Source organism: Eschscholzia californica, unplaced genomic scaffold (assembly GCF_041429995.1).
Source record: "Eschscholzia californica isolate CP2 unplaced genomic scaffold, dmEscCali1.0.p SCAF_6, whole genome shotgun sequence".
Lineage (NCBI taxonomy): Eukaryota > Viridiplantae > Streptophyta > Magnoliopsida > Ranunculales > Papaveraceae > Eschscholzia > Eschscholzia californica.
The window spans coordinates 14,485,678-14,557,766 of NW_028238483.1; the positions used below are offsets into that span (position 1 = coordinate 14,485,678).

The following is a 72,089-nucleotide window of genomic DNA, read 5'->3' on the forward strand; positions in this document are numbered from 1 at the left end:
TCATATGGAGAAAATATCACAAGGCAAAATAGTTTTGATCGATCCTGTTATGAAAGTCATAACGTTGATAATCGTTGGAATTTTCATCAAACGTCTAAATCGGTCATATCCGGAGATCATACATAGTCAAACAAACGTCTAAATCGGTTAATCCCGAGTCATCGAAAGTGTCGTCTAGTCGCCTAACTATGTGAAGTGCATGACAAGACACATGAAATTATGACTTAGACTACGATCGATATCGAATACTTCGTTTCGTCTATTAACTATGCGAAGTGCTTGACAAGACACATGAAAATACGATCAAAACGATAATCGAAATAAAAGAACATCAATTTATAATCAAAACATCAAATCATATTAAACATAGTCACGAATTCATCACATTTCATCTCATATAATCGACAAACTAAAGTTATCTAAACATGGTGATTGAATAAGAAATGGAAATGAAATGGTGAGAGAAACCTCAACAAGGTTGTGTCCCTCAGTTAAGAGATGCCAATAATTATCAACGCTTTAACAATAAAAATTATTTTGAAAATCCGATGGCTAATGGCTATGGTGTAAACAATTATTGGGATCATTACCAACCTCAAGAAGGTTGCGGACCACAATTAGAATATCTCGATAATTATTCACGCATGCATTACAGTCAAGAGTTTAGGGATCCACATATGTATCAGTCACCTCATCGGGAATTTGAGCTAACCAATGGTAATTCATCCCATATTTCACTTTCATTACAAAAAAGTCTTAAGGATTTAGCTAGGACTACAATAGAGTTAGCTAAGAGTACAGAAGAATTTACTCAGAACGCAAATAAACTTTTAGCAGGTTGGGACCCAAGTGAGTCAAATCCTGCACCACATTTTGAAAGTGAACTACTGGTCAATAAGCCTTCATCCCATACTTTATTACAACAAAGTCATAGAGTTCTTTCTCAAAGCAAAATAAAGTTTGATCAACACATGGAGGAACCCCGAGAGGAGTATCATGAGAATATAAAGTATGTCACACCATGTGATAATGATTACAATTATAGTGCTTCAAGTCACACTATTTACCGAATAAAAGAGTTTTCACCCATTCCAAAAGAGGAAGAAGATTTGACAAGAGACACTATAAATACATATCATGTGGCATACCCAATTATTTTTTATGATGAAGAGTCGATGTATGAGGAAGATATTTCTCTTGATAACACCACGGTTAGAACCGAAGTCTCACAGACCGAGGATATTGACATTGAGAGTTCTTCTCATCTTATTCATGGTGATATCCCCTTGAGTCACAACGGAAGTCTAGCAGAGGATGAAGATAAGGAATTATGGCTTGCTACAATCTTAACCGAGAATGATGACTCACTAGACTTAGGTGAAACTCTAGAATTTTGTAAGGACACTAATGACATCATAATGAAAGAAATTCTAGAAGGTCTGGCTATATCAATACCTAAGTCTGAGTCTGGGGATCTTGGACCTAACTTGGAGGAAACTTTAATGCAACATCCTGATGAGCCTATTTTAAAACCTCCTAGTTTGAGTATGGGTCTAGGTGAACCTGAAAATCTCTTCGATTATTTTGCACCATGTCTTTCAGAAATTTGTGTCCCTCCTATGGAAATACCTGTCAATTCTAACACGATCTCTCCATCCATTTGTCAAGTTTATGAGGATTCATTTTATCCAATATATGTCCTCTTTAGCGTATTTCCAAACTTAGTGATTTTAGCATTATCTAAGTTTGGGGATCGTTCATTCACTCTGAGAGTCTCACTTAAACTGTTATATCATTACATAGGCGTGAGACTAGACCTCATTGGATATTTCACATTCTGGGTTGACCCTCAGATTTTCCGATTACTATTTTATGGGGAGTTACTAAACCAGAATCCAATAGGTCTATAGTAATTTTTCTTTTCTTTGAGTCACCATGGTCTGGCTGAAGACACTAAACTTAGCGCTAGTTGGGAGGCAACCTGATGGGCCTAGAAAGGTTACCCTAAATAGGTCTACACCCGCAAGTGCACGGGTGTCAAGTTGTAATAAATTCCGGTAAAACCGGTTCGTTCCTCAGAGACTTAGTCACACTCAAATTCTAACCTTAATTCTAACTTCGAATCTAACATGGTTTTGATGATATAATTCAGATAAAGATAACAAATATACTAAATGATATAAAATTCAAGAGATGAAAGAACCTAGTGTTTCGAATCCGTTCTCCTAACAATTCTAACGACGATTTATTATGATTTAATTAGCAAATTTCTTACATAACTCAGATTCTAGTCCATGAATGGTCTAAAAATCCGGAAGATTTCATCATAAAAAACGATAAAAATTATTAACAAATCATGTCGATAAAATTAATTATGAAGAACTTCATCTAAAGCCCTAGATAAGAGATTAGTTATTCATGGACATTATATAAAAAAAATTGGAAAATAAAGTAAAGAGAGAGAGGAAAAAATAGACTTTTTCTTCGCTGGAAACGGTTTCCTTTTGATTTTCCACTGGCAGCCAAACGCACCCCTGATGGAAAATGATTTTCTCGTCTTCTCGGAAATATTTTCCCTGTGAGAAAATTATTTTCCACGCTCTTTTCTCATCTTCTCCAACTACTTTCTCTCTCTACTGTTTTCTTTCTCTCTTTGTAATCTCAACAATCTCTCTCACTTTCTCTGTAATCTCCCTCTCTCTCACAAAGAAGAAGAACAAAAAAGAAAATCAAAAACAAGATGAAGATAATGATGTATTCTCAAAAACCAAACCTCTTTGTCTCTCTCTCTAACTCTGTAATAACAATCTCTCTCTTTCTTCCTCTGTAATCTCTCTCTCTCTCTCACTAAGAAACAAAGGTTACAAAAGAGAAACAAAATAAAAAATCATGAGTAAAAATCTTAGAATAATAAGCTCTCCTTTTCTATCAGTTGTTCTCTGTCTTCTAAACCGTGGAGAGATCAAAAATGGTGTTGCTCCTGTTGTAAGCCGTGGAGAGATACCATTCCATAGATCTCTGAATTTCTTTTGTATTGTCTAACCCGAGGATCTCTTCTCTCTCTAACTTCCATTTTCAGCCGAATTTACCATCTCTGTCTTTCGGTTTTAAAATTTGTTACCATCTCTTCTGATTCTTTCCTTCTCTCCTTCTATATTATTCTCTTTCCTAATGAAGAACGGAGGGGATGAGAGAGCAACTTCACGGGACGCGGATGATTAGTAGTTGAGGTTTATTTGAAGTTGATTCAGTGTAGCAGGGTCTCTCGGATTACAATGCATTACCAAAGGAGATCCGTCAGATCAGCAAGGGAGTTACCTCGTTCTTCGGATATTGTCCAGGGGTACGGGAGCTTAATTACACGTGAGTATCAAATCACGTTCTCGAGAAAGTCCCGCGTGACGTCCTATATGTCCTGAATGTGTACCGGAATGCACATCTACCATCCATCCTTTGTTCTTGAACCCGCCACGTGTTGCTTAAAGCTCTGGTCAACTAATTTTGGCTCCGATCTTTGACTTGGACTATCTCCCTGATCCGGACTCCGATTTCAGTTCCGCTTCCGCCGATGGATTCGTATTGGACTCTACTTTCACATGAGCACTAATATTGACCAGAATACCCTTGTCATTAAAATGACCAAAATGCCCCTCAAGTATGTCTTTATCACGATGTTTTCGCATTGAACTCCGTAAATGAGACCTGAGAAAGAAAATCAAACAAATCATCAGAGTAACCGCTCGAACTGGACTAACTAACCCGAGTTAAGAGATTCAAATGAGACATTTTCATGTCTCATCACAGCCCATCCACTTGGTGGGCAAAGGGCACCGGTATCTGGTAATATTCTTCCTTTCACCCTTTTATTTATTTTTACATTTCTCTTTGTCCAATTTTTGAACATTAAGGACAATGTTCGGTTTAAGTTTGGGGATGGGAGGACAAAAATTTGTCCCTTATTTCAAAATGCAAGAGGGTTCAAAATTTCAAAATTTTGAGTCGATAGAATTATGTGAGGCTAGTTGAGGATTTTTAGCTTATTAATAGCTTTAGGTCTTAGTTGTTATACTATCCTTGTCCAAAGATTTTGTCACGAATTTCGAGTCTTAAGGATATTTGCTACCTAGCCATATGAGTACTATATAAGTGACGAGTTAGCACTACTAAGAGAACTAGACCAATCATTAGTGGAGACTTAACCCAGTGAGGATTTCTGAGCCTTTTTATGTCCTTCATGTGATCTCTTCTGCATAAACTCCGAGTAGAATGAAGAGCTACTCAACCTCGCAATTTTTAGAAAAACGCATTTGATCTCGCGAGTTTAAATTCTTCAACCACTGAGGGTGTCATCAGGAATGCGAATAAACCTTATTCTTGTAGTCTGAGAAACTAGATTAACAGTACCATAGTAGAGGATAACAGATCACTTATTCCAAAAGAATTCTGAGAGGAAGACAATCAATAAAGGAAAGGAAGAAGCAGGGAAGATCTTCGATGAAAAGATGGTTAAAAAAAGGACAAACAAAAGGAAAAAGAAAGGAAAAAAAATGAAAAAGAAGAAATTTTCAAAGGAGTAAAAGTTCCGATGATATCAAAGAGTCTATATCCTCAGAAAACATAAAATTCTATTTCGACATCATATCTGTTATCTAGGACGGTACTGTTAGATAGTTAAGAAGATGAGTGAGCTTCCCCATCCTTAGTAAAGTGGTTGAATCCTTCCATGAGATTGTTCCTTCTGAAATTTTAATCCTTCTTCAAATCATGTGTTGAGTCCATTTCCATACTCATACTCACACATGCGAGTAAACCATTCTGAGTTACTTTTATTTCTGAGTGTATGTCCGTGAGGCTGAAGTCGAGGCGAATGTATTAGGATAGGGATTGAAGTTTTGTTTTCTCCGAACTGAAATGGTGCTCGTATTGGCTAGCAACGGATACTTTGAGTCTAGATTACTAGTGAGAAAATTTTAGTACTTGAATAGTGTCTCAAACTTTGATTTTCTTCTATTAGCTTTCTAAAGTCTGACGTTGGGTGAACTAGTTCTATTTTGACTCCTCTTAAAATCTAAATAGTTTGAACCCTATTATATTTTGAACTATGAATTTTGTAGGTATATTCACTGGAAACCCTCACGAGACACAACTCGTCCACTAGGGGAACCTAGGGGTTTAACGGCTTGTTGCACGTGCTAAGTGCAATCGCGATTGCCTGCGAAAGTGAGTTAGGATTTTTATTTTCTTAGTATAGTATTCTTCTGTTTTGCTCGAGGACTAGCAAAATATAAGTCTGGGGATGTTTGATGAGTACGTAAAGTACTCCATTTTTTGGGCTTTATTTTACAGTCTTTACGTGTTAGTTTCGTTTTAATTAAGTACGTTACATGGTTTTTGTAGGAAACTCTCAAAAATATAAAGAAGTTATTAGTTATAAGAAGTTGGTTAAAACATCAAACTAGATCTATGATTTGGTGCTTGAAGGTTGAATCCGGTTCAAACGAATCGTTAATTTGGGGTGCGTTTCGCAAGAAGGTACATTTTGGAGGCTAAACATGGAATTGTGAAGAAGTTTTGGATTGGAACCACAATTAATTATAATCCATTGCTGCTGTCCACGTGAATGCATACTTCTCACCAATGTGTTATTTTGAAGGCAACATGGAATATTACTCTAGGCGTCATTCTAAACTGCTGGGATGGATATTGTTGGGCGCCTCTAGCATCAATTCTAATTTGGTGGGAGCAACAATAGTTAGACGGTGTAACTAATAGTCGGTTAACAATTAAAGGACCTACTGTTTCCAATTTCATGGATTTCTAAATTAAGTCTTTGGATTTCCAAAGAAAAGGGTTTCCTAATTCTTTTAATTGTTTCCAAATCAATGTCTATTTGGACATTATAAAAAAGGACCAAGCCAATACAATAAACACACCCCCACACACTAGTGAAAAGAGCAAGTTTAGAGGAGCAACATTAGAGATAAATTAGTTTTTTGGGTGCAAGAATTTGGAAGATTCAAGTGCTATATCGAAGACAAGTTTTGGAGAAAGACGAGAGGAACGGATTTCATCAAATATCAATTCGGTTTTATCTTCTTCGCTCTTTTCCTTTACTTGTTTATCATTAACTGAACCATATATTTAATATCCATGGGTTTCTAACTCTTCCACTAGGATAGAGGATGAAACCCTAACAGGAGTATTTGAAATCTAGTATCATATTTGTTTTATAATCTCTTGTTAATGTGCTTTAATATTTTGAATTAACCGTACTTCGGTTAGCCTAAGAAACTAACAACTTGGTTCCTAATTGCATGATATTTTAAGTGAAGTGGGTTATGGGTTTAGTTAATTGTGAAAAGTTCTTTATTGTTTTATCTTCCGAAAATTGGAGATTGATTTTCACCAATTTTTGAGTTATCGAATATGATTGTTAGTGGTGCATTCCAATATCCTAGATTTACAACCTAATAGTTTTCCAACAATTTTATCTTGTTTCTTTAAGTTTACTTTTTAAGTCTTCAAATAATTTCTCAAAAACCAACTATTATTTTTCCTAGTTTGTTAGTTAATTTTAGGTTTAGGTTTAATTCCAAACAAATCTCCGTGGAATCGACCTCGTAATACTTGCCATATTCACATACGGTTCGTGCACTTGCGAGTTTTAATTTAGTCTAGTTAGCCTAGTATTTAGGTTCACTAGATTTTACATCAGGATGCAATCAGATAACGTGTGATGGCTTGATGCAAGTAAAACTACAGCCTGCCTCAGGGGTGGGGAAACGGTCCGGGAACCCGAGATTCAGCCCAATCTGCCCGGACCGTTAGTACACGAAATCCGGACGTGCAAAACAACTTTTAAGTCTGTGCAATTCACTCTTTTGTGTAATTTGTCCATTTTTAGTTAAAGTGAAGCAACCTGCTCCTGCTGCATAATGATAAAGGTGTGGCTATTAAAAAAAAATTTGTTAAGGAGGCTATTAAATTGATGGGTAGTAGTAGTAGGTGGTGGTAGTTTTGCTCTTAAAAGAATTAAAATGCCAAGCACGTTAATAAATCGTATATACTTTTTTTTTTTTTGATGAGAAACATTGCATTAAAACTAACAAAAAACAAACAAAGCGAAGTATCTAAAGTAACTGAACAATAAAAGAAGGCCTACATTCCAGATTCGTCTCTAGCCATTAAGTCTACCCCATTTAGCTAGAGCGTCCGCTTTGGTATTATACTCTCTTCTGACATGGGTGAAGAGAATTTGAGAGAATTGATTTGTGAGGGTCATTGAGTGATTGAAAATCTTCTTTGACTGCCAGCATATAGTATCATTTGTGCCCTTGATGTATTGTATTAGTGTCGCGTTATCACTTTCTATCTGCAAATGATTGATCTTCAGTTGAATGACCCATAATATTCCAAGGTGAATAGCCATACTCTCACATTCTTCCGCGTTTTGGCATCGAACGGAATTTGCTGCTGCTATGATGAAATTTGCGTCGGTATCATGAATAATCCATCCAACTCCTGCGGGTTCGGTAAGATTTGTAAATGACGCGTCCACATTTATTTTAAGGAATGGCGTTGAAGGAGGTCTCCATTGTTGAGTTTCTTGTTTGTCCATGCAAATGCTAGGTTTAGAAATATTAATTTGAAGTGGTGTGGTTGAGGAGTTGTTAATCCTTTCAATCATTTGAATTGGTGTTTGTTTGGTTGTGGAGAAGCAGTTCTCACACCTAGCTTTCCAGATAAACCATAATATTTTTGCATAAAGGTTGATGATGTCATCATCTAGTGATTTCCAAGTATTGATCCACTCGTGAACCGAGTCAATAGCTTCCGTCCGTACCTGAAAGTGAAAACCATATCGCCCTAGCAAGGGGCAATGTAACATTACATGGTCCAAGGATTCATAATCATTACAATTGATACAGTCATAGGAGTTACCTATAAATTGCCCAATTTTGGCTTTTACTGGTAGACTATTGGTTTTGCATTTCCAAAGAAATAATTTTATCCGAGGAATAGTATTCATGTTCCATATAAAGTACCAGTCATTCTGCGTGTTTATTGGTTCCTCGTGACCTGTTCTGAGAAAATTATACATCGACTTAATAGAGAAATTTCCTGATTTGGTTAAAGACCATCCCGGTATATCATCGCAGTCGGCTTGTAAGTTGATGCTAATGATTGCACTGCAAATATCACTGTCAAAACAATTATTAAGAATATTCATGTTCCAAGTGTTATTAGTAATAAGTTGAGCCGCCCAAGTAAGGTTAGAGTTATAAGAGTTATTGAGAGGGGGAGGATGATTGGGGATCCAGTAGTCTTACCAGATATTGACCTGACTACCGTTGTTAATGTCCCAAAAGACCAGGCCCGCGACCTGATTGTAATATTGGCTAATAGATTTCCAAGTCCAGGAATGGTTGGATTTGGCAGATGTAGGTTTAGGAGCTTTAGAGAAATATTTACCTTTAAGAAGCCGGACCCATAAAGCTTGGGGAGTATTGAGCATACGCCAAATGATCTTGTTAAGGAAGGCTTGATTATCAAGATAAGGAAGACGGAACCCGAGCCCGCCGAGTTTACGAGGTTTGCAAATGGCTGACCAGTTGATCGTGTGAAAAGTTTTGGATTTTCCGCACCAGAAAGTCCTTTGAAGAGACTCAATACTAGTGCAAATGCCTTTGGGAATGGCAAAGCACTGCATTTGGTATTGGGGAACCGCCGCAGCATGAAGGAATGGCAAATCGTATATACTTGAACTTTTATTCCAGAAAGCTCCTCTCTCAAGTTTGCCTTCGACTCCCGTTGCCCTCTCTCACTTCCTACTTAGACCTTCTCTTCCATTTTATCCACATCATGAAGGAATCATGTCTACCTACACCTCCCACGTAACGTGTTCCTCGACCGTCCGTGTAGCCCAATCTTGTTTATATATCGCATGCACGTCCCGTAACCTATCTATGGGCACTATCAAATCGGGAAAGAAAAATGGAACAATTTTTTTGCCCTGGTGGATCTCTCTCTCATTTAATAAAAGTCTGGAATCTTGAGTTACGAATTGGTGGAATACTGGGCAATCCGAAACTTTTTTGAATGATATTCAAGAAAAAGCATGTTCTAGAAAAATTCATAGAATTAGAGGAACTATTCCTTTTGGACGATTCAGAACTTTTAAGAGTCGGCTATGGAGTCAGGGTGGGGCGAAACCTGGCTCCAGCCAGGGGTAAACTTTTAGTTAAGTTGAATTCAGGCAGAAATCTAACTTGAAATAGAGGCAGCCGGATGGTTCGCTAGGTAGTCGAGCGCATCAAAGAACATGGGATCGAATCCACAACTAGCATGTCCAAGCTCCGCCCTTGTTACTGAGTGAAAATCATGTGGTGAATTTAACTGCTGATTTTGACACCTTTTTTATAAAGTTGGCCAAATTGAATTAAAACTTCTCTCTCTGTCTCACGAGCTGAATATCCTGAAATAACCTAAAGACATGTGATTATTGGCAGATTGGCAGTTTCATCCACTGATCCACACTCCTCCTCCTATGCTACATTCACCTTCCCACAGACCTTCATTTTACTCATTTCTCTCTCTATACCTCTGGAAGCAATGGGAACGAATGGTTCAACTTATACCCAAGATGGATTTAAGCCTACCCATGCAGATTTGTTCATTCTTGATGTTAAAGTTTGGCCTGTAAACTTTCTCTCTCTGTTTTTTCTTCACAATTTTAACCACCATGTGAAATGATATGATTTTTTTTAATTTCTAGTTTGTTTTTTTTTTACAGGAATTGAAGTTTAATTGGGGAAGTGTTTTGGCTGCTTTAATTGGATTTCTCGGCTCAGGTTTTGGTACTGTTGGTGGTGTTGGTGGTGGTGGGATCTTTGTTCCTATGTTGAATTTGATTGTTGGATTTGATACTAAATCTGCTGCTGCTCTTTCTAAATGTAAACCCAATATTACGCTAATCTAGCACTTTTAAAGTGTTCTTTTATTTTTCCAAGTAAGATTTGAAATGTGACTCAAGTTCTAAACCAGCTAGAGTCACACTTTAGGATGTATGTTTGTGTCTGATTCGTGATTTCTAACTCGTCTGAATGGCTATTTTTGACTGATTTTGGTTTGCTCCAAGCTTAGTAATTATCGATATTATCCCCCTTTAGACCCTCACGCTCAAGCCAACAAGTACGGGTTTTGTTCCTAGTGAAAGCTCTACGATCACATCCAAAAATTCTTATATTGAGCTTAAAAAATACTTATAGACGATTCAGATTCGCGAAGAAAACAAATACCACCAGAGCTCTCTAATATTCTACTCTCTCTAGAAATGATGGCTAAATTGTGTGTTGTTATTGCAGGTATGATCATGGGTGCATCAGCATCCTCTGTTTGGTACAATTTAGGAGTATCTCATCCATCAAAAGATGTGCCAATAATCGATTACGACCTAGCAATGGTGTTTCAACCCATGCTAATGCTTGGAATCACCATTGGTGTTTCTCTTACTGTTGTATTTCCTTACTGGTTAATTACTATTCTCATTATCATTCTTTTCTTAGGTAAGTTTCTTGATTTTCATTACTAAATCTACTTGGATACTCATTTTTTTCTCAAATCTTCTCTCAAAAGTGAAAAGCCATAATTGTTTAAATTTAAATTAGGGACATCTTCAAGATCATTCTTCAAAGGAATTCAGATGTGGAACCAAGAAACCATTTTCATTGTATGATTTTTGGAACATAGAATCAAAATTTTGTTTAAGAGAACAAACTTAGAACCTCTGTTCTTCACTAAGTTTTTTTACTATAAATAATTGTTTGCAGGCAGAAGAGGAAAACAAACAAATTTCGGAATCAAGTAAGATTCTAATTTCTAGATCGTTTTATGGTGCGTTTGGTTGCAGGATAATGAATCCATGGATTCATGAGTCCTTGGGATTCACGGATTCATGAATCCAAAAGGTTCCTTTTGGTTTGTTTGGTAACCAATAAGAATTCTAGGATTCTTGATTCCTTCATTTAAAATCTAGTGGTTTGTTTGTCTATTATATTTGGATTTTTATAAAATAAGATTCTAATTAAAATAATATCCTTCAAATTCATGAATAATATCCCAAAAACAAAATCTCATCCAAATATTGTCTATAGGTAACTGAAATTTCATGAAACCTATTTTTTTCCGGTAACTGGAATTTCATGAAACCTATTTTTTTCCGGTAACTGAAATCTCATGAAACCTATTTTTTTCACGAAAATTTCAAAAATAGTTATTTCTTTCTACAAAATAATTATTTTAAAAATATTATTATTATTTTCAAAATCATAATTTTTTCAAAAATCATTATTTTTTCAAAAATCATTATTTTTTCAAAAATCATTATTTTTTCAAAAATCATTATTTTTTCAAAAATCATTATTTTTTCAAAAATCAATGATTTTTGAAAAAACATTATTTTTTGAAAAAAAAATAGTTAATCCTTCTACAAAATAATTATTTTTCAAAAATCATTATTCTTCAAAAATAATGATTTTTGAAAAAAAATAAGGATTTTTGAAAAAAAAATAATGATTTTTGAAAAAAATAATAATGATTTTCAAAAAAATAATAAATTTTGAAAAAAATAATGATTTTTAAAATAATTATTTTGTAGAAGGGAAATAAATTGTTGTTGATTTTAAGTTTTAAATTTAAGTTTATTAATCTAAAATCCTAGCAAATCCTAAGGGGTAGAGTGGGATATTGGTCCAATACAAATTTTGGAATTAGGAATCTTAAGGATTCAAGAGTCCTAGGATTCTTGGTAGCCAAACAGACCAAGGATTCATGATACTTACCAAATCCCACTTTTGATATGAATCCTAATTAGGAATCCTGCAACCAAAGACATCATTAGTGTATTTGTTTAAATCTAACTTGTTTTAATTAGGTGTAATGATAGTTATTTCAGAATATTTCTGATTATAGAATTTTAATTCATAATTATTTTACGTCTAATTTAAAAGAATATATATTGAAAGCAATTCAAACTAGACCATTCATAGGAGTTTTGTTTTTTTGTTGAATCATTCATAGGAGTTAGGTCTAAGTTAACAAAAAAAGAACCCCACCTAAGACAGACATTTCTACTTTATTGTCCATTTGTGTTTTGCTATAGGTTATGGATATTTTTTTTCATTATTTATATACTAGGCATAACCCCCGCCCTACGGGCGGGGGAATGCCCTTTACGCAACGCAGATAAACGTACATTATATACCATTATCAAATTCTTATTTTTCACATTTGGTATTTTTTCATTGTTATTTCAGCTTTTCAGGTCAGTACTCTCTAAAGATAAGTGTAATGGTCCGAGGTATGAAATTTGTCGTAAGTTATGTAAGGTTTTAAAATTACAAAATTATTTTTTGCCTTTGACGTTCTTAAATCTATTTAGAAAAAATACTCTAAAAAGATTTTAGTTTTCATGGATAACTCACTGCAATATTACTTTGTTCACTCATGTGTTCATAAAAACGTTAACAGATTGTGCAGTTATTAGATATAATTTTACATGGAGTTTCAAGTCCAATTAGTTCCAATCAATTTAAACTCCCTCATATCAAAGGAAAAAAATCGAAGAAAAAAAAATCGATTCAGACTCCAACTTGGGTGCAATCAATTCAAACACTTTATATTTACAAAGACATGTTTGAGATTTAGAAAGGTAATCCAATGTTGAACTTTAACCCAATGATAGAATTTTAAGGCTTTATTTGATCCTAGTTTTACTTTCATCGGATCACTATAAGCGAGAGGACCATGAAAACATATTTATTTGTGCAAATTGTTAGATCTATTGAAGATTACTCTATCTCACACGTGACAAGTGCCTGTATCTTTCCAAATCATTCTGACAGGAGTATGAAAAGCCAATTCTTGAACAGATTGATACATACTTACAAAAAAGACACAGAATCATAATCAAAATCTATACATCAATAATCAACCACACGACCAGATTATGATCTATTGAATTACTTTATCTTTTCAAATTTGAAATCATGATAATTAAGATTAAATTTATTGAAAATACTTACGAAGTGAATTGAATGAGAAGAGTAAGTTGAAGACTTTTTTTTTTTTTGAAAAAAGTAAGTTGAAGACTTGAACTGAAAAAGAGCAACAGGGAAATAGTACGTACATTTCTTAAAAAGATAACAAAATACTTAGTTATATATTAGCAAGAATTGTTCCATCACCATAACATCCTCAATCTAAAGTCAAATTGGTTGTGTTTATTAGCAAGAGTCACAAAAAATATCATGAAGTCGGTTGTGAAACAATGTAGCAAGTGCTTAAGTTGATAACCACAGAGCAATAACTTGATGGACACTAACTACTCAAACATATACAGCATTTTAAGCAGTAGAAAATATTAATAAACCAATAGTTTCATCGGCACACCAAAAGCATTTTAAGATCACGAGTTATATTTTTGACTGTTAAGACCAAACGTGAGTTTGTCTGGTACTTTTTCTTCAAATGCCTACATAATAAAAGACAACATTGGTGTTAATCAAAAACCTCTCCAAACTAATTTAAGGAACTCTATTTTTATCAACTTGATGAATGAAGAAACACATACAATATTCATGTCCAAATTAAAACAAAACTTTGAAACCTTAAACGCAAGTGATATGATGAATGAGAACTGAGAAGGGCCATAAAGTCTTCGTCATATGTTTGAGATAATCGTTGATTTGTCTTCCTCTATCTTGTAAGAAAGAATTATGTTAAGATATGGACATATCTCAATAAGTTAAAGAAAAATTAAGAATCTTGATAAATGGGAGTTCAAATGTTTAAAAAAAAAAACAAATGCCCTAAACATGACCCTTATACAATCCAAATAACATATATTTTTTTAACGAAAACACATATTTGACCATCATTAAAAGACGAAGATAACGTTGTCAAAATAACCTATGATTAGAAACGGGATATACACACGAGAGCATACACTATGTACGGATACAGTCTGAAATACATACCTCACACATAACAATGGAAGATACGAATGTTCATATACGAATCAACCTGCAAAAATGTGAACCGAAAGATAAACAAATATAGATTCGACCAAATAAACAAATAAAAAATTACCCAAAATTTTGATTTTGTATTTTGCAATAAAATAAGAGGAGATTGCAATAAACACCAAAATCATAGAAATAAAAATAAGAAAAGATGTGAAGTAAAATGTATAGAAGAAAATATGAATCAGCACAGACCTAGAAATATAATCAAAGGTATCTTCAAACACATGCGAAATAGAAAATAAGGTAATCAAATTAAAGATGTTACTTTACTATTATGTTAATCCATCATCAGCGAGCAATAATAGACTCCGAAATAATCAATTGAAAATGGGGACCAAATAGAATAAACTATTTACCTTGTTATTCTTTATACTTCAACACCTTGAATAGGTATACAAGTAACTCCTACTTGCAGTAGCTAGAGATGGTTGGAATAGAGGAAGGTTTTTCTTTTTCACCCTTCTGTCTAAAACCTCTTCCACCTGCTCTTTCTTCGTCGGGTATGCAAAGAGAGTTAAGAGGATTGTGTGTAAGGTTGCCTCTCTTGCACTCAATTTCAATTTCCTATTTCCAACATTTCCCAAAGAATGTCGTGAGAGAGTGGTTGGAATTTTTGGGTGGTAATTTTAGACCTCAATTTGAAGAGAATGAGTATGAAAGTTTTTGAAAACTTAAATAGCACATTGTTTTCGACTTCAAAAAGATAGGGAATGTTCAAACTAAGAAGCTACACACCACAACGGATATTGAAACATTACATTCAAACGAAAAACATCAATGATCAAACATTACCTTCCAAAGGAAATTGTGCATAAGGTAAAAGGCTGTGTCCACGTTGGATTCAACAACATTGATGTGGGGCAATTCCTTAAAAGCAATCCTTATCCCTATTTGTACCTAACCCATCTGCAAACATAAAAGAGAGCAATAAGAGAGCAATTCCTTCTGCACAATTGAAGGATGTGAACGTAATGAACATTCTACGCACCTCGGCAATCTTCATTATGTGATCAAATTTGAATTCTAACAGATAAATTACACCTGGTTATGTAGCGAATGGCCATAATTTATGTTGTGTCCATGACCATGATAGAGGACTCCACATATTAAAACAGAAAGAGAAACATGAGGTTGCACGATTCATTTTTCAAGTTTATTATATCCAAACAGTTAGAGTCCCTCCGAACTGCATCATAATTCAACCTTTCTTATGTGCATTTAAGATCTGAAATACTTCTTCAAATGGGATGTATTTCTGGAAAAGAGAAACGATAGTTTATACCCAAAAAAAAAAACTGAGATAACCATTAATGAAAATAAGAACCAAAGTTGGTATTTATAGTAGTAAGAAACAAACAATCAAAAGCCTTGATAGGGTTTTATTGCTTCCATAACCGATACGGGGCTCAATGGAGCCATTTTTAATAAGATTCCGGCAATGTGCTTCCGCGTGGGTATCTGGTAACCATATATGTAAAGGTATAATCGGTGATTTGACAGCATAATGAATAAGAAACCCAAAATAGAATATTAAATCTAATGCTACAGGATACGATTGATTAGCTGATGTTTACAAGTTTAATGTTGGTTCATTAGAACCATATAAACACATGCCAAGAACTCCCATTAAGAGAAAAAAACGAAACCCCAATGAAGTGTACAAAAGATGTAGGTAAACATGAATTAATTAGAACTCTCACATGATGAAAAGAAGTAAAAGATCGCGAGAAGAAAATGATCCATTTGACTGCTATACATTGCTAACATTAAGAAATGGAACAATCGGGAAACTTGAGTAACTGGCCGAGCCACCAAAGTAGCTAAAGAGGTGACGAATCCCGTCACTAAACTGGGTCGTATGGAAATTTCATCAATCCCTAGCCTCTAGTGAAAATTTAAAATATTTATCTGTTTATAATCCTGTTTTAATTGGACTAATGAATCGTCCAATTGGAAATGATATAACCCAAAATGATCACAACCCAGACCACCAAAATCCAGAGAGAGATAAATACCAGTGAAGCTCTGGATTTCATCAGCTAAGAAGAAGACGCCTTTCTGCCATGATTGGATTTGTTAGCGGCCTTCATCATCTTCTGAGACTTACGTATAACATGTAAATAGAGATGGATAAAATGGTAAGATTAAAATCTCATTTATTTTGCATGCGGAGAAATAAATAAAGTAAAGATTAGTTAGACTAAAACTACGTATTTTTAACTCAAAATTGTGATATTTGACTACAATTATAACACTACAAAATCAATCAAAAATTACATATTTAAATTTTTCGAATTGCTTGATGCATAGATTTTTTTTCCTTCCTTCTTTTGATAAACTTCTTATAAAGGGAAAAACAATTACATAAGCAAAAAAGACATTAAAGAAGGGAATAACCGAAACATTGATAATTCAAACCTCCATGAAACATTTTCTCAAACAGTTTGTGGCCAGATAAAGTGTAGTGGTCAAAATCCAATTAACCTGCAGAATTATAATACTTTGATACATAAACGTATTCAATGAAATAGTTGAAGTAAGCGATCCTCCATCGTCCATCTAACCCCACATCTCTTTATCGTTATCATCCACACATCTCACCACTACCACCATCACAATAACCATTTATCAAACCATATTGAATTCAATGCATGTGATCCCAATCTATATCAATGGCTCATATTCCCTTTACTATTGTTAATTTATGACATCTTTGTTCACGGACTTCGAAAAATATCAATTATGTAAGTTGGATGTATGCTGGATTTCAAATAAGTCTTTTCATTATTTGAAGTAATGGGGTTAACGATTCACAAAAAAAAATTCCATACAAAAGATAGGATCAACTTAATTTGAAGAGACGATATTAAGTGTTCAGTATAAAGTTTAACTGGTTTTCAAACTTCATTCATGAGTAATGTATTTTTCTCCGAACTGAAATTCCACCAAGATAAAAAGGGAAATCGCATATTACAACAACCTTTGTAGTCTGGGGATTAACTTAGATTTTTCATTAGGATGAGTAAATGGTCTGCCATCTCCATCCTTGTTCTTTCTTTTTCCTCAAAAGATCAAATACCCTACCCTTGTATTAAAGCATCATATAGTTCAAAAATCAAATTGTTTTCAAGAAAGAATAACGATTCTAACTCAGCCATGGAGTCATAACTAATGAACATAGGACTCCTACATTAAGATCAGTTTTCCTAACTCAATTCCCAAAACAGTATTATATAAAATCAGATAATTGGATGGAACAAATTCGTAACAAATGGAAAAGGTACAAAAGTTATATAAAAAAACAAATTTAACCATGAAATCTCCCCAAAGAGTTATTTGGTACAAAAATCACGTTTTACATATAAATATTAAAGTGATTGTAAAAATATTTATCGCATCTTTCTTGAAGATCAAAAGATCTTCAATTGAGATGTAAAACTGTACGAAGAGTTTATGTCTATTTATATACTTACTAAGGGGGGTCATGCAAAATTTGAACGACATTTTGTTTAGATAGGTAAAAAATTCCCAATTACCCAACATACCTTTGAAGAACTTGTTTGATGCTACGGTAAGCACAACCTTCAAGGCTTGCAAAATAGTACTATAAAAGCATTCCTGAACATGTTAGTGTAGTTTACGAGATATGAACCTCTTGAAATAAGTAGGAAAGTATAAAGTCAGATGATGAATTGGCAAAATAATCACTAACCATGTTAAAAATAACTGTGAAGAGTTGAGAACAATTCTGATGAAGATCGTAATGCTAATGGTCTGTGGTGAGTCATAAGATTCTCTGTCTTCAATGCAAGTCAGATTGGATGCAAGGCAATCCATGAACATACATAAAGACACTGAAAGGCAGGTTTTGCAACCTTTAAATTCTGTCTCAATGCAAGTCAGAGTGGATGTAAGACAAATTCCGCCTATGCTGCCTCTAATATGTTTTCAAGCACTTACTATAGCGGTAGTAATAGCTGAACCAATGCTTGCGTTATCCAAATTATGTGGAGTTGGTTAGGAGCCCTCCGAAGTAGATTCATCAGCAACAGTAGTGTTACCTGGACTGAATTATAGGAGCTGAAGCACGGAAGAAAAATGAATCACCAGTGAGTCAATGACCGAGAACTTAAGAATAATCCAAGAGGACCTAGAAAACATGTAGCGGTCGATACCTACCATTGGAAGAGCAAACTTTAGAGCAGTTAGAGAGAGAGAAAAAAAAACAATCCATGAGGGACAAACTCCATTACAAAGAGGTAATATAACTAAGCAAAAGTATAAGAATATACAAACAAAATACTGAAATACAATATTCACCAAAATCAAGGAAAAAAAGAGCTTCGAGTCTATATAAACAATTCATATGGACAATCTGCAAAATATGTGACACCATGAAGTTTATCTGTATAAGCTACCATTTTAGTCATTGCTTGATGGTTTACACTTCAGGTTGATTGATCTTTTTTTATATATCCACAACAAACGCAAGCAAGAAAAAGTAGAAATTGGGTAATAATCAATTCCAAACGAATTGTTAGTAGTAAGGCTCAAAGAAAGAAAAACACTAACAAACCAAATTTTAACTAAATAGTTGTCACTGTCACTAAGATATCAAACAAAATAACACTGTAACACCAAAATTACCCACCAAAATGATATGTAAACTTAGTAAGAAATTCGGAACAATATTGAATGACTTTTATCATAAAATATTTCAAAGATCATAAAATCATTTAGATCAAATTAAAATTGATAGATAGTAAAGATGATTTACTATTTAAGGATGCTAGATGATATGAAGATCGTAATGTTAATGGTGAGTCCTTACATTTTATGGAGATGAATCTGTCCAAAGAGACGGATATCGTGCGTGACGATTGTAGACTTTACTTCAATCCATACCTTAGTTCAAAGATTAACTCATATAAACGGAAAAATAAATTCACACCTACATCTGCACTATGAAATATCATAGCATGAATACTCAACACTACCATCATCTTCCATGCTCTTCTAGACGAATCTGCACAAGAAGAAAAAATGTAAAACTCATTACCAACTAAATTTGTTGTCGGAATCAGTGAAAGGAATGCTTCAATAACAATCAAATAAATCTATATAATAGAACACAATTTATTATAATGGGCTAATTTGGTTGAGAATTTTCGTCAAACAACAGGAGGACACAATTCATTAAGCCAAATGCGATCATACAAAAGATCCGTTCTTTCCCATGGGAAATGAGAAAAAGGAAAAAACTTACGAGTTTGTTTGCAAATAATTAAATCTTTGAAAATCCTTTGATATTTCAAATTCTCAATATATCTTCCCTCTTTATGTAACCAAGTATTAGAAATCTCTCATAGATCATGGCTATAAATTACTTGTTCTAGACTGCAAACAATGGAATTAAATAAACATATAAATTATTTGTTCTACCTTCTGCAAACAATGAAATCAAAATAAACATAGAAAACTAACCAAATTAGATTCAAATCCAAACAGATTAATAAAAAACTCTCTAAACCAGAGTTTTTACCAGATAAACATATAAACCAGAGTTAAGGAGTTGTGGGATTATTCTCCATATTTTGAACGAAATGAACCTATATTTTAGGGACTATTCGAGCTATATGAAAAACCAACCCCGTCAAAACTCAAAACAATAACCCACTGAACTCTTTGATTTCACTTGTATATTCAATTCCATAGATAATAGTAAAAAAGAAAAACCTAGACCAGAAACAACAATTTGAAATTGAATACTGATGAGATCAAAGCCAATCTTACCTTCAATGTTGGCAAATACATGAGAGATAAGGAAGGGAGACAAACATTTGAAGATGATGAGACTCTATTACATTGAGTGTGTTGCAGAGAGAGATAGAGAAGAATAAAGTCGTGAGAGGTTTAAGGGGAAATGGAGGGTTTGGCACCCAAACGGACATTGGGGGCATGGACGGTCAGATTCAAGTCTTGAAAAAGAGAATGGATGGCTGGATTAATGTATATTAATGTATATTAATTTTATCCTAGTCACACTGCCAAATCAGATTGATGTATATTAATTTTATCCTAGTCATAATGTATATTAATTTTGTCCTAGTCACAAGGATCTGTTTTGTATAATAGATGGGTTTGTGTTTGCAGTTCATATTGATGGAGAGTACGAATCTTTGGTTCCTCAAGTAAAGAAAACAACACTAGTAAGTCGAAAAAAATAAAAGAATTATTACTACATTCTTTCTCAAGAAATAATATATGTTCATTTATGTATATGAATGTTGACCATATTCTTCCTAAACTTGTTTAACTTTCAGGAAATAGTTATGTTCAACATTAAATGGAAGAAAACAATGGTACTTGTGGCTGTTTGGGTTTCTTTTCTTCTTCTTCAGACGAACAAGGCACGTAATTTGAAAATTGACTATGATGTACGAAAATCATTACAATGACGTTGATACATCAAAGATGTGATAAACATGATATTGCCAAACTTAACAAGAACGAAGCTATAACCCAATTAAACTATGGCCTAAAGTCCAACTAACTATGAATTAAAGCTCAACCATTATTTATTACCTAAAAATCCCAAATTCAAATACCCAAAGATTTTATCTCGTTTGGTGATCGAACCCGAGACCTCCAGAGACTTTTAGAGTATACGTAAACACTTTAACCACTTGGGCAACCAAGTGTTGACAAAATTGAAATGTTACTTTCCCCGCAAAAATAATTTTAACAAAATCCATAATGATGGATCTAAATTTAAGGACTCCAAATTATATTAATTCTTTGTTTTATATGTATTCAAGAGTCGTTACATCACTTAGTGACATTAGTACATGATAAATATATAATATTATGAACTGAATTAGCTCTATGCCTACTTACCAACTATCATAAAGACAGTTTGGACTATAAAGCCTATATAAAAAATTAAAAACCGTCATCTTATGAGACCTGAAAGTAAATCTATTGCTACAACTAGCTTATTTAAATATCACTTCAACAGGTATTGGATTTCTACTTCCATAAAGATCCAACTTAGACTCGTGAGATAAAGATTCTGTGTCCAACCACTAAACCAATCAAAGATGATCTTGTGAACTCCTTTGCCAACCCACTTAGCAGTTCATTATGATATTGTCAAATTATGTACTCCTTCCGTCTCATTTTGTTTGGGTGTTATTCCTTTTAAGGAAGTCCCAAAATGTTTGTCCACTTACTTTAAATAAGACTCATTTATTACTAATTTTATTGATGTTTCTCAGCCTACCCTTACTTTAATACTAGTAAAAAAAATTTATTGGTTCTACACTAGTTTCGATGTTGTTTTTATTGTAATACTCTAAATAAATATGGTTGATTTAGGAAAATACATTTAGTTAGGAAGCAATGAATGACAATTCTTAATAAGTTGGATCTCCCAAAAGGTCAAATAAAATGGGACGGAGGGAGTATGAATATTAGACAAAAATTGAAATTTACTATTTTGCCCGTTCAGCTCATTTTACACCATGACTAATTCTTCCCTTCATTATTTTCTTTTTTGGCAGAATGATACAGCGGTTTGCAGTCCACGGTATTGGGTACTCAACATCCTACAAGTAAGTGATGAATGATGAATGGTTGAGATTGATTAAAGTTGTTTAAAGATGTGATTTTTGACGGAAGTTTTCTTGTTGTAAATTGAAAAGTTACCAATAGCGTTAGGGGTGTTTGGATATGGAGTAGTGAAGTTGTATAGAGAGAGTAAGAGAAGAAGAATGTGTGGAAATTATGAACCGGTTTGTGAAGCTACAATTCAGTGGACCCCGTTTCAGATTGCTTTTTGTGCTTTATGTGGAATCCTTGGTGGGACAGTTGGTGGGCTCCTGGGCTCAGGTGGTGGATTCATATTGGGCCCACTTCTACTTGAACTTGGTGTCATCCCTCAGGTACTTAGATTCCTCAATTATTTACTATTATTCTTATTTATTAATTTATATCTTAAAAAGAAGGATTTTTGAGGGAGAGTCCCAAAAATGGAGGGTAAATAAGCATTACCCCCAGCCCAAAAAAAAAATTAGAACCCAGTCCAAATTGTCAGGACAGCTCACAGTTTCCTGGTTTTTATTTTATTTATCCCTCTTTTACCCCTCCACGGGAAATTTCTGTGTTTTCTGACAATCTGACGGACGACAGCGAATCAATTAATTCCCCGTACATGACGTCATGTCAGAGAAACATTCAGATTTTCTGAAAATTCAAAAATGGCGCCATTTTTTGACGAAATTTCAGCCAATTTTTTTGGATCCCTCCCATTATATTTTGTTTCAACTCCTTCTTTCTTCTTATTTATACATCCAAAAATCTTCTTTTCATCATTCTTATTTTGTTTTTCACATTTTATCTTCTTCATCTCTTTCAATCTCTAAAAACATAAATTTTCTTTTCTTTCTCTCTCTAAAAGTTTTATTTTCTTATTTTTGGATGTCCATCATTCTTTTTTGTTTCACATTTTATTTTCTTCATCTCTTTCAATCTCTAAAAACATCAATTTTCTGTTCTTACTCTCTCTAAAAGTTTTATGTTCTCATTTTTGGGTGTTCATCATTCTTATTTTGTTTCACATTTTATCTTCTTCATCTCTTTCAATCTCTATAAACATCAAAGTTTTCTGTCTCTCTCTCTAAAAGTTTTATGTTCTTATTTTTCTTCTTCATCACTCTTATTTGTTTCACATTTTATCTTCTTCATCTCTAAAAACATCAAAGTACATAACCAAATGTCCAGTGCACAGAACCATTTCCGGTACAGGAGAAAATTCCCAGTTCAAAAGTGTCCAGTACTAAACCAAATGACCAGTACATAGAACAATTCCCGGTGCACAAGAAAATTCCCCAGTACAAAAGTGTCTAGTGCATAACCAAATGACGAGTACACAGAACAATTCCCGGTACACAAGAAAATTCCCACTACAAAAATTTCTAGTACATAACCAAATGGCTTGTACACAGAACAATTCCCGGTACACAAGAAAATTCCCAGTACAAAAATGTGTAGTACATATCTAAAAAATGACCAGTACACTAAATAGTTCCCGGTACACAAGAAAATTTCTTTATACAAATCAATGAAATACTACCAAAAATGAAGAAATTTGTTGAGATTGGAAAGAGATCAGAAATAAATCTGGAAAAAAAGAACGAAATTTGTTGAGATTGGAGAGAGACATATGTGTGGGAGAAAATAAAAAAGAAATAAGAAATAAATCTGGAAAAAAGAACGAAAATGGCAAGTTGGTAAATTTTGTAATGGCAATTCTGTAAATTCATGGAAAGTACAAGGTTTAATGTCAGGTGCGTCAGACTATTTTCCAAAAAAATTCGAATTTCCCGGGAATTTTTCGATGGCAATTTTGTGAATTTATGGAAAGTACACAGTCTGATGGGAGGCGTGTCAGATTACTTGTCAGAAATTTTCGAGTTTCCCGGAAATTTTTCGATGGTCGTTTCGTAAATTTCAAAAAGAAGAAGGGTGTTTCGGAAATTCCACCCCTAGCCTGACTTTTTTGGACCTGCCCCTCATTCTTTATCTGCAGTGGGCCTGATACATATTGTTGGGCTGATTTTGGGCCTTTTGCCCAACCCCTCTAAAAAGAAATAGTAATGGATGTATAATTAGAACTTCTACCAAACATAATAGATCTCCCTAATAGTTAATATCCACCGGCTAAGAAATTAGAGTAAGTATAATAACAATTATTAATAATAATAATAATAATAATAATAATAATAATAATAATATAGCGAGTGTCTCCTTCTATAACGGAAAATATTTATAGTAATGAAATCTGAAAGTCACATTCATTGGTCAAATGCGAGATGGATATGTATAGCGTTGTCCATGACAAAATATTGCTCAATAATGGAAGAAAATATTTTTATTTGAAGTGGATTTTTTAAATAAGAATTTATTTTAAATAATTATGGAAAATTGCAATTGTTTTAAAGCATACAAGCGATATCATAGCTATTTGATGTCTTTCAAATGTTCATACTTGCATGTTTCAAACCATCTACAATAATAATATTCAAATCAGAATTAGATCAAAAAGTTATAAAAATTACTCGCGCATATTTCAAAATAAAATTGCAATCTACAAATTTCTTTTACTGAATCATGATAAACTGTTATGTGTGAAATATTTACATAGGATAAAATATGGAATAATGTAAGTCTTGATATAGAATTGAAGTCGGGGTGATGATTAATTCGAAAGAGAATTTTAGTCATGGTTTTTGTATTGTGACCAGGTTGCTAGTGCCACGGCAACATTTGTAATGTCATTTTCATCATCCATTTCTGTAGTGGAATTCTACTTCCTCAACAGATTTCCTATTCCTTATGGTCTGTATAACTATACTTCTTCCTTGTCATTTACGTTTAATTCCAATGCATATACGTCTTTTCTCGTTTTGGTCTTGGTTAAAAAGAATTTGTCAATGTTTTTTGTTAAATCTGGGCTTTTTGTACGATCATATAGAACATATGTTTGTCTAGCAAAACGGGTGTGAGTTTATACACGCTTTACGCCTTTACTCGTACAAACCAAAACGCACCTTTCACGAAAGAAAATTTATCTGGGGGAGTTTTTAGGCGATTTTCCTTTTATCTCCGACAGCGATTAAAGAAACACCTTATATAACTTTCTTCCCGATTATGCAGCTTTATATCTAATAGCAGTATCAATAGCAGCTGGATTTTGGGGGCAATTTCTTATCAGGAAGATAATTGCAATCCTTAAAAGAGCTTCCATTATAGTTTTTATTCTCTCAGCTGTCATTTTCGCTAGCGCACTAATAATGGGTATACTTTTCCGAACTCAATTTAGATTTCAACAGTTTCATACTACAAAAAAATGTTCTCTCGATTTGAAGTGGTTAACATTTGAATTTTGTTGTGAACTGAAGAAAATAAAATAAACTTCGATCTTGTTTGACAGGCTTTGTAGGGATTGAGAAAAGCATTGACATGGTTCATCGTCATGAATACATGGGGTTTTTGAACTTTTGTGACAATTAAAGACTTCGGTGGCATGGATCGAGGACCCTATATATGTGAAGTTTGGGTTGTGGAAAGAGCAGTGCTAATTGGTAGGTGTTGGTCAATAATGTTAATGTGAGTATATTCTTATGAGGGTGTGCTTTGTAATTCTTAATGTAGGGACTAGGGAGGGACACTATTGTAATTATTTGTTCTCTTCTTCGGTATAAATAAAAGAGGGATTGGGCCATTGGTCCAAAAAGGGGTCCAAAATGAAAATCCCACCCAAAGTTGCCTAAAAATGAAAGGGAGGTCCAATGTGTCAGTTTGGGGGTCAAAATTACGTAAAGGGCCCTTAGAAAATAAAGTATTTACCGTTCATGCCATCGAAAATTACAAAATTGCCATCGAAAATTCTCGGGAAACGATTTTTTTTTCTGAAAATTATTTTATTTACTGGTAAAAAAATTTGAAAATTTGGGCGGGAATTTGAAATTTCGTTTGAAAATTTCAAAACTTCGAAAAAAAAAATTTGAGACCGGGAAATTATTTTATTTACTGGAAATTTTTTTCTGTACTAGACACTTTTGCTGGGCGGGAATTTAAAATTTTAAAAAAAATTTCAAAATTTGCCCGGGAATTTAAAATTTTCAAAAAAATTTGATATTTTGGCCGGGAATTTGAAATTTCGTTTAAAAATTTGAAAATTTCGAAAAAAATATTTCGTTTGAAAATTTCAAAAAAATTTGAAAATTGGAATTTTTTGTGTAAGGGAAATTATTTTATTTACCGGGAAGAGATGGTTTGCTGGGCGGGAATTTGAAATTTCGTTTTCAAATTTTCAAAAAATTTTGAAACTTTGAATTTTTCGTATACTGGTAAATTATTTTATTTACCAGACATTTTTTTTTTCAGGGAAACGTCAGCATGTCCCGTCCAAGGGCAAGAGGGGAATAAAAAAAAAAAATCTGACATTTGGACCTGCAACTAATTTTTGGGCAAGAGTGGATTTTTTTTGGGTTTACGCCCCACTTTTTGGACCCTTGGCTCAAAAATCCTAAATAAAACGGCTGCCCTACCTTGAGGGTATCCTTGATTTCAGTATCTTTCATGGTATCACAACCGCCTTTCTCCTAAATAATTTTTTTTATTACGATCAGTCTCAGATATACATTTGTGATACGTCGTGTATTGTTTCACCGATTCATGGCTTACACAAAAAATATTAATATGTTAAAGTAAGACCAACAAAATTACAAAGACATGATCTGAAAGTGTTTAAAAGAAAAACAGTAACCGGAAAAGAAGAGATACAACACATCCCTTATAACCTTGAGGGGGAGAATGAACAAATACAAAAAGAAGGAAAAGACTAGCAAACCGACCCTTCGACAAGACAAAGAGAGAAGCTTCATCTCCTGCAGTAGCAGTAATCATCTCTAATAACCTCTAATTGCAAGAAATACCAGTATCACAGTAGAGGATCATATAGTGGCGGATTCATGTAGGGTCCAGGAGGGTCTATAGACCCCCCTCAACTTTTCCAAATTAGTATACGATATTTGATTTAAAAAACGAAAAAAGAATATCGTGACAGTATAAGTAGTTGTAGGATGCCTCTAGTAATAGTAACTGTGATTGGCCCAACGGTTGAGGGTGCTTTTACCACTATTGTGGTCTTGGGTTCAAGACCACTTGTACATATTTTTGTTTTTATTATTCCGTTGGAACTCGGAAGTAAGGACATAGGGTATTCCGTACATTACCCTATCATAACTTAAAACTTGGTAGATTGGTTGGAACTCGTGACTATTTGAGGAGGGTCTAAGAAGGTTGTGGGTTCAAACCCCACCAACATTTTTTTGTGGTGGGTTTTTTTTAACTAGTTTTTAGAATTTCTAAAATTGGTCGAATTATCCTAACCAATTTTAAGATTTTGTAGTGTACTTTGAAGTGAATTTCTAACTTTAGAGACTAGTTTATAAATATATATTCTGACTAATCTTCAAATCTTGGGATTTCTTTTTCCAATAATATTTTTTCTATAAATCTACAACTACTTATTATTTGCTCCATGATTGTAAGTTTTAGAAGGATTGTAGGAATTTTTTAGACTTCCCTCAAAATAAATCCTGAATAAGCTACTGAACCTATCCCCTTCATATACGGGAACTATAAAAATTCCCGATATAATACTTATTACTACTAGACCTATCTTCCCATGGGTTTAAAAAAATAAACGAAAGTAAGATCTTACTGATATACAAAGCATTTAAATGTAGCCATGGTTTCCTTCAAAAGAATTAGCCACCCACTTAAAGATCACCAGATCGATTATTTGTTTAGCCGAATGAAACTAGGGGTGGGAATTATACCCGAAAGCCCGATACTCGTCACGTTTACCCGCGTCCGACAATGTCCATGGATGCCCGCGCCCGAAGATGGGTACTACCCGCCCAACCCGATGATTTTTCATGGGCGGGCTCGGGTGAAAAGTTCTGCCCGCCACCCCGCCCATACCTGAGCCCGATATGGTCACCCGGCGGGTGCCTATAGATGCCAATCATTTTGAGTGTCGATTTTGAGTGTCGATTATACTTCACTATAAAGCCCAAGGTAGATTTAGGGTTTCTCCCAATATATATAAACTACACATTGAAGCAACCCTAATAGTTTACCACATTGAATCTGAAAAATTCGGTAACATAGAGAGAGAAAAAAGCATTTAAGCGGTCTCTCTAGCCGTTTCTCTCTTATTTACTAGACCTTCTTATGCCAACCTTCTTCACTATTAAATAAGTTATTGGGATCATCTTCCATCTCTATGTAGTGCTCAAATTTTAAGATTATTTCGATGTGAAGGAATAACAAAGAACTAATGGAACATACAAAGACAAGCAAAAAAGTGGAAGACAACCAAGTCTCATGTTTGCATATATAGATCTATATCAGTTGTTGATTTCTTATGTTACGGAATCTGAGTACTTTCATTCTCAATTTATAAATTTTGTAGAGATTTGGTATCAATTTGTTTAGAGAAGCTTATTTGAACAATATCAAATTTCTAGAGTTTCTTGATCTGGTAAAAAAATATCAGATAAAGAAACCCGATGCCCGATTTACCCGAAGTCCGAAGCCCGACTTGCCCGCTGCTTTAGTGGGCTTGGGCGGGCTTTGATCATATGAGATTTCAGAAAAACCCGTTCGAATCCGCCCGAGAACCCGAGTGGGTAGAGGAGAAACTTACACGACCTGCCCGAGCCCGAATCAGAATTACCTGTGGGTACCCATACCCGCCCGATTCCCACCCCCAGATGAAACTGATGGAGATATTTTAAACTCTCGGTAATGATGTATAAATCTTACGTATAGACGCGGGAAACTTTGCGCCAACTATTTGCGCCAAATCTTTGGGCCAAAATTCTTTTCTAAAAATTACAATTGTGTCCCACATTATTTCCCCACGTCTAACCCTAACAGAAGACGAGAGAGAGGACACGAGAGAGAAGACGAGAGAGAAAGCGCGAGAGAGGGAAATCAGAAGTCGGGTGAAAGAGATAACAGAGAAATCAAAAGAAGAACAGATCCCTCTTCTGCTCAAACAAGGGAAATCAGGTTTTTCTCTCTCTACCTATTTTTTCTTTTTCAATTTTTCTGAGATAGGTTTCAAAGAAAAATGGAGATAGGTTTCAAAGAAAAATGATGAACTTCATATTGTGTATTGAAATTGATGAATTTTTGTGACGTGGGTTTAGATAGTTTTGACAAATAATCATTTGATTTCATGTTTCACTTATTGGTGTTATTGTTATCTTTGATTTAGGGATTACGGTTTGCACATTGATACATATGTAAACCTTTGTTGATAAACTGAGTACACTGAATGAATTTGACCATCTCAATAGAAACATACAGAGAAATAGGAATAATTATTGAGTACAATGTTATAAGAGTAAACATAGTAAGGATCGCAACCACAAATCTGTTTCTTGGGTTGAACTGATCTTCGACGCCTTTCATCAAGACCTAAGTAGTAGTACTTGCGGTTTATGAACACACCACTGCCAATTGCTCCAATGAGACACATAAGGAAGAGTCCACCAAAAAGAGTCAGAATAAGCTTATCAAGTTTCCGCTCCAGAGTACTTCTTTTCGAAGGGACATTCATGGCATTCATCATAACCTTTGTCTCGTGCCCAGTAAATAAAACAGTCCCAACTATGTATTCTGTATTTCGGAGACTGCATCCTCGCAATAAAATTTGATTAGGGGAAAGAGGTAGTGTCTGCTATTTGGTACGTGATGTCGTTCTTAGATTTGTACTGAAAATTTAGAATATAATTCACTTTGCCATCGTCACGGACACTTGATCACTGTGCTCAAAACTTCATAAGCCAGTTTTGTTAATCGTTCACAACTAAGATTACATACTAAGATATTAAAAACTTGAAATATTGAATCAGAAGCAGTTTTTACATTGTATTGAAGACTTCATGTATAAGTGATTTGATACTTGAGTTTTATGATTATGGATATGAATCTATATGACTAACGTATTTGGTAATTTTATGTCGTATTCCACTTTTTTTTTATTCCTATGTTAATTACAACTAAATCTGTACGACGTTGTACCACTGCAGGTGATTTACTCGCGCTACTGGATATCTCATCTTCCGATATTGTCTCAGAAACCGCATATTGGTTTATTGCAACCCACTCTTGGAAAGCATCGTCTGAAGGTATTGTTTGTTTTATTTTTCCTAGAGGATAATTGTCTTTTTTATCTTTTGTACCTACCAGGTGTTCAGCAAATGAAGTGCAAAGCACTGTCTTTTAGGTGCATGTTTTTCCCATAATTAGTACTGAGCACTCTTATACGGGGCTGTTAAGTTTAAAATATTAACCACCAACTTGGGGTTTATTTGTTGCACTTATGCTTTTTAAGCTAAAGAAAAGGCACGTGTTCCTTGCGAGCTCACAGAATTTTAAAATTAACTATATACTTCCACCAGACCTTACCCCTACAAACTCCTAAGTCCTCGAGTTGCTTTTAGGTTCTGACTAAATCGGCGCATAGGTTGCCGACTAGACCCGAGTCGTCTAGGCGCTAGGCCCCAACTAACTCGGTTGTGTATAAAAATTGAAAACCTTATTCTTTAGGTTTTTCGGAGATATATTAGATATTTCTTCTTCTTTTTGTTGGTTTTATGTAGTTCTTGATCACTTTCTGAAGGTAGTATCTTTTTGTGGGTTTGTAGGTTAGGCGCATCAGTTTGGTTTGACAATAATAAATACATTCGTAGCGATCTTCGTAAGGTAAATCTCTTTTTGGCAGATTATATTATATTAAGTGAGGTAATGGTATTCTATTGATTGTTTAAGGAAGCTGAATTTATTTTAATGTTTTGTCATAGATCCATTAGCTAGGGAATATTGGAGAACCATTGCCAAAAATAAAATGTTGATATTACAAATTTGTTGAACTAGTTAGTAGTATGTAAGGAGCACTTGTAATTTATTGTTTTATATTGATTAACATGCATATGTAGTCACTTACTAACACACTGAAGGAAATCCTATGAAGCTTCAAAATTAGATACGTATATAAACTATTGCATTGCTAATTTATGATGATCGAGGAGAGATTGATATCTACATACATTCTCTAAATATTGCAACAAGGACTTGTTTTTATGAGGAGTCATCTATATGTTTAAAATATCGCAAATTAGTAAATACATATGAAAACTGTTAAAAGCTTCTAGAAATAATATTGCAACGAGGACTTGTTTTTGCATACAAACATCTTTTCACACTAATTTAAGCTTCATATATTTGAAGGACAAATTGAGGGACTTGGTCAATAAACCTAATGAAGATGGATTACCTATACATAATGATGGACCAGATGCAATATTTTCCAAGGTCATGGGACCTGAAAGTAGAGGCTTTGTCCGTTGTGGAAAAGAAACTCCTAAAACTATTTGGGGAGAATCACCAAGAACTAAATCCAATGCGAACGATGAAGAGGTTTTGAATTTGAAGAGGAAAGTCGAACAAATGGAAAATGAAGTTGAAGAGATGAAGGCTTATTCAGGCCATTTGTCAACCAAAAGGTATTATCTTAAAAATTGTAATTTCATTGAATTTAGTGTTACAAGATCCCATAGTAAAAATTCATATATGTCTTTTGCAGGTACACACTTTTACACCTAACTTCTCATTTGGAAGTTCTCCTGCTAATACAAATTCAAACACCCGTCGCGATTAATATGAGGTGATCTTCGTTCCTATAACTTATGGATATATGCATTGGTTGAGCACGCGGTGGTGGTTGAGGATTAAAACCTTTATTACCGGCGTGGGTTCTGCTCTCCTTAGGTTGCTGATAATATCTAAGGCTCTCTTTTCTAGAAATCCTATCAATATTATTAGCTTTCTCCTTCTCCCTATCCATCTCCTTATCTCCCTTCTCCCCCAAGACATTAAATCAATTAGAGATGTGCACGCCTATATGTTTGTTGGGATATATTAAATCTTTCGTCTTCCCGAGGATAGGGTTAATGTTGGGAGTTCTTACCACAGAGGAATAAGAGTTTCTCACAGACGGTTCTATCATTAAAGCTTCTTGAAAATTCTTAGGGATGTAAAATTCCGAGATCACCTCTGAGATTCCTTTACCCAATTTATCCCAACCTTCACCATTCTTGCCAAAGGGGATGCATATGGATTTCTTGCTGTTTCTTCCTTCTCCTCCTTTGTATGCCCAGATATATTCTCCTCTCTGATTTTCCATAACCTCCCACAGCCATAAACTAGTGCCATCTCTAAAAATTGCAATTTTTTGTAGCTCTTGCTTATTGGCCTTATCCTTGAGTGCTTTGACCACGAAAGTCCTCATACTCTTCATGCCTTCAAGAGAGATATTAATGATCCATTCCCTGAAAAAACCTTGCTCCGTTATCCGGTATCTTCCACCTTTAAGTTTGGAGAGAGTGAGTCTTTTGTTTTCTATGACAATAAATATACCATTCATGGCTGCCATCGATTACACCCCGGCTAGACGGTACCCCCTATCGATGCACTCAGTTCACCAGACGGCACTATACCGGAATCGAAGATTCCGTGCAATGGGGTTTAGATATATCATATATCCATTGTCCCAAGTCCCAGGTAAGATGCCGATAATCAGGTTAACCAGATTAGTTCTGGATTTCATGCATACAGATGCCAACAGCCGACGTACACAAAAAGGCAAAAAAGAAAGGAAGCTGTTCATTTGTGGGCATGCCTCAAAGGTCCGCGTTCGAGTCCAGTGTGTTTCCAACTAGATGCACTAGCATGAGGCATTTAGTGGAACTACTAACCTCATGACAAAAATAATTTAAGTGATGAAGAGTGAAAAAAGCACAAAAACAAAACGCAGCCCTACCAACAGAAAATGACAGTTGTCGCAGAGCCTCAATGAATGGCATGGATTCAATGTCACCTAATGCAAAATAAATTAAATTAATATAAAAAAATAATGGTCAGGAGGCTAAAAAAAGCACTGCACTAAATTTCAACAATATGAAAGACAATACGTGCTTGTCTTCATTGGCCCTTACCTACAGTTCCCCCTAACTCTATTACACAAATATCAGCCGGCCCCTCTTCCCCATCAACAGGAATGAGAGCTACAGATTCTATCCAATTCTTAATGGCATCTGTAATGTGTGGACCACCTGAAATCCACTCAAATTTGCAAGTTATACCGTTTAAGCAACATTTCTATAGTTCCTGATACTTAAATCTTTCTATAATAAAGATTATAAAAGAAAAGCAAAGCGTGAAAATTAGGTTCTATATGGAAATACCTGAACAGTCTTCCCAAGGTAATCACCCTTCCTTTCTTTCTCAAGTACAGACTGGGGCCAAAGAAAAGATATTGATTATCTTGAAGCAACTTAGGGATAACTTAGAATATGAACTTTAGTAATATCAAAATATAATCTAACATATTTTGACACCTGATATATCTTTCCTGTAGTTATATTGTCTCTAGTAAGTGTTATATCCAAGAAGCGCTTAGTTTCCCAAATCCAAGTCAACCTTTTTCAAGAAACAAATCAAAGGTCACAAATATTATTGTAGAACCTAAAAATCTAGAAAATGACAAAGGTGTTGACAGTGACTAGAGGATATCGGTAACTGTTCTACTACTAAATAAGAAGATAAGTGGATACAGTTATACCCAAGGACGAACCAATTATCTAAGTGTTTGACTAATTATTGATGTAAATAGGTAATTTAGAGAGAGATGATGAAGAAATCAAACCTCTCCACCATCATCGAGAACAAAAACTTCCCCATGTTCAAATGGGGACATTGTACCGGCATCAATATTCAAGTATGGATCTGCACTTATATGAAGGAAACAAGATAAACAATCACTTCATATCTTATTAGAACATAAAGAATATCCAAATTAGAACTTATAGGGCCCTGTAACTGACAAAATCACATAATGAAAACTGAAGTTTTCTCTTTATGCCTAATATGTGTATGAGTGAGATTAAGCTTACAGATAACAAATTAACAACTAAGATAAACAAATAACTCAGAAGAATCAAATTCAGCCCAGATCCATCAAGATAAATGGACAAAAACAAGAAATTTGGAGATTATTTTAAATAAAACTAGTAACTAGTAATCTTACCCCCAAAAATGAAGATGGAACACAGATTAAATGGTACCGTTGAGTAATTATAACAAGAACTTTGTTCAAACAAAACCAATGAAACTGAAATTTACATTAAATTAAACAGAAGAATCCATGAAGGAGAAAAGTAAACCTATTTTGATGGAGGTGACGCGAAGACCACATGCTTTAAGAACAACACCGATACTACTTGCTGTTACTCCTTTCCCCAGTCCACTCACCACTCGTCCCGTCACTACCACGTACTTCATTCTCTCTCTAACGAAACTCTCTAACTTCTCTCTCTCTAATTTCTCTTTCTCTCTCTACTACTTCCTGGTTTATGTCAACGATGTGTTTGTGTTAATGTCTTAGCGGGAAAAGTAAAAGAGGGGAAGTTGAAGTAAATCCCACACACCGGTCCGTATTGACCTTGGCAATAGTGTTCCGTGCAGATTTTTTTTTTTTTTTTTTTGGTAATTCCATTACAATTGGTATTGATACATCATAGATGTGATAAGCTCAATTACTACCCATACAAACTCAAACAAACCGGGCCTATAGCCCATCTAAACCATGGCCTGAAGCCCATCTAAACTATGGCCTAAAGCCCATCTACATTATTATTAATACCCTAATAATCCCAATTCAAATAACCAAAGATTCCACCTTCTCTGGGATTTGAACCTGGGACCTCCAGGGATTTCTGGAGTTTATGTCAACACCTTGGACCACTTGGGCTACCAACTGTTGACTGTGTTCCGTGCAGATTTATCGTCCTCTCTTACAACAAAAGTTAATATTCCAATTCATACTCAATTTAAAATAGATGATTTGAAGGGTCAACTCTCTCTCTCTCTCTCTAAATATTTAAAAAAGGTCTTTGGTAAAGGGACCTGTCTCTACTTTATTGGGACACGATTAGTAAAGGGGCATTAGTCCTTTTGGTAAGTAGACATTTTTATCTTAAAAACAAATAAATTATCATATATTTACTTTCAAATGACAATATTAATATTACTTTAATATTTAAAATTAATCACAAAAAGATAAAATATTTTAATAGAAAAAATTTCTTTTTGTATCGAAAAACACGGAACAAATGGTGAAACAAAATTTAATAGAAAAAATTTGGACGAAGTAATCGAAATATGTCCAAAATTTCGACCGATATGGTCGAAATATGCGCAAAATTTCGACCATTATTGTCGAAATATGAATATTGGTCGAAATTTTGGACATAATTCAACCACGATGGTCGAAATATGTTTAATATTTCGACCACAGTGGCCGAGATTCTGGCGACAAAATAAAAAAGTGATCACGGTAGCCGAAATGTTTACTTTTTGAGAGAAATGTTCATCAACAATATACACTAATAGGATTAAATAACAAATGTGTTACATAGGAAAGAGAGAGACGGGAACAACTTAAATGTAAATAAGAATGTAGTGTTTATAAGTGATGGTTGATTTATACAATATGTTATCTATAGGTGATCGTTGTTTCTAGGTTAAAAAAATGATTTTGTTTTAAGATATGTAGATCTAAGGAAGGACATGAAAATAAAAGAAAACTTCGATATTTGTATTAGTTCAATCTTAGTTTTTATCCAAATAAACATTAATTTATTCGATTTAAATATCTAAAAATAATGTCTATTTTCTAATTGGTAAATGGACCTCGAATTTAAAAATATGATATTCTGACCATGTCCATATACCATATATCAATGTCCCTATACTAAATCCCTTAAAAAAAATGCTTCACATTAACTCTAAAGTTATTTACTAATTACGTACACAAAATCTCATTGTCCTCATTGTCCATGCCGCTAAAAGAACTAAAGGCTAAGATTCTGCATTGCTCCGGTCATCTTCTTCGACTCGATCCACGACTAAAAGAACTAAAGGTTAAGAATTCTTTTAATATAAACAATAATGTTTTGATACCAACAACTTTTGATTGGAGCGGTAAGAAGCATAGTTTTCTATCTCAGAGGTCAAGAGAGAGGTCAAGAGTTGGAGACATGCTAACAATTAAAAAAAACAATATTGTTTTGACAAAATTCCTAGTACAAAAAGGAGTTGGTCTAATTTTTTTTTTTTTTCTGAATTAACCTTTCATTCATCGAAGAACATAGTCCACAAATAATAACATTACATCAAGAACTACACAAATAAATTGAACTTGAAAGAGGCAATAACACAAGTTGCCGATATTTTGGACTTAAATTGAATGCGCTAAGTCAAAACAGGTCAGTGGTGCTTGCTCTTCTGATGAATTGAATGGTAGCTTGTAAGGCCCGGATTCTTCTGACACTTAGTTTCATTCCATAGTCTTCTAAGGGTGTCGTATAGGTCGTTCGAGGAGGAAGATACTAATGTTTAGGAACCAGACACCACTATATCGGGTGGAAACCCTTGATCCTGTGCTAAATCTAAACCCAAACTCCACCGAGTTTTGGAGTTCAAAAGAACAGTAAAGAGACCCTAAGAATTACAAGATAGCAACAATAAAGAAATAAAAAGACCTTAAGGTCAAGAATTAAGGATCCTATAAGATCAACGATAATGTTTATTATACTAAATAGACGAAGTTATGTTACGATATTTGAATTAATACCATCAGATAAAGAGATTACTTTGTTGACTCTCGTCCTGTGATTTTATTCTTTGAATCCAGATCTGCGTTATTGATCATGCCAGAGCCGAAGTCCATCTTTTCTCCATGAATCACAACGGAAAATAGGTCGACTATGAATACCTATTCTATACCTTTCCATTGTAGGTTGTTTCTAATAAATTTTTCAGATCTTAAAGTTTGCTTTCATGGAAAAAACAATAATCAAATATGTGCCCCGTTTGGTTTCAAACCTACAAAAATCAATCCCTCACCATATCTGTTACTTCTCTCTGGCTTCTAACCCTCACAAGATAACATATACAAACCCTTGTTGGGTTCAAATCCTTGATGGATCTAAGGACTCTAGACAGAATTAATCATTCCTCCAAAGCTTACTGGATATGAAGATCTTTAAAACTTTTCTGCCACAGGTTTTCCAAAATCCAAGAAAAAATAGAAATCCAAAGATTCAATTGAATCGGAAGGGGAAAAGAATGAGAATAAGTGTGATAATGATGGAGAAGAGGATTCAAACGAGAACGGAAGATAATCAGAAATAACTGAGAAACATCCCAAGAAACCGTCAGGAACTGCTTAATCCTAGAACGATAACCGCCACCAGGAGGCGGTGCCACCGAGAAAGAAATCGCTCCGCCCGGCTCTTATCTCACAACCTATTTTTGGTTCCACTCTTGTTCGGTATTTATTTAGTTTTTGCATGAGTGATTCCATAAATCAAAGCACCGAGTCCCATACATGGAAATACAAAGGACTAAAGTGAAATACCAACAAACACAATAAACTTTGTTAACCCATAGAGGCCAAAGCATCAGAAGCTAAAATGTGGGGCGTCGTATTCGCATTCCTCCCACAGTGCAAGACTGTTACGTTAAGATCAAACACTTTGCCACACAATAATTCTATTTCATTCCTTAATCTCCAGGGTGGTGAAATCTAACCGTCCGTTAGTAAGGTAAAGAGAACCCTCGAATCTCCCTCCAGCTCAAACTCATATAAGTTGTGAGCTGCAGCTAATTGAAACCCTAGCGAGAAGCCCTTGGTCTCACTATGGAGAGCTAAAACAGGCGAGAATATCTCTGAAATTGAATCAAGAATCTGTCCCCTACTGTCCCTCAAAATAGCAGCCGCTAAAGCTCCTTGTTGACGAAAACTTCTTCAACAGTTATCTTTAATCGACCAAATGTTTGGGGTTGCCATGTTCGGTATTTATTTGATGTCTATTAGTTGGTCTAAGTCTTGGGGCCAAACGGAAGACATAATCACATCTTAGGTTAACGAGAATTAGCCCCCAGCGGCCCAGCCCAGCTAGGGCTGGGAAAACGGTCCGAGATCCCGGGGTCCGGCCCAGACCGTTAGAGACCGCTACCCGTAGCCAACCCGAGTCGAGCTTACCCGGCCCGATGGCTCGGGCTTATAGGGTCGGGACTCGGACAAGGACTCCAATCCGAGTCCCGGCCCGATAAGTCCGCCCGATACCTGAGCCCGATATACCCGCCCGATTTGTGATGCCCGATCAAACACATAAAGACTATGTTTTAAACTGTTCCAGGGGTAAAATTATGCCTTGCTCCCATATCTTTGACCCAATAGTAAGGGAATTAAGAGATGGAACTTACACAAAACTATTGAAGATGTTATATATATAACCATTCCCTATTCTCCTTCATCTTTACCTCCAACAATGTGGGACTAAATAGTTATAACTTGCTTGCAATTCAAGAAGTGTGGTTTGATTCATATAATCAAAACCCCACATGAATTCTTCTCTATATGTTCAATGTAGGACAAAGTCTCCAAAGACAACAACAAAAATCTCTTCAACTTTATTAGTCCCACATCACCTATTTACAGTTAGAACATGTATTTGAGACTCTTATTAAATAGAAAATAAGGTTCACTAAAAACATTAAGTCTACTATTTTATCTAGGGTTATATTTTATTTAGGGTTATTTCCCTAATGTCCCCCTACTTTGTGACCAGCTTCCCGCCTGCCCCCCAATGGCCCCGTACTTTATTTAGGGTTATGGCCCCCTACTTTATTTAGGGTTATTTCCCTAAGGTTCACTCAAAACATTAAATCACGACTTTCATTGTTCTGGCGTTTTTCTCTCCATATGTCCGAACCTATGCCAGCTAGCCACATAAACCTTTGGCTTGAGGTCATCCCCCATTTTCGAGCCAAACAATATACTCCTTAAAAGAAGTTGATATGTCACATTCACCAATAAAAGCTACCCATTAAAGCCAAAACAGGAACACCAATTCAAAGATGAACTTAGGTCCTTTCCACAAATAGAAGTAGAGGCCATAAATATCATAAATACAAGAAGTTACAAACCCTAATCTAACATTGCGATGACACACCCCAACTATCTCTGTAAATATTCAAGAAGTAATAGTAGTACTGTTTCAGGACTTTGCCATAGTGCAATCTAATATGCATGGGTTGGATTAGTCAAATAGCAACAAAATATGTAAGCCGAAAAACATTAAATACAACTCTCATTTTAGGAGTTGCTCCCACATATTTCTTGTCAATGGCTCATAAAGTGAAGGTCCGTTTCCTAACACATAGAGAGATTCATTGGTTAAAAAAAAGAAAATCAATGGAACACGTTCAAAACAAATAGTTGGGCTCACTAAAGTGGATGAAATTTGGTTTAGTACTTGATTAAGTGTCATTATCCACGTACTTGGTTTGGTTAAGAAGAAAGGTGTGAGAATAAATAGACGAGAAGATGACAGAAGATCAGAAGTGTGGGACTAAATATATGAATGGAGACAAAGAAAGTGACCTTCAATTTTTGTTTTGTGATGGATCATGTTTTAGTCCCACACCTTTGAGACAAAAGAGAAACTGCTTGGAGAAGGGTTATTTATATCAATCTCCCCTAAAATCTATAGTATAACTCTCACTTTCCTCGCATCAAGAGGATGAGTTATAAGAATATGGAGTCTCAAATAGAAAAAATGGTCGTTCAAAGATTGAATTTACATTCTCCATTATTGGAGCACTTTGTGTGCCGACGGCTGATCTCCTCCCAGATGCTGTCAAAAGACAGAAACCAGAGTTGTTCATGAATGAAGCAATGGACATGTTCAATAAGTGAGTAAAAAATTTACACATCATTCTTTAATCAAAATTGAACAACTTATAAAAGAATTTGAATTTCTTCTAAGTTTGATTACCTAAAACTAAATATAATTTAGAGAATGAATCAATGGAGAAAAGAAATGAAGAACATACCACCCAAAAAATTCTTGAATATGAAGCTAAAATTAAAAAAGCAAACTCAATGAATCAAATGGAGAAAAGAAACCTTGTCTTGTATTTTTTTAGTCCCACATTGAAGAAGGAAAAGGAGGGAGAAGGAAGAATAAGTTATAAGAGTGGAGTTGGGAATTCGGGTCAAGTATCTTTGCGCTTGGCTGCTTGTGGCAATGAGGCAACTAGTGAGGAGTCCTTCCACCCACTTGGTTCGGCTCAAAAAGCCCGAGACCCGTCCGCCCGAACCCGTTGGAACCTGTTCGGGCAGCCTGGCTCGGACGGGCTACGGGCACTTAAAGTGAGTGTTTTGTCCAGCCCGATCTGCCCGATTCCCTACCGCGAGCTCTTAAAGTGAGTGTTTTGTCCAGCCCGATCTGCCCGATTCCCTACCGCGAGCTCGGCTTGTCCGAACCTGATCCGCCCGAGTCCGGCATATTGTAGCCCGAGCCCGTCCGATTCCCACCCCTTGCCCAGCCCAGCCCCCTCTCGAAATAAATTCTTTTGAACTGGTCGGATATTCAAATTTCAGTTAAAATCTTGTTTCACTTGAATCGGTTTTGCACATGAAACACATTTACCCATTAGATGATGATCGAGCTTTTCCGGGAAACGGAGCGACAACTCCTCCGGTTCCTCCATGCCCGCCAAACACGAACTAAGCTCAAAGAAATACACGCGAACATCATCCGCCACAACCTTCATCAATCAAACCTCCTCCTCTCTCACTTCGTCCCCGTTTGTGGACTCTCTGACAAAATGGACTATGCTCGTCTACTCTTTTTCCAAATTGAAAACCCTAATATCCTCTTATTCAATTCCATGATCAAAGGGTATTCAGTTTCAGGACCCTCTGAAGAATCTCTACATTTATTCTCTCTCATGAAAGATCGGGGAATTTGGCCAGATCAATACACCTTAGTCCCATTGTTGAAGTCTTGTTCAAATTTATCTAGTCTCAGATTTGGTAAAAGAGTTCATGCTGAGATTATTACTGTTGGTTTTGATTCTCATACTTGTATTCAAATAGGACTAGTTGAATTTTATAGTTGTTGTAAGAGGATTGACGAAGCTCTGCAAGTGTTTGATTTAATGCCTCACAGAAATGTTGTAGTTTGGAATATGATGATTTGTGGGTTTTGTAAAATAGGAAATGTGGATATGGGTATTAAGTTTTTTTCGAGAGATGAGTGAACGAAGCACCGTTTCATGGAATTCAATGATTTCAGGTTTATCACGGAGCGGCCGAGACATTGAAGCTTTAGAACTTTTTCGTGAGATGTGGGATGCTGGTATTGAACCAGATGATGCAACAATTGTTATTATTCTTCCTGTTTGTGCACATTTAGGGGCATTAGATATTGGGAATTTGCTTCATTCTTATGCAGATTCGAAAGGATTTCTTTGTAAGATTGTTTTAGTAGCCAGCTCGCTTGTAGATTTCTACTGCAAAAGCGGAGATCTCGAAACTGCACAAAGAATCTTCAAGGAGATACCAAGAAAAAGTATAGTTTCATGGAATGTTATGATTTCAGGTCTTGCTTTAAATGGGAAAGGCGAACTCGGTATAGAACTATACGAGAAGATGAAGAAAAAAAGCGTAAACCCTAATGCTGCAACGTTTGTTGGAGTTTTGGCATGTTGTACCCATGTCGGCTTAGTAGACATGGGTAGGGCATTATTTGATTCAATGGTTTCGGAACACAAAATTGAGCCAGAACTTCAGCATTATGGGTGTATGGTCGATCTTCTAGGACGGAGTGGGCATATTAGGGAAGCTCAAGAGCTGATTCAGAGCATGCCTATGAAACCAAATGCTGCAATTTTTGGTGCATGGCTTAGTGCTTGCAGAATTCATGGTGATTTAGAGCTTGCAGAATTTGCATCGAAGGAGCTCATCCATCTTGAGCCATGGAATTCTGGTAATTATGTTCTGTTATCTAACATTTATGCTGAATTAGGGAAGTGGGACGATGTAGAGAAAGTACGAGTTCTAATGAACGATAATAACGTCTTGAAAATGCAAGGTCTTAGTGAGATAAAATGAAATCAAAATTTTTGGTTCTTTAATGATGTAAAGATTGTAGGAATACTATTGTTTTTTACATTATATGCAAATGCCTTCATATTTAACTAGTTTTGATACATGAAAAGATGAACCAACCGACTTCCTGAAATCAGTCTGCCGTTGCTATCTTCTCTTCATCCACTTCAAAACTTCCCTAGCTTGTTTCAGCTCCTCATGCATTGGTAAAAAAGTTCTGCACATCGGTTTAATTTTGGTATATCCTGTAGATGTAATCAAATGTTTAGATTAAGTTTAGAAATTGACTAAATTGAATTACTCGGCAGATAAAGCTGGATCTAAAGTTTCTTGTACTTGAGCAAGTCATTCGATTAAGTAGTGGTTGATTTCTCATTTACATCTTACAGAAGAAATGACTAACCATTCAATATATGAAGTCCTCAGTCAAAACTTTCTTCCTTTTAGACGCCATCGTTGGGGCTTTAAGCACCTGCCAAATTTTTTAACACCCAAGAGGTTACCTATTAATGTTGAAGAATTAATCTTTCTTCTTATTTGTTCATCTAGTCCACGAAATGTTAACAAATCAAACTTACAAAATTTGTGACGTAGTCGACAACAATGTCCTCCACAAGAGCAACTGTCTCAGGAAGTGGCTGGTGAGAACAACAACGGAGTTTTAAATCCGGTTAGAATTTGTTGAAGGCTTGAAGTCTAGCATGAACCCATATTTTTGAAGGAGCTTGTCAAGTTCATGTTGGAAGGCTAATGCCACTTATCTATTTAGAAAGTAAATTCACACTATCAACTGATGACTTGTGTTCCTGCACCCTTGTTATGGAATCCACTGATGTAGATTGTTGCGGAAGCGTAAAAGTAATGGAATCCACCATTGTTATTAAACTAAACTAATGAAATAAAGATAAAAGCGATAAAACGATAAACTTGATTAATAATAAACGATAAACTTGATTAACAATAAACTTGATTCATAATATTCTCTGATCTGAGTAACAAGGACAGACCTGACTTCCTTTTATAGGAATTTATAAACTTCTAGATAGACTCAAATTAGAATTCCTAAATATCAAAGATACTCAAACATAGAAACTTCTAAACCTAGACTTAGTAGGAAATACTAAAACATGGAAACTCCTAAACTCTAACCCTAATGGGCTCGGCCATGAGGCCCTCTAACTAGTTCGGCCGTGAGGCCCATCTTGATGGTCTCCATCAAATTTGTTGAAGGCTTGAAGTCTAGCATGAACCCATATTTTTGAAGGAGCTTGTCAAGTTCATGTTGGAAGGCTAATGCCACTTATCTATTTAGAAAGTAAATTCACACTATCAACTGATGACTTGTGTTCCTGCACCCTTTCAGAAGAATGGGTATAGAGAAAAAATTAGAGCTCATTCTCGGAAAAATGTAGATCATTTTGATGCAAAAACACAATCCTATCGAAATTTTCATGATTGTTTATGGGATAAAAAACGTGTCAAGGAGCGAACCAACCATTATGAGATGTAAATTCCAGGCCGAAATATTCCTAGAAATAGTAACCCAAACACATGAAGTTTAACGGCTAACAGAGCTATTAAGTTTGTGGGCATCCAACGACTAATGAGTAGTATATAAGAGTTCATGAGACTCCCTTTCTCCATATGAGACTATTCTCAAACACCCCCTCAACCGTGGTGTCCTTAAAGTATAACAGATGTTTTTTTGCCGTGTAGCAGTGTATCACGTGTGACATTTGGCCCTATTATGCGTGTGTGCCTAGCTAGATACCAAATAAAATTTGTCTGAAATCCAACTCAAAATCGATTGGCGTTTAACATAAAGATTAGAGAGACCCTAGTTATTACATTCTTGGTCGTGAGACTCTCCTTCCATGTAAGACTATTAACACTAGAACAAACAAGAATTCAACACAGACTTGATATAGACATTCTTGAAATTGGTGTTCTTTAAACTTGGGGTTCTCTATTAAAATTGTACATAAGATGTGGGGTTGAGTTCATTAAAAGGAAGAAATACATGTTCATCCATGAGGTAGGAGATCTAAAGTAGTTCAGAGGCAAGCACAACTGCACAAGCTACAGACCTGTATTCTGCTTCAGTGCGGGAACGAGCAATTGTAGATTGTTTCTTTGAAGACTAATCAACTAGTGTAGCACCAAGAAGCACTTCATAGCCTGAGGTCGAGGGATGAGAATCTGGACATCCAACCTAATCTGAATCACAATTTAGCAGTAAGAGAAGACAAATCTCAAGGAAGAATACGAACGCCAGAGCCAAGAGAACCTCGGAGGTACCTTAAAATTCTTTTTACCATTTGTATACGAGACTCTCGAGGAGATTTATAAACTTAACAACGTAATTGACCCTAAAATCAATGTCAAGTCTAGTCATGGTAAGTTACTAAAGACTACAGACCAAATTTAGATAGAAAGTGGGACCATCTAGAAGCTCACCATCATGACCAGATAATAGTTTGCCAAATGGAACTGGAGCGGCAATTGGTTTACAATCCAGTAAATCACATTTCTGAAAAAGCTCAAGAGTGTGTTTTAAGGATGTATTATGTTAACATCCACTCAAAGGGTGCTAAAAGTTGTTAAGAACTTAAGATGCTTCCTGAGATATGTTTTTCTTAATTTGGATCATAATCCAGAAAACAGAATAAAGCAAAATGTAAGTTATTTCATTTGAGCTACTATGGAAGCATCAAAAGGTGAAAAAGGTAACATCACTCAGTTCAGTATAGGATTAAAGAGCTCCCATCTGGAGTATTTTGAGATTGTATTACTTCAGAATCCACATTCTAGATCCACAAAAGCGCATGAAGCTCCAGTTTGTTTTCCCAGCAAGAAAGCCGTGATGAGCTTGTTAAGTACTGCTAGAAATTCACAACGGCTTGTGGCGGGTCGGCCACTGCATATCATATGAAAGTTTTTTCTTCACATGCGACAGTAACATGATAGTTAACAAAAACTTGTAAGCAATCCACGCATTTTGGATAAAATCCTTCCAAACTTGTAAGCAGTCGGTTTCTTGTCTTTCTCGTTACAAGACGTTTCATTACTTTCAGTTCTTAGGAAAAGTCAAGTCCATCTATATCATAGAACCTACTGTGCTTTAAAAAATTTCAAAAAAGTACATGACTCTCTTAAATCATTATAAGACTTTAACTTTTAGAAATTGTATATACGAGCAACTTCCTATCACCATTCATAACAAAACGAGTATAATATGCCCAAGATAATAGTAAAACAATTACATAAATAAATCAAATTATTTATGAATAGGTGTTTGTACGTGAATTAGAGTTTTTAAAATTTATGAACTAGATAGTATTATATTATTATTAATAATGACATAAATAATTACAATGTACCCAAAGTTAGAAGATATTATTCTTTGCTGAAATCAACAAAGATGAAAGAGCTCTCTACGAAAAAACAAAGATGAAAGTCTACTCGAGTCAATCAACTAATCTTAGCTAATTTTAGAAAGTGAGGAGAGAGAAAGTGAGGAAAGAGGTGACACTCGGTGTTGGCTTGCCTCCGCCATGGATGAGACTGCGTTTTCTATAGAGGTGGACAAGAAGATATTCTGGTTCGAGAAGATGAACCCTAAGTTCACTAGGGTTCGAGAAATCCGTAATTCCATGGAGTGGTCCTGCAACTTACCGGTAGAAGGGATTTCCGGTCTGGCGTGTTTCGTAAGGTCAAAGGCGTACAAGTTCTCGTCGGTGAAGGAGGACATGGAAAGCAGGGGAAGATGTAGGGATAATGGAGTCGTGTGGTTTTGGGAGACGAGGGAAAACAACTTTTGTCCGTTCATCAGAGTGTACCGTACAGGTGGCAAGGAGAATGCCCGAAGTTCCCTCTGTTTTCCAGCTGGCGTTAATGGAATCTTTTGGAAGATTATTGCAAATCACCTAGATCTCACGCTTCCTTTTTCCCAGAAATCGAAGACCCTTATTCTCCGTCGGCTTAATATCAATGGGTCCTTACCTCCGTCGGATGCTCATCAAAAGAAGAGTTCGATACCCATCCATCTTCCCAAGACCAACAACCCCCCTAACACCATCACTTCATCTTCGTCTTTTGCCAAAACCAGTCCCAACCACCTTCACCATTCCCACCCTAACAACAACCAATCCAAGTCCACAACCTTATCATCATCGACATCTGTCAACAAACCGGGAATATCCTATTTTCCCATAGCCAATGCATGTCAAGTTCTGAACATTTCTTCTCAACCACACCTACACTCAACCTCATATAAATCAGCCCTTCTTCAACAGAGACCTTCTAAAAACCCTAACATCTCCATCTCTAAACTTACCAAACCTGAAAACCTTCATTGCTCTGCTATGGCCTTGACCCCTAATGGAACTATCAGTTGGGAAGACACGGTTTTGGTGGAAGCTACATACGCCATTGACGACTGGGGGAGTGTGGAAGATTTAATCAGGGGGATTTTGAAGACTGGAGAGGTATCGTTGATTCATTTTAACAGGGTTCGAGCAGTAATCAAGACTAAGCACAACACGAAACCCCTTCTGGATTTAGGCGAGATTCATCTGTCTCAGGTCGAGAGGATGTTCTTTCGCCGATGGCACCCGGCTTGTAATCAGGTTAACTTGTCCATGTGTAGGGTTAATGTGAAGATTTTTGGCCTTCCTTTCAACCTTTGGAATGAAGAGGTTTTCCATGATATTGGTGAGACTTTTGGAGATTTCTTGATGATCGATGAAGATACTAAGTCTTTCAAGGTGTTAGCTTTCGCTTCTATTTACATCAGGTGCGATATCACGTCTAAGATACCGGAGAGATTGATCCTTCTGGACAGGGGGGATGTGGTAGAAGTTTTTCTCCACTGTGTGTTTTCGCCGGAATCTATGGTGTCGCCGGAAAGTGGTCAGAGGGTTTTCGGGTCATCTCATTCCTCGGATGTAGAAGACCGAGGTGACAGTGATACAGACCAGTACATCAGGGATCAATCCAAGGAGTTGACTATTGCTGAACAAACGAGGTTCATTAGCTCGTTAAGGGACCCTCGTAAAGAGAAATGGTCGATGGGGTCTGATCCTATTACCGCTTCGGTGATAGATCAAGGTCTTCTCTCGTCTGATGATATGGTGTCTGAACCTCCGATCAATCTATCAGAGACAAGTCAGGGTACGGACAAGATTCAAATTTCAGCGGGGTGCGTCGAAGACAGAGGTCCTAGGCCAGAGGAAAAGGATGGGGGCCCAAAGAAGACGGGCCCAGCAAAGAAAAGGTTTAAAATCTATTATAGATCCAGGAAGAGGAATAGAAAGCCCAGGAGGGTTCCTAGGGCGCCCCCTCTTCTGATCACGGACTTGGGTAAGGCCCTAATGGATTCTTTTAAGGGCACCATGGGCAGAGACTTTCCACGGATCTCCAAGAGTATTACCCTTGACAAAGAATGGACAGGTGTCTTTTCTCCCCCTCATCCAGCCGTCACCCCTGCTAGTATTTTATCTCATGATCTGTCATTAGTGGTGATCAACACGAGTATGGAACAGAGGATGGACGAGTTCTTGGCAACAGGCAAGGAGCTGGGTTTTGCGTTGGACCAAGAAGGGGCTAAGGGGAAGATGGAGAACCTTCTTAAGCTGATAGGATCTGATCTCAAGGAGAATTTTGACAAGGGCGAAGAAGACTTAGTACTGTTAACTCAACCTTTAGCTACCATGGTTCCAGAAGTGAACAATACAATGGATTCGGGGGAATCAGAAGAGGTCGTCGGCAGTACAGAGGTTTCGCCCATGGATAGTGATCATGCCATGGTGATTCATACTCCGGTTCACAATAGGGATTCAGTTGATGGAGATAAGACTCCAGATCAGAGCAGCGACCAGAAGAGGGAAGGAACAACATCCAAGTTAGAAAGGGAGGCTAAAAGGCTAAAGTGGACGATGAGGGAGTCAGAATCAGGAGGAAGCAGGAGGACTCGTTCGTGTTCAAGGGTGGTAACTCGTCTTGATTATGTCAATTGACTTCATTAGCTGGAATATTAGGGGGTTGAGAGCAGCAAAGAAGAAGGCTGCAGTTAGGAAGTTAAGGATAGAGATGAAGGCGAATTTTGCGTTTCTTCAAGAAACTAAGTTAGATAATATTAATGATGTTCTTGTGTTTAGTCTTTGGGGTAATTGTAATGTGGCCTGGTGTGCTCTACCGGCTACTGGGTCGGCAGGGGGTGTTCTATGTATGTGGGATCCTTCTTATTTTGCTTGTTCCGACCGGGTAATAGGTAGTTTTTCCATTTCTCTTAAGTTATGTAATGTATCAGATGGTTTTGAATGGATGGCTACTTCGGTTTATGGTCCGTGTATTTCTTCGCATAGGGAATCATTTTGGAGTGAATTAGATTCAATTCATGATCTCTGGAATTTGCCTTGGTGTATCGGTGGGGACTTTAATGTCACTAGATTCAGATGTGAGAAGAGGAACAAACATTCCATCACCTCTAAAATGAAGAGATTCGACGAATGGGTAGGTAGAAATGAGCTCATTGACCTTCCAGGGAATGGGATGGCTTTCACATGGTCCAACAATCAATCAATTCCGGCGATGAGCCGGCTGGACAGGTTCCTAATTAACAAAGCTTGGGAGGATCGTTTCCCTTCTATTTCTCAGATTATACTGCCGAGGCCATTTTCGGACCATGCCCCCGTTCTTCTGAAATCAAATATCAAGACCACAGGTAACCCTCCTTTTAGACTTGAAGATATTTAGCTTTTGGATGAGGACTTTATTCCCCAGGTTAAACTTTAGTGGGAGGAGATGGACAGAGATGTTTCTTTTTGGGCTAAAATGAACGTATTGAAAGAAAAGGCAAAAAAATGGTCAAGAGAAAAATTCAAAGGTCAGAAGGAGACTTTGGCTAGACTCCAGGAGGGGATCCACAATTTCGACAAATTGGAGGAAACTAACAACTTGTGCGATGAGGATCTTTTGCTCAGACAGAGTATGAGAATGGAGCCGGAGAAAATTCTTAATCTTCAGGAAATTAGTTTGAGACAAAAATCGAGAATCAATTGGCTTGAGGCAGGAGACAAGAATTCAAAGTTCTTCCATGGCATCATAAATTGTAGAAAGAGGTCGAATCGGATAGCAGCTTTGAGAGTAGGCGATGAGCTTATCATGGAGGACAAGCAGATCAAAAGTCGGGTGGTCGAGCACTTTGCAAATATTTACAAGGAGCCGACTATGTGGAGACCTGGAGTGGGTAGTCTAAACTTGCCTTCGATTTCAGATCTTCAAGCTGAGTCGCTGGAGGGGGTTTTCTCGAAGGAAGAGGTCCTTCTCGCAATTAAAGACTTGGCCAAAGATAAAGCTCCGGGGCCGGATGGATTCTCCATCAAATTTTATGACAAATGCTGGAGTATTATTGGGAGTGACTTTATGAAGGTAATTTCGGATTTCTGGTTCTCGGGTAGTTTAGATTGGAGATTGAATTAATCGTTCCTCGTGCTTATCCCTAAGAAGGATATTACAGAATCATTGAATGACTACAGGCCGATAAGCTTAGTGGGGGGACCGTATAAGATCATTTCCAAGGTTTTGGCGAACCGACTTAAGACGGTTCTGGAATCCATCATATCTCCTAATCAAGGGGCTTTTATTAGTGATAGACAAATTCTCGACGGGGTTTCGATTGCTAATGAACTTCTGGACTCCAAGATGAAATCGAAGTCCTCGGGTATTATGGTTAAGGTTGATTTGGAGAAAGCTTACGACAAAATCAGTTGGGATTTCCTTTACGACATCATGACTAAGATGGGTTTCAAGCATAAATGGAGAACATGGATTTTTAATTGCATCTCATCGGTTTCGTTCTCGGCTTTGATAAATGGTACTACTTCGTCGGTGTTCATGAACTCCAGGGGGATCCGTCAAGGAGACCCACTGTCGCCTCTTTTATTCCTGCTCGTGGCGGAAGTTCTTAGGTGTATGGTTAAAAGAGGGGAAGAGATTCAATGGTTTGATGGTTTCAAGGTGTCTGATAATGGAACGCCTATTACCCATCTACAATTTGCGGACGACACTCTATTTTTCATTAAAGAAGACATCAACCAGATCCGCAAGCTAAAAGACACTCTCATATGGTTTGAAGCAGCTTCTGGTCTTAAGGTCAACTTCGATAAAAGCCAAGTGATTGAAGTTGGTAGGGTGGAGGGATTAGATGACTTGGCTTCGACTTTTGGCTGTGTTAAAGCATCTCTCCCTATTTCCTATTTAGGTATGCCATTGGGGTTCTCATATAGATCTAAACACCTTTGGGATCCAGTCATCGAGAAGGTGGCTAGGCGCCTCTCTCCGTGGAAGGCAAGACTTTTGTCAAGAGGGGGGAAATTGACTCTAATTAAGGCGGTTTTATCGGCTCTTCCCATCTATTTCTTATCTCTCTTCTCGGCTCCGGTCTCGATTTGTAATGAATTGGAAAGAAAGTTCAAGGATTTCTTTTGGGATGGTGAGATGGAAAACAAGAAATCTCATTGGGTGGCGTGGGAGATTCTTTGTAGGCCGATCGCTCAAGGGGGCTTGGGAATCAAAAGTCTGAGGAGGATGAACGATGCATTATTATCTAAGTGGCTATGGAGATTCGGTAAGGAAAAGAACCTTCTGTGGAGGAAAATCATTAAGGAAAAATATGGGGAAGAGGAGTTAGGGTGGATGTCGAAACCACCAAAAAAAGCGTATCGGGTCTCGGTTTGGAGGGGGATTTATAGTAGGTGGCAGAAGTTCCATTCCATGTCCAAGATTAAGGTCGGGGACGGAAAGAATAAGAGCTTTTGGGGTGATATATGGGCTAAGGACACATCCTTTAAAGAAGCTTACTCGAATATCTTTTTGCTCTCCGAATCGAAGGATGGGACTGTTAGCGATTTCTTTAACAATAACTCGAAGGTTTGGAGGGTGGATTTTAGGAGAGGGCTCTTTGATTGGGAGTTGGAGGAGGCAAAAAGCCTGTTAAACGACATAGAACCATTCTGCCTCATCAATCAACCAGACGCTAGGGTGTGGATTTCAAATCCGGATCCGGAGAAGGTAGAGTTATCAGTAAGTGCGATGTTTTCGCTTTTGTCAAACCAGGAATTGGAGTCTAAACCGGTTTTTAGAGATATTTGGAGAAAGAATATACCCATGTGGGTGAGTGTGTTCTTATGGGCTGTGATTTGAGAGAGGATTCCAACCATGGACAACTTGAGGAAACGGGGATTCATATCGCCAAGTCGATGCGGTCTGTGCGGGAATGATGAAGAATCCTCCTCGCATATATTCCTCCATTGTGACACGGCGAGGGGCGTGTGGAACAAATTCATGAGTAGTATCGGGATTGTCTGGTGTACCCCTAGCTCCATTACCGATCTCATGTTGGCTTGGAAAGGTATCAAAGGTAGTAAACACAAGAAGGCTATTCTCAACATTATCCCTAAAGCAATCATATGGGCAGTCTGGAGTGCTAGAAACGATGGAATTTTCAGAGACAAACCCCGATCACCAGAGTACATCTTCTTCGCGGCTAAATGCCTTATTTACCATTGGAGCAGATCGTACAAGTGGGCAAAATTGTATTCGTTTAATTGTATGGTTGAGTCATGGGATGGTTTCTTAGGTTCGCTTTAATGTGTAACTCTTTTTACCGCCGGGTGTGGTGGCCTCTGGAAAGGATGTTTTGGTATGTCGTGAGGGGCCTATGGAGTGGTCCTGGTGTGTTGTTTTTGTGTTTTTTGGTTTTGCTCTTTATCCACTAGGCTTAATTAGCCTTGTGCTTCTTTGTATTCCCTTTTCCTTTCATTAATTTAATCAAAGTATTCAAAAAAAAGAAAAAACAAAGATGAAAGAGTATTTTTTTTGTTCAGAAGAGATGAAAGAGTGAAGGGATGAAGAAATTATACTCGTATTTGTGTAACATAAAAAGTGGCTGTCCGGTTGGGTTGGGATGAAGACACGTTCTTAACAGTGCTGTTGGTGTGGCCTTTAAAATTCATTATAAAAAGTTTGAGTCCAACACCTTTTTCTTTAGAAAATGAAATTTTGGGGGCCCTTCAAACGTGGGGGCCCAAAGCAAGGCTTTGCCTGCTTTGGGCCCAGGATCGGCCATGTGCATATATGCCAATGGACAGGTCTTACTTGTGCTAAGGTGTCTAATAAAGGGATTTTGTTCTGGCTGTTTTCGAGCTGATACTGCCCGTTATGGAACATCAAAAATTGCACATAAAATCTATATAATAAAACAGAAGGGAAAACGATGACTGGGACAAACATCCTTTTATAATAAGGGATATTGTCTAGAAGCCCTTCTCAAAATTTAAAATATAGTCCTTCGTAGAAATAAAGTTACCTATTTAAAAAACAATAATCCTTTCCTTCTTAGAAATAAAATAACTAATTTAAGAAAAAAGAAACAAAATAAATTTCAAGGGTTAAAAATAGAAATTAAAATCTCTCTTTCTCAATAAAATAATAACTAATTTAAGAGAAAAGAAACAAAAGTATAATACAAAAAAGTAATAAAAACCTCTCTCTCTCAAGTCTCAATAAAATTTAACAATAAATTTCGTAACATTTAATTGATACAAGTGTACGTGCCCTAGGGCACGGGATATCCCCTAGTATTATTAAATAGAGTAATCAATTAACAGGCTGAAAATTCAAACAAGTTTTACCATTGCAAATTATGATATAGGCTACAAGTTCCATTTTAACTTTCATTTTGGTGCCTGTGAAGGTATGTTTCCAACTGTCCACTTGCTGCCAACATAAGACCTGCAGTTTGCGTCAACGTTATTTCAACCAGAGATTTTAAACATAAGATCTTAACTAGTTCTCACAACTGTCATTGGGTGATATGTGTTAGTATTTTTTAATACTAATGACTAATGTGGACTAATATATGTATTAATTACATAATACATGTTATTTCACTTAAGGGTCCCAAAATGTGATCTAATTAATTTATACATTATGGACCATAAAATATCAGTCTGAAGTGTGGGGAGCGTATTAGCAATATGTCATGTGTAGAGCCCTCAAAAGTAATTATTAAAGAGCCCATTATTCTTTGATAATTACTTTTGAGGGCTCTACACATGACATATTGCTAATACGCTCCCCACACTTCAGACTGATATTTTATGGTCCATAATGTATAAATTAATTAGATCACATTTTGGGACCCTTAAGTGAAATAACATGTATTATGTAATTAATACATATATTAGTCCACATTAGTCATTAGTATTAAAAAATACTAACAATCTCCCACTTGGACTTTATATGTTTCCCGAATTTCATAATACAAGAACCTTAGTGTGCACAAAAATTGTTATTTCACGACTTCAAATATCACGTACAATCTGGTTCATTAACCACATTAGCAAGGGATCAAAACGGCGTTCGTCGCATTAGTTCATGACTAAACCTTTAATGGTCACATTACTAACGTAATTAACAACATAGATCAAGTGTGGATGTGTAGCATGGAAATTGCATGCAATTGTGATCTAAAACATGTCTATTTCCAACTAATCCAGTGACTCCACAGAGTCCAACTTTCTCCCAATGATGTCCTCAATAGAAAGTTGATATCCTTATGTTCAGAGTACCAAATATAATACATAATTTCTGAAACTACGTAAGGTCAATACAAGAAACCAAACATTTCCAATGAGCACAACCAAATGGATCCAAAAAAAATTAAGACAACAAACTCCCACTAATCAATGGGATCCTAGAATCCCGATATAAACCACATACTTGCTGAAAAACTTTAGGCGGTAAATCTTTAGTGAGTGGTTCACCATATTGGAGTTTGTGTCAATGTGCTCAATGGATACCAAAAGACTCTGAACGTTACCTTTTACCGCAAGGTACTACATACCAATGTATTTGGACTTTGAAAAGCTTTTGTTGTTATTTAAGTACAACTCAGCTGCCTAATCGTCATGTTAGATCCTCATTGGTCGTTTTGCGTATCCGACCACATTCTAACTTAAAGACAAAATTTCAAAGCCAAATTGCATGATTGATGCTTGAAAGCATGTTAAGAACTCTGCTTTCATGGTCGAGAAGGTCATAGGGATTGCTTTACACTTTCCAGTAATTAAGCCTTTCAACCACCACAAAAATGTAACCTGATCTGGATTTCTTATGACAAAGATATCCAGCAAATCCGTATCGGAGCAACCTATGATCTCTCTATGATCGGTTCTCCTCAAAAGTGAGAATGTAATCTTTCGCTCTTTTGCAGTTATCACATAACCCGTTGGATGACCTTTCAACGGTCTAGGCTTGGGTTACTTGGATATCTACCCAACATTCCTTCAACAAGTGTCAAATCCAAACATGTACAAACTTGTGCATGCATGAGACTTCCAACCACAGACGAGTTTGGGATTGTCTCAGTTTCTTACTCAAGATCGAACTTCACAAGTTGGAGCAAACTAAACTTGCCATCATTATTCACTGACGTATCTCCTAGCGAATATTTCTGGATGCCATAGAGAAATTTACGATATAGGCCTTTTGGGAAAGACCAAGAGTGTCCTTAGGGTGATCTTGGTCTATCTGGATACCCAAAACATAAGAAGCATTTCCAAGGTCTTTCATTTTAAATTCGCTTGAGAGAAAGCCCTTGGTCTAATGCTACAATCCTATATCAGTGTTCGCTAGTAGAACCACACCTACATATAGTTCTAGGATCATAAATCCACTCCCACTGATCTTGAGATATATGCACTGATCGATGATATTTTCCTCATAGAACCGAAAGAGGAATGACCTCATCAAAATTTTGGTACAATTTATTTGACTTAAAGAATACTTCGTAAAGTCAGGCGAGAATACCTCTTCGAAGTTTAATCCTCCCTTATGAGTAAAGTCATTGACGACTAGACGTGCTTTATATCTTTCGATGTTACCTTTTGAGTCTTTTTGGTTTCGTAAATTCATTTACTACCAATTGATCTCACCCTAGAGGTAACTCGACAAGATCCTAATGTTAATGTCGTCCATAGACTTCAACTCTCCTTTCATGACCTCAATCCAGTCATCAAATTTTTGAGCTCATTTTGACTTCACTAGGAGAAGTTAAATACTTCAAACCTTAAGTCATAATTGTGCTCATTAAGATAGACAACAAAGTCATAGTGGATCTTCTAAGTGTTTCCTTGATTCAAGGTCGTTAATGTCAACCATAATCTCTCTAGCTATTCCTCTGTTTCTTTTAGAGGTTCTTTATTAACTAGTACGAGAAAAGGTTGTTCACTAAATGTGGGATTAACCAACATGGTTGTATCTGATTAAATACTTTAATTCACAGGCTGAACAATAATTGTATCAAAAAAAATTTAGTTATTGGCAGTCGTGACTTTAAGACGAATATTTGCATACTCATCTTCAAACACAATCTCTTTATTTTGATTACTCCCACTGTAATTAACATCCTCGACGAACATAAGTTTCTTGATTAAAAGAAGGGTTGTTTGAGCGATCAAACTGCTTCCAGTAAAGGTATTCCTAATGCCATGAGTCATTATTGAAGCAGACAAGACAATGTTTGTCATTCCACGATACCTAAGGGAATGAACCCCAAATATCTTTGCCTGACTCCACATTCGCCTTTATGGTGTTTGATTATATATCTTTAATCAATTTAAGTACTATAATCCACAATATTAGAATTTAGAGAAACACTAAATGATCTATTTCAATTGAACAATTAAAACCAAATTTGTCCAAAAGGAAATAGAAATTAGTTCCGTCTGAATGACGGTACATGAAAAGTTTCTTCCAAATTCAAATAATAATCAGTACATAATTAAACAACAAATAAAACAAACACCGATTGCTTCCACTGCAAGGTTGTTCTACAGCCCACAAAGATGTATCTTTCGCCATCAATCGGCTTTCAATAGTGGAGGCAAACCTTTCTTAGCACGCCAAACGGCGTATTCATAACACATTTTCTTCACGATACCAGTCCTTTTGCAAAAGAAACAGGAATGCCTTGAATCCAAATTTCTTTTGCCTTTGACTTGTGAAGTTATTGTGTTTGCTATACCTTTATCCTTCTTTTGCTTATCCAGCCTTTTTACTCCTGAAGTTGATGCTAGGTGAGCACTTTCTGTCTTTTCCTGGTTAATCTTATCTTCTTCCTGAACACAATGTGCAATGAGGTCATTCAAGCTCCACTTCTCCTTTTGAGAATTATAGGAGATCTTAAGTGTGTTATACTGAACAGGAAGAGATATGAGGACCAAATGAACAAGTATGTCTTCAGACAATACAAGTCTTAGTTCCCTGAGTTTGGTCACCAGGTTAGACATATTCATAATGTACTCCCGTATGTTCCCCTTACCGTTATACCGCATGGTGACAAGCTTAGATAATGCAGTGCTTGTCTCCACTTTCCCACTCGCCGAAAAGCGATCAGAGAGTTGCTTGAGGAACTCCTTAGCACTCGCCTTAGTCAGTCCACTGCTTATCGAGTCTGGAATTGAGTTTTGCATGATCATCAGGCTCATCCGATCAGATCTCTCCCATTTTTCCATAGCAACCTTCTGTTCAGTAGTACTTAAGCTGGACAGAGGCATTGGGCGATCCATCCTAAGAGCAATGTCAAGATCCATGCAACCAAGCACAGTCATCACGTGCTTCTTCCATTTCTTAAAGTTAATGCCGTTAAGCACCGGAATGTTGTTTATGTTGGCAGATATAGATGATACTAAATACAAAAGACAATAAAACACACATGCTCATATTAGAGTTCAATAAAATCATGCATAAAAATTAGCAATTAACCAAATATTGCAATTTGTGGGCCCATTTCAAGATATCAAGTGTAACATTACTACCTAGTCTTTGGACAGAGATAATAACTTACTAGTGATACTCTCTGATATTGATACAAGATCTGCCAAGTGTTGTGCCTTTCTTTGGACCGACACAATACTCGCATGACACCTAAATATATCACATATCTTAGTCATAAGGCAATTTAAGGCTTCCCTTAGACCTGTCAAAGTAACCTTCCTTTGGGCCGATCACTTCACATGGACTGAGACATGTTTATCTACACCAACTATGGTATTTTACCCGACAGAGGTCACTTTGGTGACATGTCAGTTCAATCCCATAATTAATGCAATAACCATCTAAGTTCTTGACAAAAATTAAAATCATAATATTTTGTGCAAGATTAATCAATAGCCTAACCTTATGTTTAATGATTATTGACATATAATCACTTAATCATGTTTCTTATTACTTATTAAGCATATATCAACATAGATATTATATCCACTAAAGGTTGATAATCCAAAGTACACATATGCATGAAATCATCGTCAAATTACCATAATTAACGATAAACCAAAAATTCATATGTGCATTATTTAGTAGTAGAAACATGTTGTGGTGCCTTCAAACACCCAATTAAGGCACTCACAATTCATGCATTACAAATAAAACAAGTGCATTGACGTGAGATACATACATTATTCCAAAATGAGTAATTAGAGGTCTACAAGTGCCCAAATATGATGTTGTATGCATCCAAAAATTTCTGTTATGAGCACCCAAACTAACTACTAAAGGCACCCAAAACGATTAACACCAAGTGCTACAGGCGCCCCAAAACTATAGGCACCCTACAATTACTATAGGCACCCAACCAGTGGGATAAATCCACACACCACGCTATTGCTATAGGCACCACGCTAGTACTATAGGCACCCTGTGAATGCTATAGGCACCCAACCAGTGCTATAGGCACCCAGTGAATGCTATATACACCCCTGTTCCTCTAGGCATCCTCGGTAATTGCTATGGGCGCCCACACTGGAAACTACTATATTTATTGTCCGATATATATGTATGATAACGATTAATACTTCCAGTATCTAAAGCAATGGTAATGGTATCAAAATTTCTCTAAACAAATTTGATTTAGTGAACAAACCATGTTAGGAGGAATTAATTGATACCCAATTATCTCTCTAAACAACCGAATAAGAGAGATTATGGAATGGAGAAATTAAAATCTAATCAATATTTCTCTGACCCGAAATAGTTGAACCCAAAATAGTTGACAGAATCTTAAAAAAAATAAAATTATACTAACCAATATTTTCTCTGTAAATAACCTAATCAGAGAAATAAAACTTAAAATTGGTTATGGTGTAATCTGCCAAAAATATCTGTTAACTAATAAAACATTCAATGCATAAATGATGGGAGAGGAAATTAAGGAAATAATAACTACTTATATTTTATCTCTCCCAACAGAAACCGAAGAAGATAATCCAACAGAGAATTTATAAGAATATCATCTACCCAAATATCTCTCAACTACCCAAATATTCAAACAGAGAGATTAGGGGAGAGGAATAGGGGGAAATAACTACGATCTCTATTATTCCTCCATAACCAACCGAATCACAGAAGATAGCATACAAGATCATTATAATTTAAAATAAAGGTAGTTACTAATATTCTTTAAATCCCCCAAATATTTGCAGAAATAAACAGATTTAGGGATAATCTAAAAGCAAAACAGTTTCTCACGAAATATCTTAAACATCACAAACATGGTGAACAGAACACATAAAACCATCTCAAAATTCATACAAATAGTGGCTCTGATACCACTTGATGGAAAATTCAATACTCATGCATATAAATAACAAAAACACAAGTAATGAAATTAAACCAAGATCTCTATTTGATGAATTAAAGAGATGAGGAGGTTTTAGGTACTTACCCGAATCCATCGCTTGAAGATACTTGAAGATTTCCTTGTTAACCCTAAGATTTGGACAATATCTTCTAAACCTTGAGAATGGACGTTGTTTCTGATTTCTCAAAAATGGGAGTTGGGAAAATCACGTCCATTCTCAAGGTTTAGAAGATATTGTCCAAATCTTAGGGTTAACAAGGAAATCTTCAAGTATCTTCAAGCGATGGATTCGGGTAAGTACCTAAAACCTCCTCATCTCTTTAATTCATCAAATAGAGATCTTGGTTTAATTTCATTACTTCCACTGTAATTAACATCCTCGACGAACATAAGTTTCTTGATTAAAAGAAGGGTTGTTTGAGCGATCAAACTGCTTCCAGTAAAGGTATTCCTAATGCCATGAGTCATTATTGAAGCAGACAAGACAATGTTTGTCATTCCACGATACCTAAGGGAATGAACCCCAAATATCTTTGCCTGACTCCACATTCGCCTTTATGGTGTTTGATTATTTGTCATTCCACGATACCTAAGGGATTAGGAATACCTTTACTGGAAGCAGTTTGATCGCTCAAACAACCCTTCTTTTAATCAAGAAACTTATGTTCGTCGAGGATGTTAATTACAGTGGGAGTAATCAAAATAAAGAGATTGTGTTTAATTTCATTACTTGTGTTTTTGTTATTTATATGCATGAGTATTGAATTTTCCATCAATATGTGTATATGAACTCTCGAATCGGATCAAAGCATAGCGATCTGTGTTCATGGTTAAAAGGAAAACTTATATACCAATTCAGAAAACTAATTAAAATTCTGTCGTGTATGTTACAATAATACACTCCACCGTGATAGTTAACTCTAAGATCAACGTGAGGATCGAGCACATCTAACTGAAAGATTCCAATTAAGCTAGTACAAAATTTGAAGGCCTTTAAGCTTCGAGAAATAGTACCTAGAAATACAGCAGATGGTCGTCCAGGCACCAGGGCGTGATTTGAACTCCGGATGAAATTGGGCTCCCCCATAGAAAGGATGACAAGGAAGTCTAAAATCTGCTGAAGAGAATATATAATTCATATTTTTTATGAACTTTGACACTGAATGGACTTGTATTTATTGACCGTAATCTACCTCCATTATATTTCCAGTTTCATCCCTCCCTACAAAACTCAGGCCATCTGCTTCTAACTTGTCAATATACTCTGGGTTGACCTACACCATATTGTTTTAGTTAGTGAACATTAACGTAGATAAATAGTGCCCATAGACCAAGGTATTAAATTTTGAAATATTTTGGTTGAAATGACCGAAATATTCCCATTTCCATGTCTATCGAAATTTCCATCGAAACCGAAATTTAACAAAGTTTACCTTAACAATGCCTTGTCAAGGAAATAAATTTTGAAAAATTTCTATCGAAATGACTGAAATATTTCCATTTCCATGAAAACTGAAATTTCATTCCTTGGCATAGACTTATTAAAAGAAGTAAGGAAGTAGGAAGTTGTGTGCCGCAAGGATAAATTTGAGACTGACCTCATACCGATGCCCGATGGCGCTCATCCACATAAGATGAATTTTGGTATCTATAATAAATTACTGATCGAATGTAATTATTCGTTAGAGATGGATCAGAATAAAAAGTGTTCCCAGATAAGATGTCACATACAGCTTTGAAGTAATACAATCAGTGGTCTGAAAGAATGTTCTTCGTGATCCTAATTGCATTGTACTCCCCATGTATGTTCGTGATCCCTGCATATAATTCAGATAAGCAAAGGAAAAGATGGTCAAGTTGGTATATGTTAGTCTAACTCTTTTTGTTAACACGTTCTTTTAAGATTACTACTGTTAACACATAAAATCGCAAGACAAACAAACAAGTCAATATAGCTAACGACTCACAGCCACTAAAGTGAAAAATGTAACTTCGATCACCAAGATTGATTTTTTAGTGGTCTCAGGAACCAATTCTCCGTCTCTGAATGAATGTAAGAGATGAGGAACAAGCTCATCATGGACCCGTCTTCGACAACAATCGAGTGATAGGATGTAATTAATCAACTACTAGAGTTGACTTAGCGAAGGGTGGTTATTAAAATAATAGCACAAATGACACCTCAGTTACATTGATGTAATATTTATGCACCTAATTAGTTATTAAGATAAAAGTAGATTCATAAGTTAGTTAAGATGGTTTAATCATAACTAATCTAAAGTCACCTATTAGGGTTGACTATAAAACCAAATGTAATTCCCTTGTTTTCAGTGTGAAATGAGAAGAACTTTTATGGTATCAGAGCCTGGCGGCTCATTCCTCTTCATTTAGGGCTACCAAATTCCCTCTTCTTCTTCTTCTATCTTCTTCATTCTACTGCTACAAATTTCTTCCTCTTCTTCTCTCTTCTTCATTCTACTGCTACAAATTTCCTCTTCTACATCTTCTCTTCTAACAAAAACAAAAATAGAAACTAAGTACCACCTATTTCTCTCACTCAATTTCAATGGAAGCTCCTAAAATCACATCTCTCAACATCAACTCAATGGGAAATGCAATCCCTATTAAACTCCAGGCAAATAACTATTTAGGTTGGAAGTCTTTCTTTATGCCCATTTTTAAAAAATATAGAGTAATGGGCATAATTGTTAGAGAGTCAATTCCACTCGGTCCAAACCGAGTGGGTCGGTCTCCATTACTAGTCCTAATTCTATTAGGATTACACTAGATAAGGATAGAGTTTTAGTTTTTCGATTTTACAAGACTCCTAAGTTGTAAACCTATAAATATGTATCTCCATAGACAATGTAATCAATCAAGTTGTAGTGTTAATAAACAAGGTATTTACCTATCTTTCTCTCTCACTCTCTCACACACAACCAACAAGCTCACCGATCCTCCATCTCTCGGATTCAACCGAGATCGTCATCAACAATCCTCGGATATAACCGAGAGCTCCACTCATCTCTCTCTCGGTTATACCCGAGTATCAATAACATCACTCTCGACTTCACCCGAGAGTCGTCAACCTATCCTCTCGGTTATAGCCGAAACCTACATTCATCCTACCTCTCTCTCGGTTATCAACCGAAACAATCATCTCCTTCACCTCCACTCGGTTATACTCGAGTGTTTTCATCATTCAAAGGTTTAACCTTTTCACATGGTATAAGAGCCTTCAAATTTTTTTCTCTTGAATCATGACTACTCATGAAGCTTCCGAAACTTCTCAAGTTCATGCTACCACTAATAGTGGACCGTTTGAGGTTCACCACTCGGATTCTCCCATGAATATAGATAACAATGCTGCTACCCTAGCCGTTGGGTCCAATGAATACAATCAAAATCGGTCCTATGGTTCCGATAAACAACGATCCAAGCGACAACGACCGTTTTGTGATCATTGTAAACTCCATGGCCATGATGTTTCTACATGCTTTAAACTCCATGGTTATCCACCAAACTACTGTCAACGTGGAAGACCACGCTCTCGGCAAGAACCGGCCACCAACTCGGTCACAAATCAATCCGGATCGGGGGTGCCTTCAGCAACTACTCTCACATCGGAGCAATATCAATCTATAATTGCCTTATTGGAACAAAACAAGCAGCCCACATCTTCTCATGGTACCACTAAAGACCATCACGTCAATCTTACAGGTAAGTATTATTCTTCTTTTCATCCTCCTTGGGTTATTGATTCCGGTGCCGCTAAACACATATGTTCGGCTTTATCACGTTTTTCTTCATATTCTCTTGCTCCTCCGGATTTATTTGTTAGATTACCCGATGGATCAAGAGTTAAGGTTCACCATATTGGTTCGGTCTATTTTTCCAATAGATTTTATTTACAAGATGTGCTTCATACTCCATCTTTTCAATTTAATCTCATATCTATATCTCAAATTTCTAAATCTCTTCGTTGTACCGTCTTATTTGACGATGACTTATGTCTTTTTCAAGACCGAACAACGAAGATGGAGATTGGGCATGGTAATCTCCATGATGATCTTTACTTCCTTCGCACGGAGCGTCAAATTTTTTCCGTTTCAAATTTATTTCAAGATAAACCTAGTCATGAGTCTTTTTCTTTATGGCATTGCCGTTTAGGCCATCCATCTTTTTCTCGTTTTCAATTTTTTAATTCTAGACTTCCATGTATGAATTTTAAATTCTTATCAAATAAAGTGCCATGCGATATATGTCCGCTTTCTAAGCAATGTCGATTGCCTTTTCCTTCTAGCACTACTTCTTCCACTCATATATTTGAGTTAGTTCATGCCGATATATGGGGTCCCTTTCCGGTTCCCTCCACCTCCGGGTGTCGTTATTTTTTGACCCTTGTTGACGATTTTTCTCGTTGTACTTGGATATTCCTTCTAAGTTCTAAATCGGACTCCACCATGCAAATTAGAAATTTTTCTAATTACGTTCATACACAATTTAATTGTGTAATAAAAACAATTAGATCGGACAATGGTTCTGAGTTCATGAATCATTCCCTCCAAAGTTGGTTTCTTGAAAAAGGAATCACCCATCAACGTAGTTGCACTTATACACCTCAACAAAACGGTGTTGTTGAGCGAAAATATCGCCACATTCTTGAAGTCGCTAGATCTTTACGACTACAAGCTCACCTCCCTCTTTCTTTTTGGGGAGAATGTGTTTTAACTGCCGTCTACCTAATAAATAAATTACCCACACCAATTCTTGATGGGAAATCTCCTCATGAAGTCCTCATGGGTGCTCCTCCGAATCTTTCACACTTACGTGTATTCGGATGCCTTTGCTATGCCCGTATCCCTTTGGTAAAAACCAAGATGGACGCCCGGTCTTCCGCCGGCATCTTTCTTGGTTATCCAAATGGACAGAAAGGTTACCGTATCTACGATATCTCTACTCAACGTATCTTTATCTCACGAGATGTGTCTTTCTTCGAGAACCGCTTTCCGATGGCCTCTCCGCCTCCGGCACAACCTCCTCTCGCCATTCCGTCCACGTCCCTCTCTATCGATGATGACGGTACCTTTAATTTCCCGGTGATTAACAAGTCTCCTCCCACCTCACTGTCCGACAACAGCAGGTTCACCGAAGAACCCACTGTTCCTGTCGTCCCGGCTTCTGATTCTGTTTCAGAGGTGCCTCCAGACACCCCTGCTGACCCGCCTTCGGGGGTGCCGACAGAAACTGTTAATTCCCCTTCGGGGGTGCCGACAGAAAATCCTGACGGACTCCCCAGTTCAGGGGTGCCGACAGAACCTCCTGTCATCAATCCCAGCTCGGTCTCTTCACTGCCACCAAATGCGACCAACGTTCCCGCTTCCGACTCTCCCGTCGTTGATTCCGGCAGACCGGTTCGGTCTCGCCATCCACCTAGTCACCTCAAAGACTATGTTTGCTCCAACACCACTCCCGTCAAGTACCCACTTGAAAACTACTTTTCAATCAATTCTTTTTCCACTTCTCATCAAAAATTTCTTTCCTCGGTCTTGTCCTCGACCGAGCCTACTTCCTTCACCCAAGCAATGAAATCTTCTCATTGGAAGGATGCAATGGCCAAGGAAATTTCGGCCTTGGAAGAAAACAAAACATGGACTCTTACTAACTTACCACCCGGCAAGAAGCCTATCGGTTGTAAATGGGTGTATAAAATAAAATTCAAGCCCGATGGCTCCATAGAACGCTATAAAGCTCGCTTAGTGGCTAAAGGCTATACTCAAATAGAGGGATTGGATTACAATGATACTTTTGCTCCGGTTGCTAAATTAGTAACCGTTCGAGTTCTCCTTTCTCTCGCCGCCATTAAAGGCTGGTCTCTCCACCAGTTGGATGTTAATAATGCCTTCCTCCAAGGCGACCTACATGAGGAGGTTTACATGAAACTTCCCCCTGGATTTTCATCTAAGGGGGAGTCTACAGTATGCCGCCTTCATAAATCTCTTTATGGTCTCAAACAGGCCTCCCGTCAGTGGTTTTCCAAATTTTCCTCCGTTCTAATTGAACGTGGTTTCTCTCAATCTAAGAGTGATTATTCGCTTTTTACCTTTCGTTCCCACTCCACTCAGATTTATGTTCTAGTCTATGTGGATGATATCATTATCACAGGAAATAATGATCATGCTATTTCCAAGTTAAAATCATTCCTAAATAATGCTTTCTCACTAAAGGATTTAGGACGTCTCCAGTACTTTCTTGGTATTGAAGTTTCTCGTTCTTCACAAGGCATTTTTCTATGTCAAAGAAAATATGCACTTGATATTTTAAAAGATTCTGGACTGACCGCTGCACGTCCTTCGGAGTTTCCTATGGAACAAAAACTCCGCCTCTCTCCCACTGACGGTACACCATTGGCGGATCCGTCAGTTTACCGTCGCCTAATTGGCCGACTTCTCTACTTAACGGTTACACGGCCAGATATCACTTTTGCTGTGAATAACCTTAGTCAATTCATGCAAACACCTAGTCAAGTACACCTGGACGCCGCTCATCGCGTACTACGATACTTGAAAGGTACCCTTGATAAAGGAGTATTTTTATTAGCAAACAGCTCTTTTCATATTACAGGTTACTGTGATTCAGACTGGGCTGGTTGTCCTTCCACCCGTAGATCAACTACTGGATATTTTACAATGTTGGGATCTAGCCCACTTTCATGGAAGTCAAAGAAACAACCCACCGTTGCCAAATCTTCAGCCAAAGCAGAATATCGAGCTTTAGCCATCCTCACATGCGAATTACAATGGCTCAAGTATTTATTGCTTGATTTTGGAATCGATCACTCAGATCCGATGACAGTTTACTGCGACAACAAAGCCGCTCTCCACATTGCTGATAATCCCGTATTTCACGAACGTACCAAACACATTGAGATAGATTGCCACATCGTTCGTGAGAAGATCAAAGATAACGTCATTGCCACGCGCTTTACAAGTTCGGACTCTCAACTAGCAGATATCTTCACAAAACCACTCGGGGCAGAACCGTTCAAGAACATTATTGGCAAGTTAGGCGTTACTTCCATTCCCGCTCTAACTTGAGGGGGAGTGTTAGAGAGTCAATTCCACTCGGTCCAAACCGAGTGGGTCGGTCTCCATTACTAGTCCTAATTCTATTAGGATTACACTAGATAAGGATAGAGTTTTAGTTTTTCGATTTTACAAGACTCCTAAGTTGTAAACCTATAAATATGTATCTCCATAGACAATGTAATCAATCAAGTTGTAGTGTTAATAAACAAGGTATTTACCTATCTCACTCTCTCACACACAACCAACAAGCTCACCGATCCTCCATCTCTCGGATTCAACCGAGATCGTCATCAACAATCCTCGGATATAACCGAGAGCTCCACTCATCTCTCTCTCGGTTATACCCGAGTATCAATAACATCACTCTCGACTTCACCCGAGAGTCGTCAACCTATCCTCTCGGTTATAGCCGAAACCTACATTCGTCCTACCTCTCTCTCGGTTATCAACCGAAACAATCATCTCCTTCACCTCCACTCGGTTATACTCGAGTGTTTTCATCATTCAAAGGTTTAACCTTTTCACAATAATAGATGGTACAAGAGAGTGCCCTCCCCAGTATATTGATGAAGAACATCAGAAAAATGGTTCTGTCAACACTGAATATCTCGAATGGCTTGATGAAGATCAAACTCTTCTTATATGGATCAACTCAACATTGTCTGATGATGTTATCCCTTATGTTGTAGGGGTAAACTCAGCAAGAGAACTTTGGCTCTCTCTTGAAGAATCACTCTCTGCTGCCTCAACAGCTCATGTTTTACAACTACAAAGTCAGCTTATGTTGTAGGGTGGTTACATGCGTGCCTTTTGAGACGATAGATAAGAACAATTTAAAATGTTGCAACTAAACTTACCCTTAAAGTCTCCCATGCAGCAGTATGAGACAAAGGTATGCGAACTTGTAAGATGGAAAGGATGTGAGATAACACATCACACTCTCTATAAGAAGATAGTTTTCTTAAAAGTTTAGATGCTAACCAAAGTTATCGAACAATAAATTATCTTTTCCTTTGCCGAAGTATGTGCAGCATATACTAGCAGGACTTACCAGCCAAACATCCCTCATACATAGCCAGCGAAATTGCCAGAAGGAAATAAGTGTGTACATGCCTAGAGAGTGAAGGGAGGTTGTGGAAGAGGGAAAGAGGAAGCCGTTATCTTACCTTCACAATAGACAAATATGAATCTGTGAGACCAGTATACGTCCCAACCAGTGCTATCCTGACCTGCATTCATTAGGAGTGATTGATGTGAGTTGTGCTAGAAGAGAAATACTTCAAAAGAGGAGTGTTTTCATTGTAATCCTACTAACAGAATTTGTGAGGTTATCGTCGGTCTCTACTCTCCTAGTCCATTCTTCCAAGTTAGGAGGTTGCGAATTGCTGAAACAAGATCCTGAGAAAGAGTCAAATCACACAATTAACTACAAAGAGTTAAAGATTTAAGGATCGGTGAAGTTGAGACAGTTTCTGGTATAGTAATATAGGTCACGGACATGTTGACGATAGCAGGTAATATCAGTGTTCTGAGACCCTAAAATTCCAGTCTAAAATAATAGATCGAAGTTAAAGAAGACGGGCTGAAACACAGGTACTTACTTTAGACAGTCTAGCTGATTTAGAATGCCATAATGACCACTTTGGTTCTGAAAAAAGGTGACTGGGTCAGACATCTGGGCATGATAAAAGAAACATTAGCTGATTCCAAGATGTCAAACTAATAACTTCTTGGAGTGTTTAATAGCTCTGATACCATAACAAAGATGACTGAATGGTTTCGGTGATAGAAAACCGAGAACCTTTATCTGTATTTATAGTTGAAATGATATACAATACTTAAGAAACTTTACATAAATGTGTACAAACAAAAAAGAAACTTAACTAAAGAATTCTAGCCATATTGGGAATCATTGGAAAGAGTTGATTCTCTTTCCAATTTTAATGAATCCACCGATCTTGTAAGATCGGTGGGATCTTTCTTCTTAATATCCTCCTGCAAATTGAACGTTGGGTGAAGTCGAAGGTTCAATTTGGGACACAATTAAAGAAATCGCAGTCGGGACAAACTTTTAGTGAAAATATTTGCAAGTTGAGAGTTAGATGGAATGAACTTGACATGTAGGGAGCCAGCAACCACCTTCTCACGCACAAAGTGATAATCTAACTCAATGTGCTTTGTGCGCCCATGAAACACTGGATTCGAAGTCATTGAAATTGCACTCTTATTATCACAATAAATTAAGGCTGGTTGAGACAAATTTACTCCAAGTTCTTGAAGAATAAAACTAATCCATGTGAGATCAACTACAAAAGTAGCTAAGGCACGGTAATCTTCCTCAAAACTGGATCGAGACACTGTTGGTTGCTTTCTGGCACTCCATGTAATTAAATTTGAACCCAAAAATATAGAGAAACCTGTGGTAGAGTGGCGAGTGTCAGGGCATCCAACCCAATTAGAATCAGCATAAGCAAATAGCTTATCACAGGCAGAGTCCCGATTAATATGTAAGCCCAGATGAAGTGTGCCTTTGACATAGCGAAGAATGCGTTTGACAGCTTGAAAGCGATCAACAGTTAGAGCGTGCATAAACTGGCACGCAACATTAATAGAGTAAGCCAAATCTGGTCTAGTCAGAGTGAGGTACTGAAGAGAGCCAACAATCTTGCGATAAATAGTAGGATCAGATAACAAAACTCCCTCACTTGAGAGATGATGACCAACGACCATAGGAGTCGATGAAGGCTTAACCCCTTCTAAATTAAGAGTAGAGAGTATATCAGAGGCATACTTGGACTGAGTCAGTATAAGACCCTTAATAGTACGTGTGGCCTCAATCCTAAGAAAATAATGAAGACCCCTAAATTCTTCATCTCAAACTCCATACTTAACTTATCAACCATAGAAGTAATAACTTTTGAATTCGCACCAGTTAGGATAATATCATCCACATATAATAGAAGAAAAATATTACCAGAAGATGTTGAAAAAATAAATGGAGAACTGTCTGATTTGCTTACCACAAAGCCAATAGTAAGAAGAAAGGTGCTAAACCGCTCATACCATGAACGGGGAGCCTGTTTGAGACAATAAAGCGCCTTATTCAGACGACACACATAATCAGATTTAGAAGGATGTTCAAAACCTGGTGGCTGAGCCATAAAAACCTCCTCCTGAAGATCTCCATTCAGAATGCATTTTTGACATCTAAATGTAACATATCCCAATTACCTTCCACTGCCATAGATAATAAAATCCAAATTGTAGTAGGCTTCACAATGGGACTAAAAGTCTCATCAAAATCCAATACAGGTTGTTGATTGAAGCCTTGAGCAACCAATCTAGCCTTATAACGATTGGCTCCTGCCATCTGATTTCAACTTAGTACGAAAAACCCATTTGGAGCCAACGACATTCATGGAAGGATGCCGTGGGACAAGAGACCATGTATTTTGTTTATTAAGGCAGCCATTTCCTCATTCATAGCATTACGCCAATGAGGAGATCCAGAAGCAGTCTTGTAACTATGAGGTTCCTTAATAACAGAAAGAGCTGCAAAAAAAAGCTGAGGCAGATAATCCAAAAATATTAGGGTCTCGAGGGGGAAGCGGATACCTTGGCAGGGAGGAAGAAGGTGTCTCAATGGGTAACGTAGCCGCCATAATCTCTACCAAAGGACGAAAGCCTTGAGGGCCGAAAGATGGCGGTGAGTCCACTGATGATGAAGAAACTGAGCCAAACTGCGGTGACGGAACAGTACGAGGACTATCCATAGATGAAATACTGACGGGGGATGATGGAGAAGAGGGTAATGAAGCAGGGAGAGTGGATCCTTCAGATACAGGTGCATCAGAGGAAATCAAGACAAGAGAGAGGGGATCCCGAACGATCCGAGGTAAGCGGGAAGGCTGAGGTTGGGACAGACAGTGAGTTGACGCAAAGGCTAAGAAAATGAGTCAGTTAAACAGTTTACACGAGGTGAGTGTGAGTCAGTCGATGGTATTGGAGAAGAATGAGGGGTCGAGGAGGAAGACCTAGATGAACTAGAAGAAGAAGGATCAAGGAAAGTTACCAAATCCTCAGAACAAGAGGATATAGTGGAGACTTTGAAGGGAAAAATTGATTCATCAAAGACGACATGACGAGAGATATTTATATAAAAACCACTACCATCATCTCTCAGCTCTCCCCTCCTCTCTCTCTTCCCTTCTCATTGTCCCACAATCTTACTTCATCATCCCCACCACTTTCGTTTAGGATTTTTGGACGAAGAAATATTTATATAAAAACCTTATACCAATAGGTTTCTTCCAGTGACATTCTTGTGAGAATAGTCCCACGTGGGAGAATGGGTATCTAGCAACCAAGAATATAAGGTCTAGGTCCTCTCCACTCATTGCCAATTGGTTTTGAGTTGAATGTCCACAAACTTAACATGGTATCAGAGCTAGGCCCACACGTGATAGGTTTAAAAGCCACACGGACTCCACGTCACCCAAGAGAAATACACGTGTTAGGCTAAAAAAATGTCACACGTGGGGGGGGGGGGGGGGGGCGTGTCAGAATAGTCCCACATAGGAGAATGGGTATCTAGCAACCAAGAATATAAAGTCTAGGTCTTCTCCGCTCATTGCCAATTGGTTTTGAGTTGTATGTCCACAAACTTAACAAATCTCATATAAAAGAAATTCGTTTGAATTTGAGATGAAAGAGAACTCTTTTGTTCGGGTTAAAAACAAAATGATTCGGCTGATCAGAGAAAAAAGAAAAAGTAATAGAGATATAAAGTGAGAGAGAAAGAGAAGAAATAAAGAATAAATAATGGTGGTAGGAGATGGTAATGAAGATGAAGGGAAGAGGTTGGCGACGAGTAAAAATAAATATATTAATTTTTGGATCTTAAAGTTTGGTTGCCTTCAAACCTAATTAGGTCAAATTGGATTCATATAAAAACTCCCTTCCCCAACATTCTTTGGGTGTCCCAAACCAACGACCTTTAAATACATCCCACACCACTAAGAGGGGATAGTGGATTGGGACTTTCACAGTCATTTATAGACAAAATGTCCCGTAGACATTTATAGACAAAATGTCCCGTAGACATTTATAAACAAAATGTCTTCATAGACATTTTCAAGACATTGAGTTTGTAGACAAAATGTCTTTATAGATATTTAAGACAACAAATGTCATGGGAACATTTCAATATCTTGAATCCATTGACAAAATGTGTAATGCATATTATATTTGTACTAATCAAAAATATATTTTTCGACTTTCGAAGACATTTGTGAATATCTACAGACATTGATGGACATTTGGTAGACATTTATTATTTTAATATTATTATTGTTTAATCGCGTGAAAATAATATATTTGTATGAACATTTCAAAAATAAATTTTTCGACTTTCGTAGACATCTGTGAATATTTTTGGACATTGATGGACATTTAGTAGAGATTTATTATTTTAATATTATTATTATTGTTTAATCACATGAAATAATATATTTGTATGAACATTTTAAAATTATATTTTTCGACTTTCGTAGACATCTAAGAATATTTGTGGACATTGATGGACATTTGGTAGACTTTTATTATTTTAATATTATTATTATTGTTTAATCACATGAAATAATATATTTGTATGAACATTTCAAAAATATATTTTTCGACTTTCTTAGACATCTATGAATATTTGTGGACATTGATGGACAATTAATAGACATTTATTATGTTAATACTATTATTATTGTTTAATTACATAAAATAATATATTTGTATGAACATTTCAAAAATAAATTTTTCGACATTCGTAGACATCTGTGAATATTTGTGGGCATTGATGGACATTTGGTAGACATTTATTATGTTAATATTATTATTATTATTGTGTAATCACATGAAATGATATATTTGTATGAACATTTCAAAAATATATTTCGACTTTAGTAGATATCTGTAAATATTTGTGGACATTGATAGACATTTGGTGGTCATTTATTATTTTAATATTATTATTGTTGTTTAGTCACACGTGGACTCCAAATGTCTCTTGTTTTTGTAAAGACATTTTGGGCTCCAAATTTGTCCCAAATCCTTCACAAAATCCACCAAACTATGAAATCTACCGAAGTCCGCAGACATTTTATCTATAATTGAATGTCACAGACATCCGGGGATTTGTAAATGTCAAGATTTGAATGCCTCAGGCATTTCAGGATTATCAAATGTCTAGATTTGAATGCCTTAAACATTTTAAGATTCTCAAATGTCTGAGTTTGAATACCTCAGTCTACAAAAGTCTTGATCCACTACCCCTCCTAAAGTTACATAAATGGCCACTCGTCTAGAATTACATACCATAATTTATTTATTATCAAAATATCAATGCACCCACCAAACAACCGTGAAAGAGACATCCACCTATGCACTCTATGCACCAAACAAGTCGACAGTGGAAGAGACATACACCTAATTTATATTAAAAGGTGGGCTCGTAATTAAGTTTCTATCCAACTCAAATTTTTTTTTTTACT

The 72,089-nt window shown here is 36.6% G+C and overlaps 3 protein-coding genes, 1 long non-coding RNA gene and 1 pseudogene across 38 annotated transcripts in view; 2 read left to right on the forward strand and 3 right to left on the reverse strand.

Annotated features, from left to right (window-relative positions):
- Positions 1–9,442: 9,442 nt before the first annotated feature.
- Positions 9,443–25,317, forward strand: LOC147531898 (sulfite exporter TauE/SafE family protein 4-like). Its single transcript, XM_086649473.1, has 12 exons — positions 9,443–9,699; positions 9,794–9,953; positions 10,365–10,565; positions 10,668–10,729; positions 10,830–10,863; positions 20,238–20,293; positions 20,408–20,494; positions 21,647–21,697; positions 21,788–22,027; positions 24,389–24,482; positions 24,801–24,941; positions 25,078–25,317. Exons 1-12 carry the CDS (start codon positions 9,613–9,615, stop codon positions 25,155–25,157), a joined length of 1,293 nt encoding a protein of 430 aa, XP_086505599.1. The 5' UTR covers positions 9,443–9,612; the 3' UTR covers positions 25,158–25,317.
- LOC147531899 (uncharacterized) lies at positions 12,621–20,213 on the reverse strand. 28 transcript variants are annotated; one of them, XR_015228022.1, is made up of 10 exons: positions 19,878–20,213; positions 18,916–19,110; positions 18,045–18,259; positions 16,100–17,938; positions 15,073–15,542; positions 14,877–14,990; positions 14,441–14,648; positions 14,037–14,082; positions 13,667–13,755; positions 12,621–13,531 (listed from the first exon to the last, which is right to left on the reverse strand). It is a non-coding gene; the product is annotated as an uncharacterized LOC147531899 (long non-coding RNA). The 28 variants fall into 28 exon arrangements; XR_015228015.1 differs by having other exon boundaries at positions 12,621–13,755; positions 16,100–16,180; positions 17,630–17,688; positions 17,797–18,259; XR_015228013.1 differs by having other exon boundaries at positions 12,621–13,755; positions 16,100–16,180; positions 17,630–17,702; positions 17,797–18,259.
- A 3,264-nt stretch (positions 25,318–28,581) lies between the features above and the next one.
- LOC147531900 (pentatricopeptide repeat-containing protein At1g09190-like) lies at positions 28,582–41,843 on the forward strand. 2 transcript variants are annotated; one of them, XM_086649363.1, is made up of 6 exons: positions 28,582–28,733; positions 29,759–29,857; positions 30,377–30,434; positions 30,960–31,234; positions 31,315–31,395; positions 40,940–41,843. In XM_086649363.1, the coding sequence occupies exon 6, from the start codon at positions 40,990–40,992 to the stop codon at positions 41,755–41,757; it is 768 nt and encodes a 255-aa protein (XP_086505489.1). In that variant the 5' UTR covers positions 28,582–28,733; positions 29,759–29,857; positions 30,377–30,434; positions 30,960–31,234; positions 31,315–31,395; positions 40,940–40,989; the 3' UTR covers positions 41,758–41,843. The 2 variants fall into 2 exon arrangements, with proteins under 2 accessions (XP_086505489.1, XP_086505488.1); XM_086649362.1 differs by lacking the exons at positions 28,582–28,733; positions 29,759–29,857; positions 30,377–30,434; positions 30,960–31,234; positions 31,315–31,395 and adding an exon at positions 35,025–36,584.
- LOC147531901 (uncharacterized) lies at positions 31,424–34,154 on the reverse strand (annotated as a pseudogene). The gene is made up of 7 exons (XR_015227973.1): positions 33,953–34,154; positions 33,436–33,515; positions 33,128–33,209; positions 32,975–33,025; positions 32,726–32,852; positions 32,551–32,607; positions 31,424–32,059 (listed from the first exon to the last, which is right to left on the reverse strand). The product of XR_015227973.1 is annotated as an uncharacterized LOC147531901 (transcript).
- A 13,628-nt stretch (positions 41,844–55,471) lies between the features above and the next one.
- LOC147531902 (uncharacterized) overlaps positions 55,472–72,089 on the reverse strand; it is an 18,062-nt gene continuing 1,444 nt past the window's right edge. Inside the window, exons 2-9 of one of the 6 annotated variants that reach the window (XM_086648565.1) lie at positions 67,149–67,222; positions 66,863–66,945; positions 66,714–66,776; positions 60,191–60,276; positions 60,058–60,107; positions 59,653–59,733; positions 59,474–59,573; positions 55,472–56,506 (exon numbers count right to left, since the gene is read on the reverse strand). In XM_086648565.1, the coding sequence (XP_086504691.1) occupies positions 55,680–56,506; positions 59,474–59,573; positions 59,653–59,733; positions 60,058–60,090 (1,041 nt within the window). In that variant the 5' untranslated portion in view covers positions 60,091–60,107; positions 60,191–60,276; positions 66,714–66,776; positions 66,863–66,945; positions 67,149–67,222 and the 3' untranslated portion in view covers positions 55,472–55,679. Of the gene's footprint in view, positions 56,507–59,473; positions 59,574–59,652; positions 59,734–60,057; positions 60,121–60,190; positions 60,277–66,713; positions 66,777–66,862; positions 66,946–67,148; positions 67,223–72,089 lie in introns of all 6 variants that reach the window. The other 5 variants (XM_086648560.1, XR_015227782.1, XM_086648562.1 and 2 more) reach the window with 5 other exon arrangements.

Bases quoted from the DNA above. Each gene is read 5' to 3' on its own strand.
- LOC147531898 (XM_086649473.1), top strand. From the start codon at position 9,613: ATGGGAACGAATGGTTCAACTTATACCCAAGATGGATTTAAGCCTACC. The intron at 9,954-10,364 runs GTAAACCCAATA...TTGTTATTGCAG, and splicing joins TGCTGCTGCTCTTTCTAAAT to GTATGATCATGGGTGCATCA. The intron at 21,698-21,787 runs GTAAGTGATGAA...TAAATTGAAAAG, and splicing joins GGGTACTCAACATCCTACAA to TTACCAATAGCGTTAGGGGT.
- LOC147531900 (XM_086649362.1), top strand. From the start codon at position 36,557: ATGAATACCTATTCTATACCTTTCCATT. The intron at 36,585-40,939 runs GTAGGTTGTTTC...CAATGATTTCAG, and splicing joins CTATTCTATACCTTTCCATT to GTTTATCACGGAGCGGCCGA.